Genomic DNA, 72089 nt, shown 5'->3' on the forward strand with positions numbered 1-72089 from the left:
CAAGGTCCTCGGGTTTGCACTGCCAATGGCCCGAGCCTGCTCACTAGTCACCATCTTCCGTCTCCACAACAGCATCATTTGCACTGATTAAGTCTAGTGAGTCGAATGACTCAGCGTGTATAAACAGTTATTAGCAAGTAATATGTAATAAAATCCATGCAATTTTAACATAACTTGTACATAGCATAATATAAGCATAAATATGTATTACGCGACTTTCCTGCATAAACATTTTCAGAAAAATCATATTTTCGTTGAAACATCTACTACAAAAATGCAACAAGAATTTTTTTAATTTTTTTAAGCTATATTTCGAAAATTAATAACTTATGTATGTATGCAATACTGCTGAAGATTTCCCATTTAAAAATATCCAATGACAGATAAAAATATTGCAGTTTAAAATATTCACTGAGTCGACAAAACTAGTCTTACGTTAAAAATAAAATGACGGGAAGCAAGTAAAAATCCTTACATTCATCAACATGTCAAAACAAAAACGTATAAAATAATCATGTCCACTCCTATAACAAATCATGATGTGCGGAAAATATATGGTCCTCGGGTTCACGTGCATACATCCACAATCTCCTACTCAAACTTCGGCACCTCCAACTTCCTCATCAACATGCTCACATGCATCATTCACGTCTAGTGAGTCTAAAGGCTCAACACACCTGTAATGTTATAACGAATACATATACATAGCAAGCAATGATGAAAAGTTCTGTAATAAAAAATACGTTTCATTATCTTAAAAGCGTAAACATGAACATATCGTAAAAGCATAACGTGTCAAAACGTCTCATCATATCATCATATACTTGTTCATTTTCTTAGTCGAATTCAGTTCGTTAGTTGTGACATTTGTATCAGCTCTAATCATATCAGCTCTATTTCAGCTTTATTCGATGGATCCATCTACATTCAACCATGGTATCCGACGGCGGGGACATCAGCGACAGTATTACCCATCCAATGAGCCTTGGCCTTACAACTCATCGAATACATATATCGTCAGTTACAACCAACTCTCATCCTTCAAAACATTTCATCATTTTCATCTCTTATCAAAATCATGCACATACGAAATTTTTCCTTCAAACCAAACATACAACATATCTTTCATAATTTCAAAAAAAAGTCATATACATGATAACATAAACATTTAAAAACATGACAATTCGTCCTCAGGGCGCTGCTAGGACTTCTAACTCAACCCGGGTGCAAAATGACCATTTTATCACTAGACCTCAAATTTCAACCCGAAGCCTACCAAACTACTCAAAACACCTCAAAACATAACAATAATCATTTCATAGACATAAAATCGAGCTCGTTTCAAAACTTATACGATTTGTTTTAAAACTTGAACCCGGGTCACGGTTTTAACCCGAATCGACCCGAAACTTAGCCAAATTTTTCCCAACTCAAACAGTGACTTAACCCTACATGATCAGCCTTGAAACCACTTGTTCCAAACCACTTATGACCCACGAAACATGCCCAAAGGTTGCTGGAAATTTCCAGAATCTCACGAACTTCAACCCTACTCCACCAAATGTGCAACCCTTCGACCCTAGGCCCTACCAACTTGTTCCAGCCTTGCACCAACCCTTCCTAGCCAACCTTAGGACCCTCTTGGACCGACCTAACCGGAGCTCACAGACCCATGCAAGCCGCATGACACAAACGCTTGCTAGTCACCAAAGAAGACTCCCCACCGAGCCAACCTCTACACCCCGTGCAAGATTGGTCTCTACGCTAATTTCAGCTATGTTCAGGCCATCCTATGCCATGGCTCAGACCCACCAGGGTCTGATCCAAGGCAGGGGACGGTCCTTGCACAGCCAACGTACCACCAACCCAAGAACCAGACATACCGAACCCAAACAACCATTAGCACCAATCAGTCCTCATACATTATCACCTAAACCGTCCAAGCTTCGACTCCAGCCCTAAACCCTCTTCCTTCTCGACATTAACAGCTTCTTAGCTACCCAAGACGGCAGCCCCCTTGCACGTAAATCACAAAAACGTGAGTAAGAAACAATAAAGTGCATGATACGTGTCAAACCTTTGCAAAAATGGCACCACATGATAAATCAAAGGAGTTCTCATGCATATAAATATATATCAGCATACATAGCATGAATGATGAGAAAAAGAGTGATACAAGACGTGCCTTAACGTTTATGTCATCAAAACCCGAAGGTATGCGCGTAGGACTTACACCGGACAAGCGGGGAAGGAACTTTCTTGAAAACCTTTGAAGAGTTCGAAGTGGCTACTTAAGAACAATTGAAAACCTGTTGTTTTACGTGAGAATGGCTTCTGGAAAAATGAATGGGTTGCCACCAAGCGGGAGTTAGGGTTAGGTTTTACTAATGATGTATTAATGTCAAAATAAAACACACTAATGGGTCCTTAATTAAAATTTAAGGGTTAACATTTTTTTGGGCCCATTAAGCACTAAAATAAATTTATCAAGCCCAAAAACACTCCCGAAAAGCATTTCGTTTAGGTACATTTAAGAAAATATTGCCCGAGCCCTCAAAAAGTCCCCCGACACGCTAAAATTCGCGTACCGATTTAAAATATGACCTGACGAGTAAAACTACTCCACCAAAGCCAATTCTCGAAAATCATACTTAAATACAACATATATTAAATAATTAAACATAATTATTCAATAAAAGTATTTTTCCTAATTGTCCCTGGTCTCTGTTACTCGTTCGAGCCTGAAATACAACATAAAATTCTAATACATGAAAATTTAATAACTAGTGAATTAAAATACATATTTATGCAATAAACATGTATTTAATGCATTAAAACAATTTAATAAAATACATAAAGAATTTGGTAATTTGCATGTATGTGGTTCACGTGGACCTTCAAATTTTCGGGACGTTACAATCTAACCCCCTTAAATTGAATTTCGTCTCAGAAATTCACTTATCCTCGATAATCAAAAATTTAGACTCTTAATTCTAGTATCCCAATAATACACGCTTTCGCTGCGCTACTTTGATAAAATAAGTGTTAAGCTGTCTTTATGTCTCCTCAATCCTAATTAAATTTCCTAACAAAATTCTCATTGGCGAAATCCCAACTTAAAACGACCTATGACGACTTAGTTCTATTCTACTATGACCTCAAATTTGACCTTTCTCGCGATTCCTCATACTAGAAATGGACGTCCAAACGTATCGTACTTTACTTTGCTTATACAATACCCATAATGTTCATCAACCTATTACATTATCATTTATGCATTTCGACTTAAGAAACCTTAGCACAAAAATTTACTAATCGACTTCTATCCCCGGTAATACAGTTAAAAGTTAATCATTATCTCAATCCCATAATAATATATGCTTAAGATCCTTAAATTGAATCTTTATCTTACGGCACCAAATTTACGTAACTTAAATATTTACAAGTACATCCCAAATATTAAATTGTTGCAAATCTTAAAACTAGAGTAATGTTAATCCATAAAACTCAAATATACAATATCGATATTCTACTTGTATAATAAAGCCCTTCTAGCCTCAATTGCATGCTTAAACTATTTCATTCCCAATTACAATATAGATAAGGCCCAAGACCTTTGGACCTTCCTCATTGCAACAAATGTCGCATTCTTACATATCCTTAATGCTTAATTTATACTAGCGTATAAAAATTAATAAGTTTTCCTCTGATAATGATGGACTGACTCTAATAAATCAAGTTCACTTATAACCCATAGAGTTCTAGAATCCCCATATCAAGGTTTTAGATTTTTTTACTCGATAAAAATCTTAATATTCATTCATTGATAACCTATGGAAAACAACTAACACCCTTTTGTTTTTATTTCACCCAAAATTTCCGTGTGAACACCTATTTCATAAATTTGAAATTCAAGCTTACACAATCTAAGTAGTCTTAGATAACTTAATTCCAACACTCATATCCACTTAATCCTAAGTTTCTTAATGACCTTCAAAAATTCCTCAAGACAAGGTGTCTAACTCACTTCTTTCTTGCTTCTATCAAATAACCTAACTCTCAGTCATGCCCAACTTTCTAGAAAAATTTAACCCTAGAAAAATAATCTCAACTCTTAAGATCATGATTAAAACTTATGCTACAACAAACCTTAAGTTCCCAAAAATAAGTTAACTTAATGTCAAATCTTATAAGTTAGCTAATTGCTCCTCTTTACCTCAAATTGTTATCACTCAAAATTCTTAATTTGCCACAGCATTATTTCACGAACACTTTAAATTTTTCAAGCCCAATATTGATTCATTCTACAGTACCATTGATTACCAATCCTTACCACATTATAACCCAGATATCTCAATGTTCTAAATATCCCTTCAAGCCTAAATAATAGAAAATTCCTATCACTTAAACTATTCAATTCTCACTTATTGCTAAACTAGTTCCCAAATTTCTTAATCATTGCAAAATAAATTCCTAATTTCCTCGAAAGTTATCTAATTGGCCCTAATTTTGAAAATTCCACAATTAATCTTAAGTTCTTGGCGTTCCCAATTCCATTTTATAGGTTTTCCGTAGCATAAAGTTCAGTCATCTTAAGCTCATTTATCCACGATCAATTCTCATAGTCAATCTTACATTTCCATCAATATCTAAAATTTCAAATTATACATTTTCATACATCTAAAGATCGTCGTAGTCTTCGAATCATTATTCCTTATATGAAATCCTCAAAATTTATCTCAACTAGTAACCACGAACCATCAATCTTTTTTAAGAAAATCTAAAGGCCCCAAAGGCATTACTAATCTTCGATATTAACTTATGACTCATAAGTAGAACATCAGTACTACTAAAATAAATATAGTCATATCATTTTCAACCTCTTCTAATGCCCAATATTCGAATTCTTAAATATGTCCAATTCCAAACATAACCACAACATGCAATTCAATCTAGATTTCAAAACATATACTCTTCAAATCGTAAAAACAGCTACACATGTTAATGATAACATTAAATCATTTAAAACATTTAAAATCATACAAACTTATAGACTTGAATCTTGAAAACTGAGCTGCAGAAGCTGACAGTGGCAAAACCTTACACAAGACCCTTGCTCTCATACCAACTGAAACATCTACTACTAAAAATGCCACGAGAAAATTTTTTTTAAAGCTAAATTTTGAAAATTCATAAATTATGCATTTATGCAATACTGCTGAAGATTTCTCATTTAAAAATAGATGTAATCCAATGATAGATAAAGATAGTGCAGTTTAAAAATATTCACCGAGTCGACAACACAAGCCTTACGTTATAAATAAAAACAGAAAGCAAGTAAAAATCCTCATGATCATCAACATGTCAAAACAAAAACGTATAAAATAATCATTTCCACTCCTATAACAAATCATGGCGTACGGAAAATATATGGTCCTCGAATTCACATGCGCACATTCAACCTCGCCTACTCAGATTTCGACACCTCCAGCCTCCTCATCAACATGCTCACCTGTATCATTCACGCCTAGTGAGTCTAAAGACTCAACACACATTTAATATTATAACGAATACAATACATAGCAAGACACAATGAAAATTACCATAATAAAAATATGTTTCATGATCATAAAAGCGAAAACGTAAACATATCGTAAAAGCATAACTTGTCAAAACATCACATCATATCGTCATATACTTGTTCTTTTTCTTAATCGAATTCAGTTCATTAGTTGTGACTTTCGTATCAGCTCTAATCGTATCAGCTTTATCGTATCAGCTATATTCGATGGATCCATCTACATAGAACCGTGGTACCCGGCGACGGGGACATCAGCGACAGTATTACCCATCCACTGAGCCTTGTCTTTACAGCTCATCGTATACATATAGTGTCAGTCACAATCAACTCTCATCTTTCAAAACATGTCATCATTTTCATCTCTTATCAAAATCATGCACATAAGAAATTTTTCCTTCAAACAAAGCATGCAACATATCTTTCATAATTTCATAAAAAATCATATACGTGATAACATAAACATTTAAAAACATGACAACTCATGCTAAGGGCGCTGCCAGGACTTCTAACTGGACCAGAGTGCAAAATGACCATTTTGCCCCTAGAAATCCTAATTGACAGTTTTACCCTTGGACCTGAAATTTCGACCAAAAGCTTACCAAACTCCTCAAAACACCTCAAAACACCTCAAAACATAATAATAATCATTTCTTAGACATAATAATTATAATTTCTTAGACGTAATAATATGAATTTCTTAGACGTGAACTCGAGCTCGTTCAAAACTTATACAATTCGTTTTAAAACATGGACCGGGGTCTCGGTTTTAACCCGAATCGACCCGAAACTTAACCAATTTTTTCCCAACTCGGACAGTGACTTAACCCTGCATGACCATCCTTAAAACCACTCGTTCCAGACAACTTATGACCCACAATTGCTGGAAATTTCCAACGTCTCATGAACTTCAAGCCTAGTCCACCAAACGTGCAACCCTTCGACCCTAGGCCCTACCAGCTCGTTCCAGCCTTGCACCAACCCTTCCTAGCCCAACTTAGGATCCTCTTGGACCAACCTAACCTGAGCCACAACCCCATGCAAGCCGCATGAAACAAACGCTCGCTAGTCACCAAAGAAGACTCCCCACCGAGACAACCTCTACACCCCATGCAAGATCGGTCTCGACGCTAATTTCAGCCATGTTCATGCCATCCTATGCCATGGCTCAGACCCACCAGGTTCTGGTCCAAGGCAGGGGACGGTCCTTGCACAGCCGACGCACTACCAACCCAAGAACTAGACATGCCGAACCCAAACAACAACTAGCACTGATCGACCCTCATACATTATCACCTAAACCGCTCAACCTTCGACTCCAGCTCTTAACCCTATTCCTTCTCGACATTATCAACTTCCTAGCTACTCAAGACGGCTGCCCCCTTGCACGTAAATAGCAAAAACGTGAGTAAGAAACCATAAAGTGCATGATTCGTGTCAAACCTTTGTAAAAATGGCACCACATGATAAATCAAAGGGGTTCTCATGCATATACATATATATCAGCATATATAGTAGGAATGATGAGAAAAAGAGTGATACAAGGTGTGCATTAATGTTATGTGATAAAAATCGAAGGTATGCACGTAGGACTTGCACCGGAGAAGTGGGGAAGGAACTTTCTTGAAAACCTTTGAAGAATTTGAAGTGGCTACTGAAGAACAATTTAAAATCTGCTGTTTTACGTGAGAATGGTTGTTGGAAAAATGAATGGGCGGCCACCAAGTGGTAGTTAGGGTTAGGGTTTACTAATGATGTATTTAAGTCAAAATATAACACAATAATGGGCCCTTAATTAAAATTTAAAGGGTTAAAATGGTTTTGGACCCATTAAGTACTAAATAAATCCATCAAGCCCAAAAACACTTCTGAAAAATATTTTGTTTAGGTACGTTTTAGAAAATATTGCCCGAGACCTCAAAAAGTCCTTCGACTCACTAAAATTTGCGTACCTGTTTAAAATATGACCCTGCGAGTAAAACTAGTTCCCCAAAGTCCATTTTCGAAAATCATACTTAAATACACCATATATTAAATAATTAAACATAATTATTCAACAAAAATATATTTCCTGATTATCTCCGGTCTCCGTTACTTGTTCGAGCACGAAATGCAACTTAAAACCCTAATGCATGAAACTTTAATAACACATGAATTAAAAAAAATATTTATGCAATAAACATGCATTTAATGCATTAAAACAATTTAATAAAATACATAAGGAATTTGGTAATTTGCATGCATGTGGTTCACGTGGACCTTCAAATTTTCGGGATGTTACATTCGTGCTCGTCATAGTAATCATAATCATAAATCATTTTGCGTAGAGTTATGTTCAATGCAGGTGGCCCCTAACATAAATCGTTTGATCAACTAACCACAGTACTGGGCTGGAAGGGATCAACACAGCCCTTGGACTGGATGTCCAGTCCCTAACGTAACATAATTCCTCCGAAGAGTTTGGAGAGATCCCCAGCCACGTTCTCCAGCTTCCAAACCCGTAACATTATTTGGCCACAAGACAAATCGCAAACCTCAAAAATAATTATTTTGCACGTCACACATACTTATTAACATGATGAATTTTGTGGGATTGTCCTTGGACATGCTGCCCTGACATACTAAAATCTATACCAAAAATAGCCTCTAAAGTGAATTCGGACACGTATGACTCTCGAATTAGATAGAACACTTAGGACGTACCAATTGACTCGGGACTCAACCCATTCATAAAACACATCCTAACCTACCGCCCAAGGCTATAAATCAGCACCTAACTATGTCCGAACCCCATACCATGAACAACGAACAATAATAACACAAGCTGGCCAAAGAGTGACACTATGGCACTTGTGCGTTTCCAACTCGAACCAAACCCTAGGCTCAACCATTAGACATAACTTAAGACTTTGATCCAGCCTGTTCCAGCCCATACACAAGCACAACCCCTTAAACCACCAAAAGTCGTGCCCCTAACACGCGAACACCCTCATGCGCGTAAACGTGTAACTCACGGCTCCAATAAATCTTCCTTCCAACCAGACCCTAACTGACCCATACCAGGCTTACCCTGGGATACTAAGACCCCGCCTAGACCCTAGCCATGAGCCCTGGTCCAACCTACCCTGAACCCGACCCCTCCAAAGCCACGATCGTCCCTATGCACGGCCATGTGCTTGTTTCGCTTCCTGCTGCACCAGCAGCTTCTCGACCCATATCAGAACACTTATAAAGATCTAAACACACCCTATAACATAATCATATGTAGCAGCATGACATAGGATCCTTACAATGAAGATGACGATAAAAAACTCAAGAAAACGAAGGAGTTCATGCATATTATATATCAAAAAGAATTTTAATTACATTCTAGCATACATATAATCACACCACTTTGTTTTCATGCATTATTTTTGTTACAATATAAAATACGATCGATGAGTAAATGAAAGGTTTAGATATGTAGAACCCGTAAATCAGTAGACGTATAAGCCATGCATAATTCTAGATTTTTTTTAAATTTAATTGACTTCATTGCATGATTATTTTAAATGCATTTATTTGAAGTTAATTATTTATTATTTCAGTTCAGTAGTATGATTTTTAGCATTTCACTATTTTCAGTGAGGCCGGACCGGAGTTGGAGTTTTGAGATAGAATTTAAGATTCGAGAAATATTTCCAGAAGTTAATTTAGCTAGTAACTAAGTTCATTTAAGTTAGAAAGGGAGGTTTGAAGATTTAATTTAATTATTTGAGGTGATTAAGAAATGAATTCATTTAAATTATTAAATTAAGGGGTTAGCTCACTAAATTATTTAAAGGATTAGTAAGGCTTTCAAGGATTATTAGTCGACTAGATAATCAACATTTCCCTTTATTTTATCATGCATTTTTCGGCCACCCTTAGTGCTAGAAGATTCATTTTCCAACTCATCAACTTTGACCAATTATTTGCATGTAATTAGTAGGATAATTCTAGGATTTTTGGGAGCACAATTTAATTAAATAAATGGACATATCCTAGTCTAGAATCAAGATAAATTTCGGCCACCACCTCCTAGAAGCATCCACCAACTCATTTGATATCAAACCATAATTCAAAATTCAAATTCAAAGGGAGTGGACTTGGTCTTGATCCTTCCTTATATCTTGCACCCACTTCCCTCACCCTCCTAACCATTTTTCCCCCATCTCCTTTCTTTCGAAATCTGAGTGAAAATAAGACCCTTTTCAGAGGTAAAAATCGTGAGCCATAGCTAGGGAGAAAGGCAAGAAAATCGAGTTCAAGGAAGGTAGACAAGAAGCGCTCCACCTCCTCCGTGCCGCGTCGTCGTTGTTTCGTTCGTTTTCTTTCGAAACGAAACCAGGCATGTCTAGATTTCTTTCAAACCTCAATCAAGTCATATTATCATTTATTTTTCAGTACATGATCATGTTGTAGCAAGCAAAAATCGAGATCCATGTCAAAATATTTTGGAACACACATGCAGAATTTTCGACTTCCCTTGTCAAGCTTCACGTTTTTCTGAGTTTTGATGGTTTCAGGTATTGGATCGACTCCAGGCTCCCAAGGCGGCTTGTATACATGTAGTAGGATGCATTAGGACCATGTTGGTCCATTCAAACCAGCCCCATACTTGCTGGAAAACCGAAATGACAGCAAGTTCCCCATAAGTGCAGTAATGTGATTCGAAAATTCAGTTTGGATGTCATGGAGGAAGGATCTGATCTTGGCTGCCCCAAGGGCCTATAGCCATGGTTGGATCACTTCCCTAGCATGTCTAAGACGTGACTAAGTTGCTCTTTTGGTTGCTTGGTCCATGGCCCCTCGGTTTTTAATCAAAACGTGAAAACAGCCCCTTTCCCCATTCGGCTTCTTCATTTGTTCAGCTTTTGATTTCGTTCTTTTGTTGCTTGGTATGGATCTTGGTTGGCCTATGGCCCTTAGCCACGGTTCATATCATGCTCCTAGATGTCTAGATCGTGCCATGGTCAATCAAATGGCCACTGGAACGACGCAAGACATCGATCATAGCATAAACACTACACACGCATGCACGTTGCTCTCGGTTGGACCCTTCGGTTAAGATTTGGTGTGATGCGGATTGTGGCTGGCCTAGGGCCCTTAGCCATGGTTCAAATCATTCCTTGGGATGTTGGTAAGAGTCCCTGGTCGGTGGTTCACGCCCCTAATGGCCGATAGTCTCGAAACCAATGCAAGTCTTGTAGTGCGCAGCTGCTGTATTTTTTTTGACAGAAAGTATGCTGCTGTTCAGAAGCGTCGTTGAGTTCTTGGTTGGCTTTTAGCCCATGGCCTTGGACTGGACAGTGCCTCATTGAGTTAGGAAGGTCATGTTTTTGACCGTTTGTCATTTGGATCATTTTTGAGGTCGTACGAGAATTTACGGTGCAATGTGCCAAATTGACTCTCGAAAGAGCGTTTCGTGTTTTGGCCTCCATTCCACCTAGATTTCGACCCTATCATTTTAGGAACATTATTTTATGATTTTTCAGCGTATTTTAATCATGACTATACGTCAGTTCAGTGTCGGTTCAGGTTGGCTCGGAGTCATGATTAAATGCGAAGTCATTAGGCGTCATAGTCGCATCTTTTGAACATAAATTGCATAGTTGGTCATGTTTAAACTATTGCATATTTTTCATGGCACAGTTAGGTTGCAGCGAGCCTGGGAACGAACCAATCCAATCCAGTTGGTAAAATTACAGGAATTTTCATTATGCCAGTTAATTATTTTACGTGCATTAAACAGAAAAGGATTATTTTTGAGATTTATGCGATATGGCTTGTGGTTCATTCACTATGTGGGAGTGTTATTTTTATACGGTCGCCAGTGACCGATCAGTTCAGTATGGTACCACCCGGTCGCCAGTGACCGGCCAGCTCAGTTCAGTTTCAGCCTCCCCGGTAGCCAGTTACCGATCAGTTCAGCTTAGTGCAGTGGCCACAGGCGTAAAACATAATCTCAACAGAAAATTTTACCAGATATTTCAGTACAGGCTCCAAGGAGCAAATATTTTTACAGTGATTTCCAGTTCAGTTATGCACGTATTATAATTGCTCAGTACAGATTATTTTCAGTATGCCTCAGGACAGGATATTTTATCCCATGCATATTTTAAATTCAGATTTTTACTCGTTACCTGCGATTTATGCATGCTGAGTCTTTAGCCTCACTAGACTTGATTGTTGTAGGTACTGATGAGGCCAGGGCCGAGGGCGGGGACCAGTGAGCCAGCTTGGGTCGGCAGTAATGGCACCCGAGGACCTCAGTGCAGCAGTTGTTATGTTTTTCCGCAAACAATTTTTATCAGTTGATGGATATTTTTAAATTGTGATTTTTGGAAAACTTTATTTTCTTCCGCTGCAATTATTTTGAAATATTGAACTTGTTTCACCAGTGATTTTATGAGCGAGGCCATTAATTTCTTTAAAAAAAAAAAAATTTAATTTTCCGCAAATTTTCAAGCAAGTAGTTCGAGGGCCTTTGCAGTTGGTATCAGAGCGGTGGTTCTGTATAGGGTTTCACTACTACTGACCGCGAGAAGCTCACGAAGCCACGCCTTTGGTCTGTAAGTTTTTCAGTTCAGCATTTTGTTCAGCATTTCAGTTAAAGCATGAATTAGTTTGTCAGCATGCTTCCAGATTTTCAGTATTTCAGAGTTCATTTAAAATAAATTATGGAATTATGCATGTTAGTTACGTATGGGTTATGTTGGAACAGTATGCCCCCTAGACGCATTTTAGAGCGCAACAGAGAGGAGGAGCCTCGCCGAGAAGACAGGGAGGAGCGTAGACAGGAGGGAGACCTACCACCTCCTCCACCGCCCCCACCGGACATGAGTGCCCAGATGTTAGCTGGGATGGCACAGTTCTTCGCACAGTTTGCGGGGGGCAATGCCGCAGCCGTAGCCGCAGCCGCAGCCAGGCCGACAGGGCCCGAGGCTGTGTATGAGCGATTCATGAAGATGCGCCCGAAGGAATTCTCTGGGACATCTGACCCCATGGTTGCCGAGGGATGGATCAAATCCCTCGAGGTTATCTTCGATTTTATGGAGCTGGGGGACGCAGACCGAGTCCGATGTGCCACCTACCTGTTCACTGGAGACGCCCGCTTATGGTGGGAAGGAGCTTCGGTAGCCCTGACATTGGCTACACTTTCTTGGACCCGCTTTACGGAGGTTTTCTACTCCAAGTATTTTGCTGAGGAGGTTCGCACCAGGCTGACCACCGAGTTCATGAGTTTGAGACAGGGGGATATGTCGGTTACGGAGTTTATCCGTAAGTTCAAGAGGGGCTGTCACTTTGTGCCCCTGATAGCGAATGATGCCAGAGCCAAGCTGATGCACTTCCTGGTGGGTTTACGGCCGATCTTGCGCTGGGATGTTAGGGTATCTGACCCTGCTACTTATGAGGTTGCCGTCTCCAAGGCCTTAGCCGCAGAGCAGGATCTGCGGGATATCGAGAGGGATCGCCAGGGCAAGCGCCCAGTCCAGGCACCGCACCGCCCTCCTCCTCATCAGCATCAGCAGCAGAATAAGAGGCCTTTTCATGGACCGCCCAGGAACCGAGGCCAGCAGCAGCAGCAGCAGCAGCGGGGACGCCCAGCCCCGAGGACTCAGGAGCACCCAGTTTGTCCCAGGTGCTCACGTCGCCATCCTGGAGCATGTATGGCTGGCTCAGGAAAGTGTTTTAAGTGTGGCAGTCAAGACCACATGTTGCTGCAGTGTCCTCAGAGGAATCTGCCTACCCAAGGCAGAGTTTTTGCTCTCCATGCCGCGGAAACCAACCCGGAGACTATGTTGTTGACAGGTACCTTTAAACTTTAAGTTATTATTTGAATTTCCGTGTTTTGGGAATCGGGATTTAGATTTTGAACCTAGAACTGTTATAGGATTGCATGCTCTACTCAGATTTATTTCAGAGGAAATTAAGCTAGAGGAACCTTGACCTTTGCATGTCTATAAGTTTAGACCTTGTAGTGGGATTCAACTTAGAGCTCCGCTCTTTCAGGAAGAATTTTTATATCTGGTTCCGCTACCAAGGCCTTGATAGATTCAGGGGCCACTCACTCGTTTATTTCGGAGGTCTTTGTAAACTTTCTCAAGATCCAGACCATTGGGCTAGATACAGCCTTTTCAGTAGTGTTGCCGTCAGGAGAGGAGATGGCAGCTACCAATGTTATCCGAGATATAGACCTTGAGCTGCACGGTAATCTTGTTTATGCGGATCGGATTGTGCTACCGATGCCGGAATTTGACATCATCCTAGGGATGGACTGGCTATTGAGGAACAGAGTGTTGATAGACTTCCAGCGGAGATCCGTTCTTGTCCGACCGCCTGGAATGGAGCAGTTCTTATTTGAGCCGGACAGGTACTTTTCTTTACCGCGCATTATTCCTTATGTTCAGGCTATGAAGCTCATGCATAGAGGGTGTCGGGCATTTCTAGCAACCTTTTTATCTGTCCCCGAGGAACCCAGCCAGTCAGCCTCAGATGTTCCGATTGTCAGAGATTTCTTAGACGTTTTTCCCGAAGACGTCTCTGGTATGCCACCCGAGAGAGAGGTGGAGTTTTCCATTGAGCTTATGCCAGGTACGGCTCCGATATCCAAAGCGCCATACCGTCTAGCACCGACAGAGATGGCAGAGCTTAAGAAGCAGATCCAGGAACTTCTCGACAAGGAGTTCATTCGCCCGAGCTTTTCTCCATGGGGCGCGCCGGTCTTATTCGTGAAAAAGAAGGATGGCTCGATGAGGCTTTGCATTGACTACCGGGAGTTGAACAGGGTTACAGTGAAGAATAAATACCCACTGCCGAGGATTGAGGATCTGTTTGACCAGTTGCAGGGAGCTTCGATTTTCTCCAAGATAGATCTGCGTTCTGGTTATCACCAATTGAGGGTGAGAGGTGCTGATGTTTCGAAGACAGCTTTCAGGACTCGTTATGGTCACTACGAGTTCCTTGTGATGCCGTTCGGTCTGACGAATGCGCCAGCGATCTTCATGGATCTCATGAATCGCGTATTTCAGCCGTACCTCGACCAGTTTGTGATAGTGTTCATAGATGACATTCTCGTCTACTCCAAGAATCGGGAGGAGCACAGCAGGCATCTGACCACAGTGTTGCAGACATTGCAGAAGCACAAATTATTCGCAAAGTTCAGTAAGTGCGAATTCTGGTTAGAGAAGGTGGCGTTCTTGGGCCACATTGTTTCTAACAGTGGTATTGAGGTAGACCCCGCAAAAGTTGCAGCAGTAAGAGATTGGGTTGTGCCTCAGAATGCATTCGAGATCCGCAGTTTCCTTGGGCTAGCAGGATATTACAGAAAATTCATTCAGGGATTCTCATCCATTGCCGTTCCACTCACAGCACTGACCAAGAAAAATGTGAAGTTTGTGTGGAGCGAGGAGTGTCAGAAGAGCTTTGATACTTTGAAGCAAGCTCTTATTTCAGCACCAGTTTTGGCCATGCCATCAGGGCCCGGTGAGTTTGTCCTTTATACTGATGCTTCGAAGTTTGGTTTAGGTGCAGTTTTGATGCAGCATGGGAGAGTGATAGCGTATGCTTCTCGACAGCTGAAAATCCACGAGAAGAACTACCCCACCCATGATCTGGAGTTAGCGGCCGTAGTTTTTGCTTTGAAGATTTGGAGGCACTATCTGTATGGAGAGAAATGCCAAATCTTTACCGACCACAAGAGCCTCAAGTATTTCTTTACGCAGAAGGAGCTGAACATGCGTCAGAGGCGTTGGTTGGAGCTTGTGAAAGACTACGATTGTGACATTAGCTACCACCCGGGTAAAGCTAATGTAGTTGCGGATGCTTTGAGCAGGAAAGTCGCAGTGATGGCTCATTTGACGATGCAGAAACCTCTTCAGATCGAGATGCAGAGGTTTGATCTTGAGACTTACCCTCAAGGTAGAGTTCCTCGTTTATCTACCTTGACTATCCAGTCCTCTCTTATTGACCGTATTCGCAGCGGTCAGGCAGCAGATGAGCAGTTGGCACAGTGGAAGAAGAGAGATGAAGCTAAGGGCAGTGTTTTGTATACAGTCAGCGACGGTATTGTGAGATACCGAGATAGGATATGGGTTCCCAGCAGTGATTCTATCCGAGCAGACATCTTATCAGAGGCCCATACGTCCCCGTACTCCATTCACCCTGGGAGTACGAAGATGTACAAAGATCTGCAGCTATTGTATTGGTGGCCAGGGATGAAGAAGGACATCAGGCGTTTTGTATCCGAGTGCCTGACTTGCCAGTTAGTGAAGGCCGAGCATCAGAGACCAGTAGGTTTGCTCAAGCCTCTTCCTATTCCCGAGTGGAAGTGGGAGAACATTACCATGGACTTTGTGACCGGATTGCCGAGGTCAGCCAGAGGATCGAATGCTATCTGGGTGATTGTAGATCGTCTTACCAAATCAGCGCACTTCTTGCCTATTAAGACGACTTTCACCATGGTTCAGTATGCAGAGCTGTATATCCGAGAGATAGTCCGACTCCATGGTATTCCAGTTTCTATCGTATCCGACAGAGATCCCAGATTCACTTCCTCGTTTTGGAAGAGTTTGCATTCGACTATGGGTACGAAGTTGCTGCTTAGCACAGCTTTCCATCCGCAGACAGATGGACAGTCGGAGCGAGTTATTCAGATCTTAGAGGATCTTCTCCGTGCTTGCGTCATTGATTTCTCTGGGAGTTGGGAGTCGAACTTACCATTGGTAGAGTTCACCTATAACAACAGTTTCCAGTCGTCTATAGGTATGGCTCCGTATGAAGCGCTGTATGGCCGCAAGTGTAGATCTCCTGTTCATTGGGATGAAGTAGGAGAGAGAGCAGAGTTGGGTCCAGAGATTGTTCAGCAGGCAGCAGAGGTAGTAGTCAAGATTCGTGATAGAATGAGGACTGCTCAGAGCCGACAGAAGAGTTATGCCGATCAGCGGAGGAGAGAGTTAGAGTTTGCAGTGGGCGATCATGTCTTCGTGAAAGTGGCACCTATGAAGGGTGTCATGAGATTTGGCAAGAAAGGGAAGCTCAGTCCGAGATTCATTGGACCGTTTGAGATCCTCGACAGAGTTGGGACGCTAGCGTATCGTGTGGCTCTTCCGCCGAATCTGGCCGGAGTACACAATGTCTTTCACGTCTCCATGCTGAGGAAGTATATGGCAAATCCTTCGCATGTGCTGAATTTCGAGCCGTTGCAGCTTACTCCGAACTTATCTTATGAGGAGAGACCCGTGCAGATCCTAGACAGACAGGAGAAGAAACTTCGGAACAAGCTCGTTAAGCGAGTCAAAGTCAAATGGCTCAACCATTCAGAGGAGGAGGCTACGTGGGAGTCTGAGCCGGAGATGAGAAGTCGATACCCTGAGTTATTCGGTGAGTTCTAATTTCGAGGACGAAATTTATTTAAGGGGGGAAGGATTGTAGAACCCGTAAATCAGTAGACGTATAAGCCATGCATAATTCTAGATTTTTTTTAAATTTAATTGACTTCATTGCATGATTATTTTAAATGCATTTATTTGAAGTTAATTATTTATTATTTCAGTTCAGTAGTATGATTTTTAGCATTTCAGTATTTTCAGTGAGGCCGGACCGGAGTTGGAGTTTTGAGATAGAATTTAAGATTCGAGAAATATTTCCAGAAGTTAATTTAGCTAGTAACTAAGTTCATTTAAGTTAGAAAGGGAGGTTTGAAGATTTAATTTAATTATTTGAGGTGATTAAGAAATGAATTCATTTAAGTTATTAAATTAAGGGGTTAGCTCACTAAATTATTTAAAGGATTAGTAAGGCTTTCAAGGATTATTAGTCGACTAGATAATCAACATTTCCCTTTATTTTATCATGCATTTTTCGGCCACCCTTAGTGCTAGAAGATTCATTTTCCAACTCATCAACTTTGACCAATTATTTGCATGTAATTAGTAGGATAATTCTAGGATTTTTGGGAGCACAATTTAATTAAATAAATGGACATATCCTAGTCTAGAATCAAGATAAATTTCGGCCACCACCTCCTAGAAGCATCCACCAACTCATTTGATATCAAACCATAATTCAAAATTCAAATTCAAAGGGAGTGGACTTGGTCTTGATCCTTCCTTATATCTTGCACCCACTTCCCTCACCCTCCTAACCATTTTTCCCCCCTCTCCTTTCTTTCGAAATCTGAGTGAAAATAAGACCCTTTTCAGAGGTAAAAATCGTGAGCCATAGCTAGGGAGAAAGGCAAGAAAATCGAGTTCAAGGAAGGTAGACAAGAAGCGCTCCACCTCCTCCGTGCCGCATCGTCGTTGTTTCGTTCGTTTTCTTTCGAAACGAAACCAGGCATGTCTAGATTTCTTTCAAACCTCAATCAAGTCATATTATCATTTATTTTTCAGTACATGATCATGTTGTAGCAAGCAAAAATCGAGATCCATGTCAAAATATTTTGGAACACACATGCAGAATTTTCGACTTCCCTTGTCAAGCTTCACGTTTTTCTGAGTTTTGATGGTTTCAGGTATTGGATCGACTCCAGGCTCCCAAGGCGGCTTGTATACATGTAGTAGGATGCATTAGGACCATGTTGGTCCATTCAAACCAGCCCCATACTTGCTGGAAAACCGAAATGACAGCAAGTTCCCCATAAGTGCAGTAATGTGATTCGAAAATTCAGTTTGGATGTCAAGGAGGAAGGATCTGATCTTGGCTGCCCCAAGGGCCTATAGCCATGGTTGGATCACTTCCCTAGCATGTCTAAGACGTGACTAAGTTGCCCTTTTGGTGGCTTGGTCCATGGCCCCTCGGTTATTAATCAAAACGTGAAAACAGCCCCTTTCCCCATTCGGCTTCTTCATTTGTTCAGCTTTTGATTTCGTTCTTTTGTTGCTTGGTATGGATCTTGGTTGGCCTATGGCCCTTAGCCACGGTTCATATCATGCTCCTAGATGTCTAGATCGTGCCATGGTCAATCAAATGGCCACTGGAACGACGCAAGACATCGATCATAGCATAAACACTACACACGCATGCACGTTGCTCTCGGTTGGACCCTTCGGTTAAGATTTGGTGTGATGCGGATTGTGGCTGGCCTAGGGCCCTTAGCCATGGTTCAAATCATTCCTTGGGATGTTGGTAAGAGTCCCTGGTCGGTGGTTCACGCCCCTAATGGCCGATAGTCTCGAAACCAATGCAAGTCTTGTAGTGCGCAGCTGCTGTATTTTTTTTGACAGCAAGTATGCTGCTGTTCAGAAGCGTCGTTGAGTTCTTGGTTGGCTTTTAGCCCATGGCCTTGGACTGGACAGTGCCTCATTGAGTTAGGAAGGTCATGTTTTCGACCGTTCGTCATTTGGATCATTTTTGAGGTCGTACGAGAATTTACGGTGCAATGTGCCAAATTGACTCTCGAAAGAGCGTTTCGTGTTTTGGCCTCCATTCCACCTAGATTTCGACCCTATCATTTTAGGAACATTATTTTATGATTTTTCAGCGTATTTTAATCATGACTATACGTCAGTCAGTGTCGGTTCAGGTTGGCTCGGAGTCATGATTAAATGTGAAGTCATTAGGCGTCATAGTCGCATCTTTTGAACGTAAATTGCATAGTTGGTCATGTTTAAACTATTGCATATTTTTCATGGCATAGTTAGGTTGCAGCGAGCCTGGGAACGAACCAATCCAATCCAGTTGGTAAAATTACAGGAATTTTCATTATGCCAGTTAATTATTTTACGTGCATTAAACAGAAAATGATTATTTTTTAGATTTATGCGATATGGCTTGTGGTTCATTCACTATGTGGGAGTGTTATTTTTATACGGTCGCCAGTGACCGATCAGTTCAGTATGGTACCACCCGGTCGCCAGTGACCGGCCAGCTCAGTTCAGTTTCAGCCTCCCCGGTAGCCAGTTACCGATCAGTTCAGCTTAGTGCAGTGGCCACAGGCGTAAAACATAATCTCAACAGAAAATTTTACCAGATATTTCAGTACAGGCTCCAAGGAGCAAATATTTTTACAGTGATTTCCAGTTCAGTTATGCACGTATTATAATTGCTCAGTACAGATTATTTTCAGTATGCCTCAGGACAGGATATTTTATCCCATGCATATTTTAAATTCAGATTTTTACTCGTTACCTGCGATTTATGCATGCTGAGTCTTTAGGCTCACTAGACTTGATTGTTGTAGGTACTGATGAGGCCAGGGCCGAGGGCGGGGACCAGTGAGCCAGCTTGGGTCAGCAGTAGTGGCACCCGAGGACCTCAGTGCAGCAGTTGTTATGTTTTTCCGCAAACAATTTTTATCAGTTGATGGATATTTTTAAATTGTGATTTTTGGAAAACTTTATTTTCTTCCGCTGCAATTATTTTGAAATATTGAACTTGTTTCACCAGTGATTTTATGAGCGAGGCCATTAAGTTCTTTAAAAAAAAAAAAAATTAATTTTCCGCAAATTTTCAAGCAAGTAGTTCGAGGGCCTTTGCAAGATATGTCTTTGCGTTAAAAATCCACGAATTATCGAAAATGAACGCGAGGCCGAACGGAGACGGTTTGCTGTGTTTTATGGCTTGAAAAGAGACTAAATTTATCAAGTAATGTTGTGTGATAATCGCCCTATGTTGTTGCTAGGAGAAAAACCTAACACAAACCAAGCCCTAGGTGAAAGATTTTTGGCTGAGATTGTGTGTGAGTTTAGTTTGTGTTCATGGTGTGATGTGTGTGTCAAAAATTATTCCAATAATTACATATCCGATTTGACCTATGGATGAATATGCAAGCATACGTTTCATGCTTGTTTGAGTAATAGCAATGATATTTCCCAATATCATGCTAAGAATAGCTAGGATTTCCAGAAGAAGATGCCATTCGTTTGATAAGAAATAAAAAAGAATATCGAAAATTCGAGTGGCTGAAGTTGAAGCAGCTACTTTCGAAGTAATAGAAATAAAAACAACGACGGCGGGAGTTGTGATGCCTTTAGGGTTGGACTATTCTTTATAAATAAAATTACTATTTCCCAGGTATTTAGGTTAATTAATCAAACATTTTATTTACTAATCAAACCCTCAAACTTTTTACAATTTGTTAAATTAAGAGTTCTTTAAATTTTAAATTCTAATCATAACTAAATATTACCTAATTAAATTAATTATGACATAAAATAATTATTAAAATATTTTATTTCGAATGGAAGTATTTAAATCTCTTATTTTCGAATTTTGCTAATTAAAATGTTTAACTTCTCTATTTCACTCGATAAATTACCTTAAATGCTAAAATTCGTAAATCCTTTAAAATACCTAATTTCTCGACTAAAATAAAAATATAACTTTAAATTTTTAACACCTTAATCGTCTCCGATCTCCATTTCCGGTTCGGCATCGAATATTGGTCTGAAAGATAAAACTCGAGAAAACATTGTAAATTGTATAAAAAAATAAATATAAATACCTTTAAAATAATGTAACACATAACATTCATTTCCTAGATTATTAATTAAATAAATATATTAACAATTATGCATGAGGTTTACGTCTACTAGTTTTTGGGCACTACATTCTTTGTGCCGATGGAGTGGTCATTGTTGTTGATGATGAGGAAGCCATCTTCAAATTTTCAAAAAATCTTCTTAAGCTTGTTAATAAATTTTTTTATGAATATTGAAGAAGACAATGAGCATTAATGAAAAAGTCCAGGTTACTGTTGAATATTATTTTCTTAAAAAGATTTTGCCCCACTCTTGATGGTTTCGGAATTTGAAAATATTCTTTCAAATGCAACTTCAACTTATGATAATAACATAATAAATCATAAGTTCCACGACTAGAAATAATATAAACTCTCTTTGTTTGAAGGAAGAAGAAATTCAATAACAATATTAGTTTGAGTTTTTGGAAATCTGAAAATATGTTTCAAAATGATGTTGGATCAGCACTGGGGCGCCCAACGGTGGTACAGTGCAGCGGATCCAAAGACCTTTTATTTTGCAGAAACACTTGAGTGTTAATTTCAAATGAATTCAACCAAATAATTTTTCTTACTGCATTTTATCAATAATGAAATTATGGGATTATTCAGAAACAAATAATATTTATTCGGATACGAAAAGAAATATTTATGTACCAAAGGTTTGAGACAGCAGGGAGTTAGCAAATAATATGATCTAGCTTGTATTATACATAATTTATTTGGAAATCCAATAAGGAAAAAAAAGAAGAAGAGAGAGGGTGGGATCACATGACATGTTATGCATCTAATACTAAATTACATGTGGGTTGTTTCGTTTGACGAGCAAGTGCCTTCTTGGGGTGGGTCCTGTATATATTATGTATATATTGTGTGTAGAAATTAATTCTTTAACGTATAATGATTTTGGTAAATTTATGCCATTGTATTGAATGGGGAATTATGTGGATTAAATTAATTTTCGGAAATTTGTTAAGAGACTAACATTTCTTTTTCTCTTTTGAACAACAAAAGAAAATACAACACAACATTTAAAAAAAAACAATAATCATCGTATCCAAAAAACAAATTGGCTTATGATAAAATTTCATGCTTGCAAATGTAAAAACAATAAGTTAGCATAGATCTCTCATAACCATAAGAGCAACTAAAGAACCTTTGTGGGTTTCAGGATAAGAAATCAGCAATCAAGTCATCAACCAAAGAACTCAATATTCTTTCCTCCATTTCTTTACCTTCTTCACACGCTTCGATTCCGAAATCGACCCATTTCCCATTTTTTGAACTCATGTCCTTGTCTACCAGCTCATCCACCATCACTTCATCTGCCAATTGCCACCTTGATATTTCCCTGTACAATTCTTCAGCAAACCATTGCTTCCTATAGGAAAGTGCTGTTTGTTTAGCCCAGGTTTTGCAACTTCCAGCAATAACTATCTTGATATCGGTTTCCAGATATTCGTTCACACGGTCAAACAGTAGCTTACGTTCAAGAACAAAATGATCTTCCGTAAGTTTGTTTGAGTCAGTGAGTTGATCCTCTAACTGGCTAAAGATGTTGGGAGGTATGATCGTGTGAGCTGCTTGTCCCAATGCAAAATCTTCTAGCATCGATTCTGCGCTTTCAAATATAGCTTTAATATAATGCAACTCCCAGAATCGCGTATCCTTCAAATCTGTTGCATATAAGCTTGAAGTAACAGTTTCACATAGAGTCCCCACAGAGACTGATGAGGCGGTATCTGATATTTCCACATCACATTCAGATAGGTGGGATTTCCCTGTCAAGCTCCAATTCGTCCCCTCATAAGATTCAGGGGATAAACATTGCATTCTACCTGAAACTTTTGTGTACAAATCAGAATGCTAATACAGAGTATAAATGTAGAAAATATTCATCTTTTGATATGGTAAGACTTACGAGTTCGCAACAGAGAAAATAATACTAAAGGGAAAAGAGGATAGATGGATTTACCTTCCATTATTACATTTCTGCCAAAATCAAACGGGTAGCAGCTAGATCCTGAGAAAGAAGGCAGACTGGCAAATGAACCGGACATTTGCAAACTGACATGTCTCTGACTTTCAATTTTGCCGTCGCTACCTTCCTTGTCCATGTCTACTAGTCCCTGAAAATAAAGATAAATGGCTGAACTACCCTTATTGCGATCTGTACAAAACCTAAACATATACTGGTTGAAATTCCCTATGAGTGGGAGTGAGACAAAAACGAGACCCAGCACATCCAATAGATGATTTACGCACTCAGAGTGATTCAGTGAATGCTTTGCTGTGAATTTCCCTATGGATAGCAAAATCAAGGTCCTGTTGCTTCAAGTAAGAAATATGAAAGGTTAAATATATTGTCCTCCAATTGGGCCTTTCCAAAATGTTCAGAGAATCCTTCTCAATCATTTGCAGGATTAGTTTCTACACTAGCTCAGACCATTAAGATTAATCCACTACTAACACATCATCAAGAAAGGTTTTGAGAAGACTCTTGCGGCTTGCCTATAATATTTGTGTCACTACCAGGATTTTTCTTATTGGAAGAACAAATCAACAAGTTCCATCTCTTCACTGGGTATTCTAGTCTTAATAAAAACTACCAGAAGGTATCTAATCAGTAACATTTCCCATAAAAAAATTATTTCATCCAAATATTCTATGTTCACAGTTTACACCATATCCGACAATTATATATTAAGGTTTCATACCTTGTTTTCTTTCTCCCCTCTGAGGAAAGGTTTGTTGACAGAAGAGCAACCATTGAGGTTCTTGGTTTCCTGTTGGCCTTGGCATACATCTTCATCAACTGGCAATGAATTCAACAAATTGACAGAGGTACTAATGTTTACAGAACTAGAAAACTCAGACGAGTCTTGCTGCGACAACTCAACCCTAGATGTTAATTCTTTGAGCTTTTGTTCCAAAAGCACACTTAAAGCATCTCCACTAATGCCATTAAACCCTGAATTGGATGCATCAGAATTTCTCAAGTCAGATTTGCATGACAATAAACCAGGAGACACAGAGCAAGTAACTTCTGAGGTCGGATCACATAAATTGGAACCAGCACCTGACTTTTTGATTGGAGATGTAAATGTGAATGACACAACATCCAAACTTTTCTTGTCCATTGCATCCCATTTAGAATTACTTTCAGATGCTCTATTACACTTTCCAGACTTTTCATCTTTTAAAGACGATGATTTCAGAGGAACACTACCACCAAATTGAGTATTCCGCTGGATTAATCTTCTTGTCTTTGAAGATTTTGTTTTTGAAGATGAAATTGGTTTTACGGGATCAGCAGCCACTGAATTTGCTGTCCTCGATGTTACAACGCCATTAACAACAATTTTATTTACAGTCTTAATGACCTTCCTCCCATCTACATAATCAACTGACAAATTAGACTCTTTTCTGTTTTTAAAGTCTGGAAATGAAGGTTCAAATTTTTCTGTGTCTTTGAGAAATACAAAATTCTGCTTCTGATGGTTAGGTTTGAGCACCTCAGAAGGCCTTCTGGATGAACTTTTCTTCTCCACTTTCTGTTGCCTACTTGGCATATTCCCACTGAGAAGTCCAGGTTTGGCATCACGAATTTCTTTCTGCTTCTCAGGACTTATGTTACTAACTGGAGTTAACTTATCCTTTATCTGAATGTTGGCCTTTGCCTGGACTGCAAGCAAGACCGATTTTTCCTTGCTCCTTACTCTTCGGGAGTTAACTCTTTTAGATTCTTCAGAACCTTCGTGCAGGAAGCTGTCCTTTGATTGGCCCAGATCTTCAACACTAAGTTGTTTCTTCTTATTCTTAACAAAATTTTGCTCTTTGTTTTTCTGCGATGAATCAGATGATATATATGATCGCTGGGCAGCCTCCATCTTTTCCTTCAAGTCCCGAATTCTAATTGGAGGAGATGAAGACACAAGTGATGGCGGCTTTTCTTTAATGCCAGGCCGTGGACTTCGTTCGATGATTTTGGTAGCTGCCTCAATTATATAAACTGCATTTTTACGTGGGATGAATCCAGGGCTTTTAATGGGAGATAAGAGTCTGTGATGAGTAATGGATATAGGTTTAGCAGATTTGGGTGGCATAACTTCACTTTGAAACCTTTCGACTGGTCGGCTGTGAACCTTCTGCATCCGCAGGTCTAAAGGATTCTGAGTTAGTCCATCCAATTTGTTTCGCACATTCTCAAATACTACAATATCATGCTCGCTTTGAGATGTAGGAACAGCCCTCAAGTAACTCGAAACTCTGACAGTGCGAGACTCCATAAAAGGAGTACAACAAGGATCATTAAAATTTGTAGAGGGCAATGAATCCAGTCCCATCAGACGTGCCACTACCCCAGGTGCTTTTGTTCCAGCTTCTAAATCACCAGTCACTGACGAAGCATTATGATCATCAATGTGAACTCTAGTATTTGGAGCAAATCCATGTTTTGGTCCCTTCATTCAATAATAAAGCAAAGAGCAAAAAGTGTAATGAATCAGCTCACCCGTTAAAATATAAATTGGTGTATAAACACAAAAGTATGTATATTCAGGTAAACTACCGGCTGAGGTCGTGCAATCACGGACTCACAAAAATTTTCCTTAACTGGATTCGAACTCTTGGCATCTAAAGAGCAATTCAACACAAAGAAAGTACGAGATATACATTATTATAACATCATATGAGGAGGGCGACATAAGAGACGTTTTTACGATAAGGACACAATAAAAATACCAGGTACTTCAGGTTTGCTAGAGAATAGTTTCTTTCGAGATTTACTGTTCCAGTCGAGCAACTGAGAAAATCCACCTTTTATTCCTCGCTTTTCAACCTCCATTTTCATTCCTTGCAATCAAAACTCTTCACATGGAACACTAAATAAAATCAAATGATATCCATCTGCAGTAACATGAAAGACATTTCCAGGTTTTACTCTCAAGCAGCTGGACAAACAAAGTAAAAGGAAAACCTTAATGTAGTCCCCATGTAACTAGACTGAAAGTGAAGAGTAATCGAGCCCTAACACAATATTCCATATCACATAAAGACAAATCTCAACATTGCTCGAATTGAAATCCCATACCCCATGAATCCCTAAACTCAAGAACAAAAACACGCGAATATTGAAGAAAAAATCAGAAAACCAAATTTTTACACAACCCCAACAAAGCAAAAACACCGAATGGTCAAAGCATTTGGTAAAAATCATCCAAAGTTCAGAACCCACCATTACAGGTAACTGTGCGCGTCAGCATTCAAAGAAATGTGCGTAATACAGCTACATTTCAAAAGGAAGAACTGAAAATACAATAAATGATTTAAAAAATTGAACTCAGAAAGGGGCTCACATGAAATTGCTCGCAGTCAAACCTTGTGAGTGCATTAACACAAAAAAAACAAAAACAAAAAAACCTCCGTTCAAAAACGTATTATTACAGGAGAGCAACAACAGAAATGTAAACAAAATTAAATGTTAAAGATCTGCTGAGCTAAGAAAGAAACTGGTACTAATTTTTTAAATTCGATCGGTTTTGAAGTTGAATGTGAGAGAGACTGAGGACAAAAATAAAGAAGGAACTCGCCCACTTTTTGTTTGGGGGAGAGAGATTTGAAAAACAGGAAGAGGACCAATTTAATTTTTAATAGTATAGTTATTTATGTTCGGTTCTTGTCATATCAACATAAACTTCAAGTAAAAAAATATTTTTGTCCTCCTTGATTCAAGACTTCTAATTATTTTTTCGGATAAAATTTGACAAAAGACATTGAAAATTTGATGTTAATATATGATATTTTAGTACAAAATATTTCAGATTTGATAATAATATATGATTTTAAAGTATTCGAATATGTATAACAAGTACTGAAATTAATGACATGTCATTTCTCATATGAAAATCGATACTTAACTTAACGTTGAAAATATGGTACTAATATGTTATATTCGAATACAAAATATTCTATGTATGATACTAATATATGTTTTTTGAGTAACAAAATATGTATAACAAAAATCGATATTAATTATATGTCTTTTTCCGGATGAAAATCGTTACAAAACATTAAAAACGTGGTACTGATATATGATATTTCTGCATCAAATTTTCAGATCCGATACTAATTTATGATATTTGAGTACACAAACAAGTGTAACAAATGTTGATATAATATAAGTATTTCAATTTTATACTCAAAATTGTACATGTTATATTATATATAAAACAATTAATATTCAAATATCATATATTAACTTCATATTTTTAATATTTTTTACGGAATTCCATCCGAAAAAACACAATTGGACCTTAGGAGTACATAAACATTTTTTGTGTGAATCAGGAACTGCAGAAAAATTTTCGATATGGCAAAGACCGGAAACAAATACAATTATTTTATTGGAAATTTAAAAACAAATATCTCTTATTTCAACCAGATATTTATTTTTTGTTGAAATTGAAACTAGCCGATGATTAATATCTTCTATTGTTTTTGTGATGCTCAAGGTATATTATAAAACGACTCGTTGTGATTAAATATCCATTTGGAGATGTACTTTGAAGTAGTACAAAATGATCATTGAAAACTCGGGTTTTTTTCCGAAACTCTTAATTTTCATTGCTATGTACATTTGAGCAGAAACTGAAATAGGGAAACATAATAAAATAAATGTTGGAAATTTGGATTAAATTTAAATTTTGAATGAAAAATATGACTGATGAATGTGAGAGTTTCTTTTGATTCTCTTCATTCTTGAGTTAGTTGTAGACTTGTGGTTCATGATTGTGAATGTGTCTTTTGACTTTACATACTCTTGAATTAATTGAAGATTTTTTGCTCTTCATATTCTTGAGTTAATTGTACGATTAATTGAGTTAATTAATCTTACATGACTTTTGATTTGTATTTTGGAGCTTATAAATATTGTGTGCATTTCCTCAATCCGTATATATATATAATATATTTTTTACAAACACACTCAAGATCTCACTCATTATTCTGTTGCATTTCATATTGTTAGCTTTTCATTTAACATCTGTTCATTTTTCGTGATTAAATGAAGGTATGTTTTTAGTTCTTTGGTGTACTTACTTTTTGCTAAGTTTTGCATGATTTTGTCGTTATATTCTGGGAAATAACTGTCCGTCTGGATCCTCGAAGAACTTTCGGAGGAAATATTTTTTTAAAAGGAAAATGTACTTCATATAGGCATTAATTTGATTTACTGGTTTCCTATTGTTTCACGTACTCGATATTTATACTTCCAGTTGCACATTGTTTTTGTTTGATATTTTGTCTGTTTATATATTATTCAAATTTCATTTATTGTTTTATTATTGTTTTTTCATACTTGAGATTTTAGCATTTTGGCTAACAATCTTAAAACATATTTTGTCATACTCGTTAGGTGATTTGTTTAAGATGTAGCTTTCTGAAACGAATGTGTAAAGGGAAACTGGTCCTTTTGTCTCTCATGTCACTGTCCCGTTACTCCTCAAGTCATTCTTCATGTTGCCCCACGTGCTACTGCAATTGTTGTGCCAGTCAGTCACGGAGAAAAACCGAAGTAGTTCTCTGGTGTAGACTTCAAAATGTGTCAGCAGATAATGTTATTTTACTTGACGACGCTGAACCTTGCCAGATTCCTATCTGAGGATGCTCCTAAACTCAAAAAAGGTGAGGGAAATTTTGAATCCATCAGTGCTCTGGAGGCATGAAATCATTCCGATTTCGTATGTAGAAATTATGTACAGAATGTATTGGACGATTCGATCTATAATGTCTTTTGCTAAAAGAAAACGGCTAAAGAGCTAAGGGAATCCTTTGACAGAAAATATGAAACCAAGATGTTGGGGTCAAGAACTTTCTTATAGGCCATTTTCTGAATTTTAAAATGGTGGATTCTAAATTTTAAAATGGTGGATTCTAAGACGGTTATTAACCAATTTCAAAAAATCCATGTGATTTTACACGAGATTCATGCTGAGGAGATGACTTTGAGCGAATCTTTCTAAGTGACTGGTATTGTTGAGAAGTTACCACCAGCTTAGAAAGATTTCAAAAAATATTTGAAACACAAGCGTAAGGAGATGAATGTTGAAGAGCTCATTGTTTGACTTCGCATTGAGGAAGACAAAAGAGTTCTCAAAGACGATTAATTTTCTCCTGTTGCTGCCAAAGAAAATGTTGTCGTGCATGATCAAAGCTCGATAAAGAGAAACTTTTCTCCTTTCTACAAAATGATGAACATGGGTCCAAAGGAGGCATTTCAAAGAAGAAATTCTCTGGAAAATGCTATAATTTTCATGGAACGAGTCACAAGGCCTCTAAGTGTAATAAATCAGAGAAAAACCGAGAGGTGAATTCGGTAGAGAACATATCTCAAGAGGTTTCAAACATGAATCTTTGAGTTATAATCTCTGAAGTTAATCTGGTGGATTCAAACACAAGGGAGTGGTGGATCTACACTGGTGTCACTCGCCATGTTTTCTCTGATAAGGAGATGTTTGCAAATCTTGAAGAATCTGATAATGGAGAAAAACTATTCATGGGAAATTCTGCTACTTCAGAAATCAAAGGTCTAGGAAATTTTTTTCTAAATATAACATTTGGAAAAGAGCTGACTCTGAACAATGTGATATATGTGCCAAACATCCGTAAGAACTTTGTGTCCATTTCGCTTCTTAACGAAATGACCCTACTTCTTAATTCAATTAATTTGCACTAGTTTTTTTTTCTAAACCATGCATAATTAATTCATCAATAATAACTAGCCTAAATAGTCAAATAAATAGAACTCTATATCATCCATAATCATTCATGCGGAATAAGTAAAATAAGCCATAAAAGTCTAAAATTTAACTCAATAAATTCTAGCATCCTAACAGTCCATAAATAAAAACGATAATCCATAAAATCATCAAACGTCTTTAACATATGCGAAATTTCTAGGTCCTCGGGTATGCACTGCGTCCCCCGGATGACTTGATAGTCCGAACCTCCTGACTCAACATCGTAATCACCTGCAACCATTCAAACCTAGTGAGTCTAATGACTCGGCATGCTCAAACCTAATATAGCAAATACGTAGATACACACTCACATTAATAAAAATTATTTTTACTAAAACTAGATTTTTCCATGTAATCATGAAAGCTTCAAAATATGCAAATTTTTAAACCATGCATAGATATGAACATTTTCCATTTAAAATTATCATGTTTAGGTGAAGTCAAACCCTCAAAAGTGACAATATTCATTTTATTGATCAATCTATAAATCATAGTACTAAGTCGTCCAGTTCAACGTCTACTTCTTCGACGATCCCACCGAAAATTCTAAAAATAACTTCACCGTTCACTTTTTCAATGGATCTATTATCATTGAGATTCCCGCCCCCGTTTTCGACGGTTCACTCCCTTTTCATTGCAAGTTCACCGTTCCCGTTTCCAACGGATCCCTTACTACTTTTTCGTCACAAACAATTCACATTCCTCAAAAATATTTTGTTTTACTTTATCATTTCATAAAACATTCATAACTTTCCATAATCTTTCAAAATTCCCAAAAATGGCTCATGTCGTTCGTATACGTCGAGATTGCTAAAAATATCAAATACATGCAAATAAGTTATAACTTCTAAAACTAGCATATATCATGCGTATACTTTAAAACTTCTAAAAATAGCATTTAGCATGATTTGGAATTGTTGTAGGAAGTTGCAAACCTTCCTCGATTTTCCTCGAACCGACTGCTCACGATTCAACTTTATATGTACCCAAACGACATTAAACTTTGACTCAAGGAGACGACTCGATTTCAAAACTTTAAAAACACCCATCCAGTAACTTGCTGGAAATTCAATCTTAGGAACTACGTTTCAAAAATAACTCAATTCGCTTACCGGATGGCTTGGTTACCACTGTTTTCGCGTTGTTGGTTAAACAAATGACCGAACTACCCTCCCGACTCGAACCAACCCGAGACCATTCCTTTATTAACATCCTAAGACACAATTTAAGATGCTGGAAGTCCCCAAGCCCAAGCCAAAACCTGAAGCATGTATTAACTTTTAAATCTAGGCTCAATTCACTCTTTTTTTTGACACGTTCGGACAATTTATGACCCTAAAAAAGACCATGATCAGACCAGACGCTCAAGGCTCCGAACCCCTTACATCAGCAGCCCACCAAATGGTTCTTTGCCTGCAGCCAAGGAACCAACACTCTAGCAGCTGTGGCTGCTCTTGACTCAACTTATGGCTCACACTAAACTCTAATCAAGATCCTAAGGCACTCCCCTAGCCCCTGGACCAGAACTTAAACCAACTCCTTAGCCCTAGGACCCCTACGCTCCAAACAAGCCATCATGCACGCCTTAAGGAGTCACGGCCGCTGTGCTTCACCAGCACGTCCAGGCCCTATCATATCCCAACCAAGACCTTCCCAGGACCCTAAACCAACCCTCCAGACCATGGCTTGGGGCCCATGCAGCCCCCATGGCCCAAGGAACCCAAGCTCGAACCTTTCCCCGTCTCTGCCTTCCTTAGATTTACGTGTGCAGGTGTGCTGCCCTTGTGGCATTCCCTATGGTTTATCCCCTTCAAAATTTAATCTTAGACGTTTAGTTTGACTCTTAAATTCCTTGGTTTGTATCCGCCCCTCAACAATTCATAAAAATTTAAGGATCTTTTATGAAAATATGAGATACACAACTATGGAATTTGAAAACCATCATCCTTACAATTTTTCACACAACATCAGCATGCATACAATATTATTATGGATTGAATGGTGCATGAAAGAGGGTTTGAAAACATGCCATGTTCCTTTATTTTTAGATATACGAGCGACGTCGCGACGAGAGACGAATAGGACGCGAATTTTTCTTCCTTCCCTTGCTTCCTCTATGTCTCAGCCCTTCCTAGGACTCTGGTGTGTGTGAGTGTACGATGCCAAGTGAAATGGCATCTGGTTATGGGGAGGTGTAGGGTAGGATTTTATTTAATTAGTTATTAGTGGGCTTAAGTTTACATAATGAGCCATAATTATTTAATTAAATCTTTTCTAATCTAGGCCCAATTAAAGAATTAATTAAATAATTAATTAATCTTACTAAAAAGTCCCATTAATATCTAAAAATATTTGGTGCTACTCGTTTCTAGTATCGTACTTCTGATACTACTAATTTTCTTAGCAAAATTTCACTACCAATTAAGTTCGTCCCTTACTATAAATAGAATTGTCGTTTTCCTAATTTGGACTTACTAAATCTAGAGTTTCTATTTATAACTTTTTAAAAATAGAAACCTTATCAAAATCGTCCCTGGTTCTCTCGCCTTTGCCGTACATCGCGTATTCGATTACAGAAAGTTCACATTTATAACATTCAATTAAATAACATTAAACCATGCAAATACTTAAACATGCTTCTAGACCACTCATTTAAATAAATTTCAAATAATTTTCATGTATGCATGTGGTTAGTGTGTTCGGGTTTTCGGGCGTTATAACTCATCCCTCCTGAAATAGAAGTTCATCCTCGTAATTTGTCTTGTCTTGATTATTGAAAAGCTTAGAGTCCCTCATTCGCCTCATACTTAATCTGTTTGGCTTAAGTTTTGCATTCTATCACTCTTTAGCTGCATACTCATGCTCTGCCTTACTTGCTGGCATGTCAAACATTCGGACACAAAACGCAAGATGTCTCGCTTCATGTCCGACCACCAATACAATTGCTGCAGATCCTTGTACATATTTGTACTTCCAGGATGAATGGAGTACGGAGTGTTATGCGCTTCCTTCATAACAACCTTTTTCAGTGAATCGCCACTAGGAACACAAAGTCGTTCTCAAAAATTATCACACTTAGCTAATAATTCTCGAAAAAGGGCACAATTTGACCCCAAATAAATTTTTTTGAAGATAGCATTTCAACCATTTAATGTTTCTAATTTCCTTCATTTTGGTCCTTAAAATCTCGAAAATTTCATTTCTATCCCAATAAATTTTCAATATCATCTCTTAAATCCAGCTCAGATAGAGCATGCAACATATTATCCTCTAGGTTCTTCATTATCCCAATCAATTCCAATAACCAATTTGACATTTCATGTAATAATAGCAATGTAAAAACATTAAACAACTAGGTTACCAGTAATCAGAGTCTAGCTATGCTTCAGTCTCCTCAGCATGCATGACATACGCCCTACAAGTTGCAGGTGCCTGTAGCTTAGGGCAATTGAGGACGAGATGTCTTTGCTCTCCACATTGGAAGCACTTTCCAGAGAACCATAGACACTTGCCATAATGGTGGCGGTTTCATTCCTTGCACAAAGGCTTCACATCATTCTTTGGCGCTCCCGATTTCTGCTGATCATGTCCCTTGCTAGGCCCCGTGAAATGCTTTTTATTCTGCTGACTCGATTGCTGGGCATAGTTTCTCTTGCGCTGCATCTCCCAATCAATGTCTCTCAATGGCTGCTCAGCTCGAAAGGCTTAAGCAATAGCGGCAGTATAATAAATCGGGTCAGACAGCATCACATCCTAACGGATCGTCGGCCTCAACCCATCCAAGAAATGACGTAACTTCTCTGCAGCATCATTTGCAATCTAGAGCACAAAGTAATAACCCCGATCAAACTTTTGGACAAATTCAGCAACAGATGCATCCCCCTGGTGGAGAATAATAAATTCTCTCTTCAACCTCGAACGGACATCGGGAGTGAAATACTTATCATAGAATACCCTCTTGAAGCCCTCCCAAGTCAATGTCGCAAGGTCCACTCCTCGCTCCGCTCCCTCCCACCATAAGGAAGCATTGCCCTTCAGCAAATAAATAGTACAACAAACCCGATCAGCGTCCACCATATCCATATATCTACAAATCAGCTCTAAAGACCTAATCCATCTCTCAGCAACAAATGGATCAGTTGTGCCAGAAAAGTCCTCGGGATCCATCCTCATAAACCTCTCATAAACTGCCTCTGGTCGAACACTCGCAGTATTACCAACATGCTGCTCCAGTAATCGAGCCATACTAGCTAGCACACGGGCACTAGCATCCTGATTAGGAGGAGGCTGTGGAATCTCCTACTCCCGCCTATCCTCAGTATCTCTGCGAAGAACTCGTCTAGGAGGCATGTCTTTACAAGTCGTCCAACCCAACACATAACCAACATGTAGTTTAAAAATAAAAGACATCTAACATTTATCTTTGACATTCATATAAGCAAGTATATCTAAACAATTAAATCAATAATAAGATAAAAAATTATTTAAAGCAATAAACTCGCAAACATTGAGGCATGACTTCTCGAGCTCCTCAGAAACAGCAGCAGGCATAACTCATTTCAAGAACCACCGCTCTAATACCAACTGAAACGACCCTACTTCTAAATTTATTTAATTTGCACTAGTTTTTTTCCCTAAACCATGCATAATTAATTCATCAATAATAACTAGCATAAATAGTCAAATAAATAGAATTCCATATCATCCATAATCATTCATGCAGAATAAGTAAATTAGGCCATAAAGTCTAAAATTTAACTCAATAAATTCTAGCATCCTAACATTCCATAAATAAAAGTGATAATCTATAAAATCATCAAACGTCTTTAACATATGCAGAATTTCTAGGTCCTCGGGTATGAACTGCACCTCCCGGATGACTCGATAGTCCGCACCTCACGACTCAACATCGTCATTACCTGCAACCATTCAAACCTAGTGAGTCTAATGACTCAGCATGCTCAAACCTAATATAGAAAATACGTAGATATACATTCACATGCATAAAAATTACTTTTACTAAAAATAGATTTTTCCATGCAATCATGAAACCTTCAAAATATGCAACTTTTTTGATGGATCGGTTCTGAAACTTGCAAATGTGCTTCAAACACAATATTCTCAATGAGCTGCAATAGCTCGTGTTCTAAGAATTTAAACACCAATGAATTAAATTGAGTTTTGTTTTAAACCAAGCGGAAAATACTCGAAGTAATCCTTCGTTAAGAAAGCTGATCAATTTAAAGCTTTTAGCTTGTGTCAACTGATTAACTGAAGTAAGGGGGATCAGTTCGAGCTTGTATCAGTTCAGTTCTTCCATAACTGAACTGATATCAGCTGAACTACTCAAATCAGTTTTAAAACGAAAGTTAACCAGTTAAATACACAAGATATGCTTATGGATGTTCAGAGACTTCAAATGCTTCTACGTCACCCCTTCTACCACTTTGGGTAGGATCTACTAGAAAATTTTTATTTATACAACACCTTGTACAAACCCAATCAGCTTAGGACTTACACCACTGCCTAACTGAACTCCTAGCCTAGACTGAAGGCAGTACCTTCCAGCAAAAACTTGTTTAACGTCTATGTGTTAAAGACATCATACACAAGTTTAACGTCTTTGTAAGACTCGCTCAACTTATCAATAAGCTCTACTCTCTGTATATGTGAGTGATTGTGTGTGAGTGTGTGAAAACTGATCTATGAATATAACACAAAAATTTTCACATACTGAGGGAATTGTGCTTCTAATCTAAGCTGATAACACGTTAAAGTGTTCCCTCAAATCTGGGCTGATTGCTTCTTTGTAAGCTGATATACGTTGAGCGTGCACTTCTCTCTTGATTTTCACACTTCTATATATCTATTTGTTAATGGTCTTTATCTTGTATATATAGAGGCAATGTGACCATACACCAAGACTCATCAAATATGTTCGTTGCAATTTGAATCCGTTCCTCGAAATTTTTGTTTGTACTTTTCGATAGCTATTCTGGAACATTTTGTCTTTAAACTCAGCTGCAACGTTCATTATTGTCATTTGATCGGAATTGCTTTCCTTAGTGCGCACAACTGGATAAGCTTGTCTTGCTTTGCAAACTGATCGGCTCCTAACTGATGCTCTAAACTGTTAGTGTAACGCCGGAAAACCAGAACACACTAACCACATGCATGCATGAAAATTTATTTGAATTTATTTAAATGAGTGAGCTAGGAGCATGTTTAAATATTGGCATGATTTAATGATTAGTTAATCGCATGTTATAAATGTAAACTGTATGCGGTCGAATACGCGATGCACGACTTAGAATCGGGACGATTTTGAAAAAGTTTCTATTTTTAGAAAGTTATAAATAGAAACTCTCGATTTAATAAGTCCAAATTAGGAAAGAGACAATCTATTTATAGTAAGGGGCGAACTTAATCGGTAGCGAACTTTTGTTAGAAAATGAGTAGTTTCGGGCGTGCGATATTAGAAACGAGTAGAACCAAATATTTTAAATATTGATGGGACTTTTTAGTAGAATAAAATATGTATTTAATTAATTCTTTAATTGGGCCTAGATGAGCAAATATTTAATTAAATAATTAGGGCCCATTAAGTAAACTAAAGCCCAATTAGCAATCTAATAATTTATTTAAATAGAATCCTACCCCAACACACCTAGACCTTCACGCCTTCCTCACCATCAGCACACACTAAAACACACACTAGGAGTCTTGAAGTGGCCGAAACCTAGAGGAAGCAAGGAAGGAAGGAAAAAAATTTGCACCCCGTTCGTCTTTCGTCGCGCCTTCTCTCGTATCTAGTAAGAAATAAGGATCAAGGCATGTTTTCAAACCCTTTTTCAAGCACCATTCAATCCATAATATTGCATGATTCTGATTTTTGTGTGAAAAACTTGTAAGGATTATGGTTTTAAGTTTTCTACATGTGTGCCTCATGTTTTCATAAAAGATTTTTGATGTTTATTGAATTGTTGAAGGAGGGATCCAAACTAAGGTATTCAAGGGTTGGTATAGATGTTTAAGAGGAGGTTTGAAGGGATAAAAGTCACAACGGAAAGCCGCAAGGGGGCTGTCCAGCCCTGCACGCGAAACGCGTGCAGGCCGTGAAGGGGAAGGGTGAGGCTTTGGTGTTCCTACGGCCATGGGGGCTGCATGGGACCCTAGCCACGGTCTGGTGGTGTGGGTTAGAGTCCTAGGAAGGTCTAGGATAGGTCTGGTTAAGGCTTGGATGTGCTGGTTTAGTGCTGAACCGAAATTTCAAAATTTGCACTCGTTGGGGCTGTTTTGGTGTATCACGGTTCTATGGGCTAAAGGGATGTGTAAAGGTCTGGTTCAGGGGCTAGGGACGTGCATTAGGGTCCTGGTGAGGGGCTGGTGAGAGCCAAGAGTCGAAAAATGGGGCTATGACAGCTGCTGGACGTGAGAGAACAGCTGCTGCACAAGAGATGCGCGCGGAGGGCTGCTGTTGCGAGGGGTCTAGGGCGTGAGGCGTCGGGTCTGTGTTGTAAAGGGCCTGATCATGGTCTTATTTAGTGTCTAAGGAAGGGTTCTAGGTCCTGGTTCGAGGTCGTTTCATGCCGTGGTCCGTTCGGGTTCGTAAATTGCCCGAACGTGTCAAAATAGGAGCGAAGTGGGCCTAGGTTAAATTCTAAATCCTTGTTTCGGTTTTTTCTTGGGTTTGGGGACTTCCAGCAACTTATATTGAGTCTTAGGATGTTAATAAAGGTCTGATCTCGGGTTGGTTCGAATCGGGAGGGTAGTTTGGTCATTTGTTTTACCGAAACCGCGAAAACGGTGGTAAACGACCCATTCGGTAAGCGAATTGAGTCTTTTTTGAAACGTAGTTCCTGAGAATGAATTTCCAGCAAGTTACTGTATATTTTTGGGTGTTTTTAAAGTTTTAAAATTGAGTCGTCTCCTTGAGTCAATGTCTAGGGTCGTCCGGTTCGTATAGCGTTGAAACATGTGCGGTCGATTCGAGGAAAACGAGAGCGGTTTGCAACTTCCTAAAACAATTCCAAATCATGTTAAATGTTATTTTTAGAAGTTTTAAAGTATATGCATGATATATGCTATTTTTAGCAGTTTTAACGTAATTGTATGTATTTGCTATTGTTAGCAATTTCGATATATACGAATGATATGAGCCATTTTTGGGAACATTAAAGAATATGGAAAGTCAAGAATGTTTTATGAAATTAAAAGGTGAAGAAAAATATTTTTGAGAAATGCGAATTGATCGTGACAAAAAGGTAGTAAGGGATCCGTTGAAAACGTGAACGGTGAACTTGCAATGAGGAAAGAGAGTGAACTGTCGAAAACGTGGACGAGAATCTCAATGATAATGGATCCGTTGAAAACGTGAACGGTGAAGTTATGTTTATGTTAGTCGGTGGGATCGTCGAAAACGTAGACGTTGAACCCGGCGGCCTAGTACTATGGTTTATAGATTGATCAATCGAATAAAGGCTGTCACTTTCGAGGATCAGACTTCACATAAAAAGGATAATTTTAAAAGGAAAAGGTTCATATTTAAGCATGGTTTCAAAAGTTGCATATTTTGAAGGTTTAATGATTGCATGGAAAAATCTATTTTTAGTAAAAGTAATTTTTATGCATGTGGTTTTATAGTTATGTACTTGCTATATGAGGTTTGACCATGCTGAGTCATTAGACTCACTAGGTTTGAATGGTTGCAAGAAATGATGATGTTGAGTCTTGAGGTGCGGACTTTCGAGTTATCCGGAGGGCGTAGTGCATATCCGAGAACCTAGAAATTCCGCATATGTTAAAGGCTTTTGATTAATTTATGGATTATCGCTTTGATTTATAGACTGTTAGGGTGCTAGAATTATTGAGCTAAATTTTATACTTTTAATGCTTATTTTACTTATTCCGCATGAATGATTATGGATGACGTGAAGTTTTGTTTATTGGATTATTTATGCTAGTTTATTTATGAGGAGATAATTAAGCATGACTTTATATAAAAAAAAACTAGTGTAAATTAAAATTAATTAGAAGTTAAGGTTGTTTCAGTTAGAGTAGGTGCCCGTCGAGCCAAGTGTTGGCCGATCAGTTTGCAAAGCAAGACAGGCTCGGGCCAAGTGTTGCTCTGTTCTGTAATTTTTCTTCTTGGACAGTAAGTGTGGCGCTCAGGCGGTAAGCTTAGGTCGTTTGAGCACCGGTGCTTCTATACTCCTCTTCATTTATCACTTGAATAATGTTCTTTTGGCCCCCAAACTTATTCCCATGCATCACGTGTTAGAGTAGATGCCCGTCGAGCCAAGTGTTGGCCGAGGGTTTACATAGAAACTCTATGTATAAAAAATCTTTATTTTAATAATATTTGAAATTATTATTTTGGCACATCTTTATCTGTATACCCATGCTTGTTGCATAGATAAAGTCCTTGAATATACAAATAGTAGAAAGAATATGAGATGCTCATATGATGAGTATCGTGAAACTCATATTTGGATACTGTATATTTTAAACAGTTCCTAATCGATTCAGCCGCCGCTAAGAAAGATAAAAGCCGCTCGAGTTAGAGACTAGTATCTGCGATGTGAGTACCATGTTTCATTGGTAGGGGACATTGTGATGTTTGAGCAAGCAGATAGGTGCTCCTTGTAGAGTGAACTGAACAACCCTCCCTAAAGGACTTTCCAAGTAGTTCTCACTTATCGAGTAGAAACGTCATAGTTTATGATTGTACACCATTAGTCCTTATGACCCGGGACAACATTGTGACTCTATATGCTAGCATTGCACTTTGACTTGTTTACCGACTCATATGGGATCATCAGGTGGCAAGGTTGGGTGTTTGTCGAAACATATTGGAGTCTATGCATTGTAATCGGGGATTCACCGCTTACCTTCGTGTATAGATATCCTATGTGATCTCATATGTATGTAGTTTGAAATCTCTGATTAGAGTGTTGGCGGTAATTAAGAAAGGGGTTTCTTAGATTACACCATCGATGCAACTACGACATTACACATAGTGTCAATTCTTTGGCAGCTCTCGATATACCAATAGTTGTCGAATCGATCGCGATATATGAGATGAAAGGACCGTACTGTACGCTAACCATAATATAATTGTTCTTGCAGGCACTATGATTTGATACTTAGGGAATCATGAAAGCGATGTTGTTAGGCATTTAACGTGATTGGTTGGTACTATTAGACTTGAGTTCTGACGTTCTTATTATCAAGGAGTTGATAATTAAGAATGGAGCAATTGGGGTATGCTCATATAAGGACAAGTTTAGTCCCGAATCACATAGAGATGTGAAACCACTACTAGTTGTATCAATGAACCATTGAAGGTCGCACAAGTGCTAACTTTCTAGATCCCGTTGAGAAGTAAAAATAGTTCAATGTGTTGAACATCTTATAAAGAAGTTTATAAGAACAAAGAAAAATAGATGTATGATTTCTATAAGAGGATTATGGGGAATGTAACTTTTAATTTGTGGAAGTGTTCTGAAATTAAAAGTTGGCTCAAATAAATAATGTATTTGAAAATTGTGATTTTCATAAACATAGTTATGGACTAAATTAGATTTATTCAAGTGTTGAATTAATTAAACACTAGTGGACCTAGTCGAGTCCAAATAATTAAATATATTCAAGTGTTGAATTCATTAAATAATATTGGGTCTTGAAGAGCCCAATTGGAAATAATTATTCAACTAGTGGGCTTGAGTAAATTCAAGTAAAGATTATGATCTCAAATGTGTTTGATATATTTAAATAAAAGTCAATGGGCTTTGTAAATGTTACAAGCTCAAATAATATGCACGGAGAGGTGAAAAGTTGGGAGACAAATTTTTCATAAACAAGACATGTGTCTCACACGCGCTTTAACTTTTTCAAGCACCAAGAAAGTTTCCTTCTCTCTTCCTTGCAACCTCCTGGCTGAAATTTCTCCATCATTTTCCCTTCAATTTTTGCTTCTTCAGTTGTTGAGGATTGCATGATCTTCTCAAAGAAAAATTCTCTAATTTTTCTAGTACAAAATTAGAGTGGATCTACCTTGTTAGTGGTGGACCTAATTTTGAAGGAATGAGTCCATTTGAGCAAGGAGTAGTGTTGGAAGCTTGTAGATTATCTACCTTCAAGAGCTATGTTGTTTACAACTTAGTTGGAGCAAAAAAGTCAATCCTTGTGATGGATAGGTATATTTCTAAAACACTATATGTATAACATTTTTGTGTTTTATGGTATTTGCTACACACAATAAGTTGGGGCGCTCGGTTTTCTTGTAAAATATTTTGTTATTAAACTTTCATTGTGCTTCCGAGCACCGTAACCGATCCCCTTTCAAGTAGTATCGGAGCTATGATTAATATTTTGTGTAGCAAATACTTGATATTATATTGAGGACAACTTCTAACCGCATGAGATCATCGATACAACAAATTGTTGGCTGGTTTGGGGGGGGGGTATCTTTGGCCCTATGTTGCTGCCATTTCAGGCATCTTGGGCTGCCCGAGGGGCTGCCCGTTTCGGGCAGCAAGGGCAGCCCCAATGGCAGCCCCATGAGCTGCCCGAAACCCCCATCATTTTTTTTAAAAAAATAAAAATTTTGTGAGTTGGCCGGAATCAGGCAACTGATCTCCGGCAATGATGACGACGACTAGGGTTTTCAAAAGTGTTTTGGAATATCAAAATGTCATGGACCTTGAGTTGTTGGGTCATTAGATGGTCAACATAATTTGTGAAATTTAAATGGGCCAAAATATTTTTGGTGAAAATGTCATATTGGCCCCTTAAGTTTAAATCCATAAAATTTGTATATATTTTCTAATAAAATAAATAATTGAAGTTGGACTTTAATTATTTACAGTAAATGGTGATTTTTACAAGAAATTCGGTTATAAATAAATTAAATAGAAAATAAACAAAGAAGTTTGTTTACTTTGTTGATTTAATTTATAATCGTGGCGGTTAGTGATTGGATCAAGATATATAATATTGGATCAATTGATTATTGTGATAATTAATTGATGGTGTATGATATGTGATATTATGCATGAAGGATGGTCAAAAGCCCAAGCCCAATATGCTAGGTGAATACTAGGATATTTTGTGATGAATGATTGTAATAATTATCAATTTATAAGTGTGCTTGGTTTATGTCCCGTTCCCACTCCATGAGATGTATCCCTATTTGCCATGGATATTTATTTGTAAATATTAATATAGTGGAAGATCAAGATTGGAAGATGGTGGGCCATGATGATTATGAAGATCGAAGACATGTAAATATTGGAGACTTATGTAATTATGCATTTGCATCCCATGCATTCCCTAGGATTGGATCAAGACCCGTGTTTACCTCACACGGGCCATTAGTTTTTGGGGCGAATGATCATCCTTGTTTAGTTTACTGTTTATAATATATGCATGATATATTATAAATAATGAGTATGTGCATTATTATTATGATAATAACAAAGTTGCATGAATCCGACAAACATACGATCATACGTGGCGAGCTTTTAAACAAATTAATGATGAGATCTTTCAAAATAGAATAAAACCCTCATTTTGAATAAGATTCAAAATAATATCAAGCCCGAAAAAGAGAATTATAGGTGTTTATAATTTTCGTGTCTTCCATCGATAATGGGTGCATGATGAACACTACCCGTGCTCTGGGCTCGGCTCATATTATTGGTGGTTCCCGGGACACCAGAAAGCTGTGACGTTCATTGAAATGGCGATGTGAACTACATGGAACTCCCATGATTTCGGCTCATATTATTGAGGGAACTCATGGTGACCGTCCATTAAGGTTCAACATCGATGGGTAAGGCTTGACACGTAAAGATGAACGACGTCATATTATTGAGTCCTAATCAAACGTGAGACAAAGGTTTACGTAGAGGGTTGCATGGGGATGCAATCGGAAACTACCTTTTTGAAATTATGATTAGCTGATATTATTCGGGATCATAATTTGCTAATTGGACCTTACGTACCTACTGAGAATAGAAGTTTCTCGTTTTCACTAGAGACTACTGAAAGATGTCAAAACAGTGGGAGTGAAAAATTTATGAAGTAAAAGTCCATACTTTATATCTTACTAAATATTTTAAAATAGTCATTAACATTTATTTGTTCTTACTTTTTAGTACAAATTTGACTATCTCTTCGATACGCAACCCGTTATCTGCTATAATCGACAAACATATTTTAAACTGACCTAATTACCTCAATTGGCTAAGAGACCTAAAAATCGTCTTGAATTCGGAAAGAATAGCATATACACTGACTGAGTCTCCCAGGGTTGAGGCTGCGACTAGCTGCACTACAGAGAAATTGCAGACTTACAAGAATTGGTGTGACCATGACTTGCGAGCCAAGTATTTTATGAAGGCTTCTATGAATGATGAGCTGTAGAGGCGTTTTGAGGATGCAAAGAATGCTGCTGACATTCATATGCATCTCAAAGAGCTCTTTGGTGAGCAACACGGCCTCTTAGGCATGCTACCATCAAGAAGCTAATCATTTTACACATGCGAGATGGGGCTTCGGTCCATGAGCATGGCCTAAAGATGATTTGGCTTGTGGACAAGCTCATTGGCATGGATCTTGTGTTGTCATCGGAGTTGACCACTGACATGTTACTCTTGTCACTGCCTAGCTCATTTGATCCTTTTGTGGTGAATTTAAACATGAACAAGCTAGAACCTACTCTTGAGGAGTTGGTGAATATTCTTGTTACGTTTGAGTCCACTATCAAGAAAGAGAAGTTGGTTCTTTATATGGGTTCTTCATCTGGTATGAAGATTAGTCCACATGGGAAGGGAAAGAAGCGTTCCTTCCAACGTCCCAAGAAGAACGTGCCCTTGAAGTGGAAATCTCCGAGTCCCACTATGGCAGCCATAGCAGTTAAGGCTGACAAGACTGTTGATGTATATCATCACTCCAGGAAGCCTGGACATTGGAGGTGTAACTGCAGAGAATATCTTCCCCAGAAAGGTTCTGGAAATGGTATGTTCTACATTGAAGTAAAAATTTCAATTAACTCTACTTCTTGGCTATTAGATACCGGCTGTGGCTCACATCTCTGTAATGATTTACTGGTGATGGGAAGAAGTAGGAGAATTAGGGAAGGTGAGACCTTTTTGAGGATGGGCAATGGAGCAAGAGTTGCTGCCAAGGCCGTATGAGATGTTTACTTATTGTTGAACAATGATTTTAAGTTAATTTTGAGAGATGTTTTATTTGTACCTGAGTTGGTGAAAAACATTGTTTCCATTTCTATGCTTGATAAAGATGGATATTCTTGTTTATTTAGCAAATGTGTTTGCAATATTTACAAGAATGAATGATTAGTAGGTATGGGAGAACTTGAAAATGATCTCTACAACTTAAAATTGAAAGATATTCCACTAAACAATGTCCTAACAATAACAACAACAAACAAGCAAAAACAAGATACTCTAAATTCGACACAATTATGGCATGCTCGATTAGGACATATTTCCTTAAGAAGGATGAACAAGCTAGTGGGAGTAGGCATGTTTGATATATCTGATATTAATTCTCTCACGACTTGTGAATCCAGTCTAAAATAAAGATGACCAAAATTCCCTTTTAGGGCCACGTGGAGCGAGCCAAAGGATTATTGGATTTGATCCATACCGATGTGTGCGGTCGACTTAGCATCACCACTAAGCATGAACATGCCTACTTCATTATCTTTACCGATGACTTTTCGAGGTATGGGTATGTGTATTTGATGAAATACAAATATGAAGCCTTTGAAAGGTTCAAAGAATTCAGAAGTGAAGTAGAGAAACAGTTGGGACGAAGCATCAAGTCACTTCGATCAGATCGAGGTGGTGAGTACTTGAGTGCCGAGTTCCAAGAGTATCTTAGGGAAAATGAGATTCTCTCGCAGTGGACTACGCCTGCTACACCGCAGTTGAATGTTGTTTTGTAGCATCATAACCAGACTTTGATGGACATGGTTCGGTTTATAATTGAGTTCACAGAGTTGCCGCCAACCTTTTGGGAATATGCGCTTGAGACAATGGCACTGTTGTTGAACAATGTCCATTCAAAAGCAGTTGATAAGACACCATATGAGATATGGATGGGTAAGCCTCCCAAATATTCTTATCTTAGAATATGGGGATGCCCTGCTTATGTGAAGCAGGTGGCGAGAGATAAATTGGATAGTCGATCCATTTTATGTTACTTTGTGGGATATCAAAGGAATTCAGTTGGATATTATTTCTATCATCCCCAAGAAACAAAGGTGTTTGTTTGTAGGAATGCAACCTTTTGGAAAAGGAATTTCTATTAGATAGGAAAGGGGAGATGATAGAACTCGAAGAGGTTCGAGAGACACCCACAATTGAAGAACCCAGACCCGAAGAGCCAAGAGAGGAGGTACAAGCTCCTAGAAGATCCGAGAGAGTCTCGAGACCACCTATGAGGTATGGTCTGCTTCTTGAAGAGGGCCATGATGTGGCTAACCATGGATGTGATCCATTAACCTTCAAGGAAGCGTTATATGATGCCGATTCATCCAAGTGGCTTGAACCAATAAAATCTGAGATGAATTTCATGCATTCAAACCAAGTGTGAAATCTTGTGGATCCACCTGAGAGAACTTTTCCCATAGGGTGTAAATGGATTTACAATAGGAAACTTGGGGTGGATGGGAAGGTATTGACCTTCAAGGCGCGATTGGTAGCAAAAGGATATACTCAAAGACAAGGAGTTGACTTTGAGGAAACTTTTTCTCCAGTTGAAATGTTTAAGTCTATAAGGATATTACTAGCCATAGCTACATGGTATGACTATGAGATATGTCATATGAATGTAAAGATAGCCTTTCTTAATGGGGATATTAAGGAAGAGATTTACATGTCTCAACCTGAAGGGTTTACATCTATCGGAAGTGAGCATATGGTATGCAAACTTCAGAGATTTATTTATGGTCTAAAGCAGGCATCTAGGAGTTGGAACCTCAGATTCGATAGTACAATCAAAGAGTTTGGTTTTATTAAGAATCCTGAGGAACCCTGTGTGTATAAGAAGGTCAGTGGGAGGGCTGTGACATTCCTGGTGCTTTATGTTATTGACATTCTACTCATTGGGAATGATATAGGGATGTTGCAATCAAATAAAATATGGTTAAAGAGTAAGTTCTCGATGCAGGACTTGTGTGAAGCATCTTTTGTATTGATAATTAAGATCTATAGAGATAGATCAAGAAGATTGCTTGGTCTCACCCAGTCCACATACATTGATATCATCGTTAAGCGGTTCTCGATGGATGAGTCCAAGAGAGGACATCTACCAATGTGTCATGGTGTGTTTCTATCCAAGTCTATGTCTCCCAAGACTGATGCAGAGATAGCGGCGATGACACGCATTCCGTATGCATCCGCAATTGGTAGTATCATGTATGGGATGATATCTACATCTTGACGTGGCTTTTGCACTAAGTGTATTGAGTAGATATCAATCGAACCCTGGTCTTCCACACTGGAAAGCTGTGAAAGACATCCTCAAGTATTTGAGAAGGACCAATAAGTTGTTCTTGGTCTATGGGGGTGGAGAACTGAAATTGGAAGGCTATACCGATTCTAGCTTCCAAAGCGATATCGATGACTCAAAGTCAACCTCTGGGTTCGTATTCATGCTCAATGGTGCTGCTGTCTGTTGGAAGAGTTCCAAACAAGACAGTACTTCAGATTCCACCACTGATGCCGAATACATTGCTGCATTAGCTGCAGCAAAGGAGGCTGTTTGGTTAAGGAATTTCGTCCAAGAGTTGGTCGTCATTCCTAATGGAGTTGCTCCAGTCCCGGTGTTTTGTGACAACACCGGAGCCATTGCTCAGGCGAATGAGCCAAGGTCTCATCAGAAATCTAAACATGTATTGAAAAAGTACCACATCCTCTATGAGATTGTGGAAAGAGGAGAAGTGTCGATTAACAAAGTCGGCTCTGCAGATAATGTTGCTGATCCACTAACTAAGCCTTTACCCGGACAATATTCGAGAAGCATCGCGAATCAATGGGTTTGAAGCATATAAGTACTTGGCTCTAGTGCAAGTGAAAAACTGTTAGAGTAGGTGTCCGTCGAGACAAGTGTTGGCCAAGGGTTCACATTGAAACTCTATGTATAAACAATATTTATTTCAATAATATTTGAAATTATTGTTTTGGCACATTTTTATCTGTATACCCATGCTTGTTGCATAGATAAAGTCCTTGAATATACAAATAGTAGAAAGAATATGAGATGCTCATATGATGAGTATTGTGAAACTCATATTTGGATACTGTATATTTTAAACAGTTTCTAATCGATTCAGCCGCCGCTAAGAAAGATAAAAGCCGCTTGAGTTTAAGACTAGTATCTGCGATGTGAGTAACATGTTTCATTGGTAAGGGACATTGTGATGTCCGAGCATGCAGATAGGTGCTCCCTGTAGAGTGCACTGAAAAACCCTCCATAAAGGACTTTCCAAGTGATTATCACTTATCGAGTGGAGAAGTCCTAGTTTATGGTTGTACACCATTAGTCCTTATGACCCGGGACAATATTGTGACTCTATATTCTAGCATTGCACTTTGACTTGTTTACTGACTCATATGGGGTCATCAGGTGGCAAGGTTGGGTGTTTCTTCAAAACATATAGGAGTCTATGCATTTTAGTCGAGGATTCACCACTTACCTTTGGGTATGGATATCCTATGTGATCTCATGTGTATGTAGTTTGAAATATCTGAACAGAATGTTGGTGGTAATTAAGAAAGAGGTTTCTTAGATTACACCATCGATGCAACTACGACATGACACATAGCATTGATTCTTTGACAGCTCTCAATATACCAATAGTTGTCGAATCGGTCGGGATATATGAGATGAAGGGATCGTATTGTACGCTAACCATAATAGATTGGTTCTTGCAGGCACTATCATTTGATACCTAGGAAATCATGTAAGAGATGCTGCTAGGCATTTAACATGATTGGTTGGGTACTATCAGACTTGAGTTCTGACGTTCTTATTAATAAGGAGTTGATAATTAAGAATGGAGCAATTGGGGTATGCTCATATAAGAACATGTTTAGTTCCGAATCACATAGAGATGTGAACCCACTGCTAGTTGTATCAATGAACCTTTGAGGGTCACACAAGTGCTAACTTTCTAGATCTCGTTGAGAAGTAAAAATAGTTCAATGTGTTGAATGGCTTATAAAGAAATTTATAAGCACAAATAAAAATAGAAATATGACTTCTATAAGAGGATTATGAGGAATGTAACTTTTAAATTGTGGAAGTGTTCCGAAATTAAAAGTTGGCTCAAATAAATAATGTATTTGAAAATTGTGATTTTCATAAACATTGTTATGGACTAAATTAAATTAATTCAAGTGTTGAATTAATTAAATACTAGTGGACCTAGTAGAGTCCAAATAATTAAATTAATTCAAGTGTTGAATTCATTAAATAATATTGGGTCTTGAAGAGCCCAATTGGAAATAATTATTCAACTAGTAGGTTTGAGTAAATTCAAATTACCATTTAATTGATCTTAAATATGTTTGAGATATTTAAATAAAAGTCCATGAGCTTTGTAAATGTTACAAGCCTGAATAATATGCATGGAGAGGTGAAGAGATGGGAGACAACTTTTTCAATTAACAAGGCATGTGTCTTATATGCACTTTAACTTTTCAACCACCAAGAAAGTTTCATTTTCTCTTCCTTGCAACCTCTTGGCCGAAATTACTCCATTATTTTCTCTTCAATTTTTTCTTCTTCAATTGTTGAGGATTGCATATTCTTCTCAAAGAAAAATTCTCTAATTTTTCTAGTGCAAAATTAGAGTGGATCTACCTTGTTAGTGGTGGACCTAATTTGAAGGAAGGAGTCCATTTGAGCAAGGAGTGGTGTTGGAAGCTTGTAGATTGTCTACCTTCAAGAGCTATGTTGTTTACAACTTAGTTGGAGCCAAAACATCAATCCTTGTGATTGATATGTATATTTTTAAAACACTCAATGTATGACATTTTTGTGTTTTATGGTATTTGCTACACACAATAAGTTGGGGTGCTCTTTTTATTGTAAAATATTTTGCTTTGAAACTTTCGTTGCGCTTTCGGGCACCATAATTGATCCCCTTTCATGAACTGATCAGTTGAACTGTTCTTGAAATGATGTGGTGAAATCAGTTGGCTCGTCAGCTGAACTGATTTCACTGCTTCAGTTGAATTGGTCAGCTGGGCTCTTCATCAGCTGGCTTTTGGAGGTCTTCTGCTGAACTACCTATCAGCTAGACAATCAGTTGAACTGGTCTTTGATATATTAGTTGAACTGGTTCAGTTTGGACAATCAGTTGTTATTTTCAGTTTGCGTCTCGATGGCTTTAGTTTTGGCTCGGTAGCTTTCTGCGCACTTAGGTAAATTCATTAGAAACAAAATTGACAGGATCGATTAAGGGGTAAATCGTTGAGCTACAATAGCTCGGTTCTCAAAATATTGAACACCGATGAATTAAATCGAGTTTGGTTTTCAAACCAAGCGAAAGACACTTGAAATAATCTTTCGTAGAAACCGATTAAACATTTTGTAAAGCATTTAAAAAATGATAAGTAATGCAATAAAAAATATTCAAGATTTGTTTATGGATGTTCGGAGACTTCAAATGCTCCTATGTCACCCCTTCTTCCCATTGGGAAAGATTCACTAGAAGACATTGATTTATACAACTCTTTGTGCAAACCCACTCCGGAATGGCAGCACCCAACTAGAACTCCTAGCACTCAAGATTACAGGTAGCACCTCACAATCAGCATATTGTTTATTGTCTCATATGCAAAGGCTATATACAAAAGTTTAGTCTTTGTACAAGACTCACTCAACTAATATTTGAAGTTCAACTCTCTTTTATATGTGAGAGTGATTGTGTGTGAGAAATTTATACTTTACAGTGTACATCTCAAATGTATTCTCACACAAGGGCTTGTGCTCTCAACTAGCTGATTTCTTCATGCTAACTGCCCATGCTTTGAATCCCCTTCAAAAGCTCTTGTTTGATCTTCAAGATGTTTTATTTATAAGTTCCAACAATGATATAGACGTTAGAAACAAGAATATGGCCGTTTGAAAAGTTTATGTACTGTTTCTGAGATTGCAATATTCAAATTCGCCTTGCTGGAATTTTTCTCGACTGGTCAACTCTGGTCAACTCAACTGGTCAGCAGCTGGTTCAGTTCAGTTCAGTTCAGTTGGTCAGCTGCTGGTTCAGTTCAGTTGGTGTGCTGAAATCAACTAGGCAGATTTCAGTTTGTGCAGAACTAGTAGTTTCATCGTCATTTATCGGTATCTTAAGCTTCGATTCAGACTTTGACTTCTCAAAATTATTTCTAGATTATCGTCTTATCTTTCTAACACATACTAAATCGCTTCTTCCTAATAACCGAGCTGAGAGATATGACCAAAATACCGCAACTGCTCATACCCAACTGATTGCTGTTTTCGTGCAATCAGTTTGGTAATTCAGCGATCAGTTAGACCTTGATAACATCCGATGTTGCCCAACTAACGTGAAATACGACTTTTTTGAAATTGAGTTTTATGATCAATATAGTTGGCGGATTGTCATTTGAATGATCCTGTTGAGAGAAATCATCAAAATACCAAAGCTTGACAGAAATTCAGTTTGTGCAGAATTCAGTTTCAGCTTGCTTCTTATTTTAATAACTTCACACTTGAGTAAACATATTAGAAACACAATAACAATTTTGTTAACATCAAAATCAAGATAGTAAATATATTAGAAACACAATAACAATTTTGTTAACATCAAAATCAAGATTGCGAAAATAAAATGTTCTAACAAGAATAGCAAATTTTGTTAACATCAAAACCAAGATTGCGAACATGAATTGTTCCAACATTTCTAAATCATGCATATATATGAACATTTTATATTTAAAATTATCATTTTTAGATGAAGTCTGATCCTCGAAAATGACAACATTCCTTCGATTTATCAATCTATAAACCATAGTACTAGGCCGCCGGGTTCAACGTCCACTTTTTCGACGATCCCACAAACTATCATAAAAATAACTTCACCGTTCACTTTTTCAATGGATCCATTATCGTTGAGATTCCCGCCCCCGTTTTCGACGGTTTACTCCCTTTTCATTGCAAGTTCATCGTTCTCGTTTTCAACGTATCCCTTACTACTTTTTCGTCACAATCAATTCACATTACTCAAAAATATTTTATTTTATTTTATCATTTCATAAAACATTCATAACTTTCCATATTATTTCAAAATTCACAAAAATGGCTCATGTCGTTCGTATACGTCGAGATTGCTAAAAATAACAAATACATGCAAATATGTTAAAACTTCTAAAAATAGCATATATCATGCATATACTTTAAAACTTCTAAAAATAGGATTTAGCATGATTTGAAATTGTTTTAGAAAGTTGCAAACCGTCCTCGTTTTCCTCGAACGGACGGCTCATGATTCAACGTTATACGTACCCGGACGACCTTAAACTTTGATTCAATGAGACGACTAGATTTCAAAACTTTAAAAACACCCAAAAATATCCAGTAAATTGCTGGAAATTTAATCTTAGGACCTACGTTTCAAAAACGACTCAATTCGCTTACCGGATGGCTCGGTTACCACTGATTTCGCGTTTTTGGTTAAACAAATGACTAAACTACCCTCCAGACTCGAACCAACCGAGACAAGTCCTTTATTAACATCATAAGACACAATGTAAGCTGCTGGAAGTCCCCAGGCCCATGCCAAAACCGAAAACAGGGATTAACTTTTTAACCTAGGCTCAATTGGCCCCTTTTTTGACACGTTCGGACAATTTACGACCCCGAGCGGACCACGGCTCAAAACGACCTCGAACCAGGCCCTAGAATCCTTCCTTAGACCCTAAAAAAGACCATGATCAGGTCCTTTTGGACACAGACAAAACACGCAAGGCTCGAAACCCTTCACAACAGCAGCCCGCCGAATGGCTCTTCACGTGCAGCCGAGGAGCCCACACTCCAGCGGCTGTGGCTACTCTCGAATCAACTTATGGCTCACACTAGACTCTCACGAGGACACTAAGGCATGTCCCTAGCTCCTGTACCAGCCCTTAAACCAACCCCTTAGCCCTAGGACCCCTACGCTCCAAACAAGCCATCATGCACGCCCTAAGGAATCACGGACGCTGTGCTTCACCAGCACGTCCAGTCCCTATCCTATCCCAACCAAGACCATACTAGAACCCTAAACCAACCATCCAAACCGTGTATAGGGTCCCATGCAGCCCCCATGGACCCAAGGAACCAAAGGTCGAACCCTTCCCCCTCTCGGCCTTCCTTAGATTTACGTGTGCAGGTGTGCTACCCTTGAGGCGTTCCCTATGGTTATATCCCCTTCAAAATTTACTATTATACATTTAGTTCGACTCTTAAATTCCTTGGTTGCAACCTTCCCTCAACAATTCACACAACGTTAAGGATCTTTTTATGAAAATATGAGATACACAACTATGGAATTTGAAAATCATCATCCTTACAATTTTTCACACAACATCAGCATATTTAAATTATGATTATGGATTGAATGGTGAATGAAAAGGGTTTGAAAATATGCCTTGTTCCTTTATTCTTACGATATACGAGTGACGACGCGATGAGAGACGATTGGGAAGTGAATTTTTCTTCCTTCCCTTGCTTCCTCTACATCTCGGCCCTTCCTAGGACTCTATTGTGTGTGAGTGTGTGCTGCCAAGTGAAGTGGCGTGTGGTTATGGGGATGTGGAGGATAGGATTCTATTTAATTAGTTATTAGTGGGCTTAAATTTACTTAATGGGCCATAATTATTTAATTAAATATTTTCTAATCTAGGCCCAATTAAAGATTTAATTAAATACTTAATTAATCTTACAAAAAAGTCTCATCATTATTTAAAAATATTTGGTGCTACTCGTTTCTAGTATCGTACATCCGAGACTACTAATTTTCTTAGCAAAAGTTCGCTACCGATTAATTTCGTCCCTTGTTATAAATAGATTTATCGTTTTTCTAATTTGGACTTACTAAATCTAGAGTTTCTATTTATAACTTTCTAAAAATAGAAACCTTATCAAAATCGTCCCCGGTTCTCTCGCCTTTGTCGTACATCGCGTATTCGACAACAGAAAGTTCACATTCATAACATTCGATTAAATAATCATTAAACTATGCAAATACTGAAACATGCTTCTAGACTACTAATTTAAATAAATTTCAAATAATTTTCATGCATGCATGTGGTCAGTGTGTTCGGGTTTTCGGGCTTTACATAACAAGCATTGTTTCTATATTGTCTTTGAGTCAGATAAAATTGTTTTGTCTAAAAGTAGAATGTTCATTGGCAATTACTATGTATGTAATGATATGTTCAAACTCAGTGTAATGGCTCTCAATCTTGTGATTAATGAAGTTGAAACTTTTTGTTACTTGCTTGAGTTTTATTGTTAGTGTCATGATAGAGTTGAAAATGTTAATTGTGATATAATTCATAGATTAATTAACATGAAAAACATTCTTGTATTCCAAATTGATAAACAAAACATATGCGAAACTTGTGTTGATGAAAAACTAACAAGATCATACTTTCAAACAACTGAAAAAAATAGTGAACAACTTGATATAGTTTCAAAGTGATTTATGTGATTTAAAAAACTCAAACTCGTGGTAGAAATAAATACTTCATTAATTTTGTTGACGATATAACAAAATTTTGTTATGTGTGTATCTTCTTAAAAGTAAAGATTAAACAATTAGAAAATTTTTCCAGTACAACATTGAAGTTGAAGACCAACTCGGCAAGAAAATTAAGGTGCTAAGAAATGATCATAGGGGTGAATATGAATCACCATTTTCTGAGTTTTGTGCTTAACATGGTATCCAAAATGAAAGAAACACATATTATTCTCCTCAGCTGTTATGGAAGAGATAAATAATCGCATCTTGAAAGAAATGATGAATGTATTGTAATTAAGTTCTGATTTACCACAAAACATGTGGGGGGAAGCTGTTCTAACAAAAAATTATCTTTTAAATAAGATGCCCGAAAGAAGCAAGATAAAGTACATACGAGTTATGGAAAGAAAGAACTCCTTCCTACAAATATTTTCGAGTATGAGGGTGTCTTTCAAAGATAGCAGTACCCATTCCGGAAAAAGTAAAGACATAACAAAAAATTATTGATTGTATTTTCATTGAATATGCTCAAAACAGTAGCACTTATAGTTTCTTGCACATGAATCTCAAATATCTAATATTCAAAAGAATTCGATAATTGAATCAAGAAATATTTCGTTCTTTGAACACGTGTTTCCATGCAAATCTAAGGAAGAATCAAGTTCATCCAAAAGATTACATGAGACAATTGAAAAAGAGAAAGAGGTTAACCAAGATATTGAACCTAGAAGTAGTGAGAGGGTTAGGACAGAAAAATTATTTGGTCCGGATCTCTTCACTTTCATGATGGAAAGTGAACCTCAAAGTTTCAAAAAAACAACGAATTCATCTGAGGTACCTCTATGGAAAGAGGCTATCAATTTCAAAATAGAATCTATTTTATAAAACTATAAATGAGAATTAGTGGATCTTCCTCCGAGAAGCAAACCACTAGGCTGTAAATGGATTTTCAAATGAAAAACGAAATCAGATGGAATCATAGATAAGTACAAGCCATATTGATGATCAAATGTTACCATCTACATCAACGTGAAAGGCTTGATTATTTTGACACTTATTCTTCTTTAACGAAAATAACATGTATTCATGTGATACTTGTGATTGTCTCCTTTGGATTCTTGAACTACACCAAATGGATGTAAAGTTAACTTTTCTAAATAGAGATTTAGAAGAGGAAATTTACGTGGAATAACCTGAGGGATATTCTACGACTGAGCTAGAAAATAAAGTTTGTAAACTAGTGAAGTCTCTATATGACTTAAAACAAGCACCAAAACAATGACAGGAAAAATTTGATAAAGTCATGATAGAAAGAGAATTTAAATTTAGTGAATGTCACAAATGTGTATACATAAAGAACACTGAAAATGCTTGTCATTTTGTGTCTTTATGTAGATGACATGATTATTATTGGTAGCAATAATAAGATGATTAAATCTATCAAAAATTTGTTGAACTCAAGGTTCTACATGAAAGGGTTGAGCTTAGCCGACGTAATACTTGGAATTAAAATTCATAGAACATCAAAAGGGCTAGTTTTAAGTCAGTCACATTATGTAGACAAAATCTTTGAGAAATTCAATAAGGATGAATCTGTATTGGCTAGAACCTCGATAGATACAAGTCAATATCTATCAAAGAATATAGGTGAAAGTTTATATCAATTAGAGTTATCTAGAGTTATTGGAAGTCTGATGTACTTAATAATTTTTACAAGACCAGACATAGATTATGCAGTAAGGAAATTGAGTAGATTCATGAGTACCCCAGGAGTTGAACACTGGAAAGCCATTATCATATTGCTAAGGTATTTAAGGTACACTCGTGACCTTGGACTGCACTATACCAGATATCCCGCTGTTAATGAAGGATACAGTGATGCAAACGGGATATATGATATGAAAGAATCAAAATCTACAATTGGATTTTTTTTATTCACTTCAGGAGTTGCAACAATGGAGTGGAAATATTCTAACAGACTGTAACAGCCAAATCCATGATGGAATCTGAGTTTATAGCTTTTACAAGTGTGCTGAAGAGGCTGAATGGATGTGTCAATTCTTAAAAGATGTTCCAAGATCGGAAAAAAACTGTGCCGACCAAAAGTATACAATGTGATAGCCAACCTGCGATTGGAAGAGCACAAAAAATATGCATAATGGTAAGTCTAGAGTCGTAGACACAATACCATTAGAAAACTACTCTCAACTAGAGTTATCTTTGTTGACTATGTAAAACTAAATGATTAAATATAGAGTTAGTTGCGAAATCGTCAAGGAGAATGAGGTTAAGCCTATAAAATAAATTGGTGCGAAATAAACAAACCTACACTGATTAGAGATACCAAGAACTAGGTTCAATTGGAAAACCTAATCGCACTGATTTGGTGGATCACTGTGGGAGTTATCCCTTGTCCATTTCTATTATGAAATATTGAATGTTGAGGATAAGCATATGGCTTTTAATGATTCTAATGAGAAGCAATGAAGAATCACATATGTGAGAGAGAAAAGAGATCTCTTTGAATGAATTGTTAGGCTCAATTCTAGACCCTCTCACAGAACCAGGCCTGTGTTCATTGAAAAATACGAACACAATAATGTGAACAAAATTTTATTAGAGAGATTCCTATGTTAAGTATATCTTAATTTACATAAACTACAGAACAATTCAAGGGCATCATGTCTATTGGTCAGCTAGTAAAGCAAATATATGTCATAAGGGAAGGTTCAAAGGTAACATCTGTCAATCATATGAAGGAATAAACTTTAGAAACTTTATCACCAAGATTTATATCAATTTTCAATCATGTGGTGATTTTTGGAAAATTTGAATTAAATTTAAAGTTTGAATGAAAATTATGACTCATGAATGTGTGAGTTTCTTTTGGCTCTTCACATTCTTGAGTTAGTTATGACTCATAATTGTGGAAGTGTCTTTTTACTTCCCATATTCATTGGAGACTTTTTTGACTCTTCATATTCTTGAGTTAATTGCAAGATTAGTTTAGTTATTTAATCTTCCATGAATTATTTTGTTTGCATTCTGGGCTTATAAATAGTGTGTCAATTTCTTCAATCCATATATATAATATATGTTTTACAAACAGACTCAAGATTTCACTCAAGCATTATCTTGCATTTCATATTGTTAGTTTTTCATTTGACCTCCGTTAAGTTTTCGTGATAAAGTGAAAGTATGGTTTTAGTTACCGATATAGTTACTTTGTGCTAAGTTGCTGAATGGTTTTGTCGTATTATCCTAGGAAACAGTTGTCTGTCCTCATCCTCAAAGCACCTTTGGAGGAAACAAATCTGTTTAAGGAAACTGTATTTCGTAAAGGACTCGGTGTGATTTACTGGTTTTCTATTAATTTACATACTCAATATTTATACTTCCAATTGCACACTACTTCTGTTTACTGTTTTGTTGTAATTATATGATTCTGCTTTCTTTTACTACTCTATAATTGTTGTTTTCATTCTATAGATTTAGTATTATAGCTAACAATAAATATACGAAACAAAATTATAATTTTGCTAGAGCATGAAATTGGCCTAGTAAAAAACTCAGTAGAGATGGAATAAACCATATAATTACAAATATGAGCCTCAGCTCATGTACCACTACTGATCATGACCCACAAGTTGGTCCAAAATGAGCCGTAGTCCATGCCCATACACCGTCACTCATATAATATCTCACCCCAAGAAAATGATTTTTTTCTCTTCCTCTAACATTTGAACCCAACACATTAATTTATGTTAACTTTTCTGTATAATATCAAAAACAAAGAATTTGTCTATTGTTCAAATTATATGAATTTTTTGTACGTTTTTGGATTTAATTACTATTCAATTTATACTAATTAGCCAAAAAATAATATGTGATTGTAACGTTCAAAAGTCAAGACACGTAAATCGCATGCATGGAAATGATTTAAATTGCTTAGTTATTTTATTTAATTGCTTTTAAATGCTTAAATGATACATATTATATGATTGAAGGTCTAATTGCATGATTTCATGAAAATTTAAGCTTTACCCGAACATTCCATAATAGGATGGGGAAAAGAGACCGGGGACGACCAAGATAAAAATATTTTTGATAAACAATTTTTAGGATTCTTAATATAATTAAATATTATAAAATATTTCTAAAAATGCTGGAGCCCAAATTATTTTACGGGACGAGTTTCATTTTATCCAAGAAATCGGTTTTGGACAAAGAAGGACTTTTGAAGGCCCAAAAATTATTATTTTTGAATACAAATTTTGTATACTTTTATTTTACAATTTAATAGATATTATTGGACCTAATTTATCTAGGATTATAAGGATTGATTAATCCTAAATTAAAAGTCCAAAACCCGAACTCATTAACACCAAAATTTCGAAAATATTAAATAAAAAACCTAAGGCTCTTGAACTCCTAAGCAGCCAAAAATTCACACCACTCACACTCAAAATTTTAAAATATTGGAGAGAAAAATTCAAGGTCGTCCATCGCCGTTCGTCTCCTTTCGCAACCCATGCCAACGATCGTATATTCGAGATTTTTAAACGCAAAGGCACACTTTTAAACTCTTTTGATGCACCATTCAAATAATATTATGCATGTTCTTATGTATTTTAGCATGAAAAATATTTGAGTACAAATCGCTTAACGTTTTGACGATTATTTCCAAAGTTATGATGATTTTATGCGTATATGAATGCGTTATGATTTGATACAGGTACGAGACCAACATAGGATGTTTAAGGGATGGAAAATGTTTCATTTAGGCATCAAAAAATAGCTGGACAAGAGCTAGAGGGGTGGTGCATGGCTAGGGCTTGGGGCTAGGGTTTCATGGGTTTCCTTGGGACATAAGGACTCGGCCACAAGGGTGGCTGCACCAGGGCTCGACCAGGCTTGGTCACGGTCCTGTGCTAGCTACGTGTGAGGGATAGAAGGAGTTCTAGCATGGCTGGAATCTTGGATCGCAAGGGAGGAGGCGCGATCAAGGGATTATTCTCGCTTGGGGTGCGCAGCTTGGGCAGGATAGATGCAGGGGTCTAGGCACGGCAGGAAGGGTCCAAGAGTGTGGTTTAAGGATGGTTAGGCATGTGGAGACTGTGTCTAGAGGCTAGGTTGAGTCCTAGCATGGCTGGACTCCTAATCGCGCAAGGAAAGGCCGCAGCTTAGGAGTTTCATGCGCAAGGGTGTTTCATGTGGGCTGGGGCTAGTGCGCTGGTCCAGGAAGGTTCAGGTAGGGTCTAGTACGGTCCTAAGAATATTATGGCTTGATTTTTTGTTAGAAAAGGATAAGGACCCGAGCCGGGGTCCACAGGGTGTGGTTCATGGCTTATGGGGTATATCAGGTGTGAAAAGTTTAAGTTTAAAGTTTGGGAAAAAATATTAAGTTTTGAATTTATTCGGGATTAAAACGATTAACAGTTTAGTAATTAAGTCAATAAATCGAAAAGCTCAGTTTTACGTTTAAGAAAAATATTAGAAATCAATTTTAAGCTTATATGATGGTTTGGGATAGACTCGAGTTGATAAAAGTAAGAAAACGTAAAAATATGGAATTTTAGAGTCCAAGGATAAAATGATCATTTTGCGTCCCGGATAGTACGAAAGGTCTGGAAGTGTCCCGAATGATCATAATATATGCTAAATATTATTTTATATTTTTGTGATGAAAATATGAAATTTTATGATTTATGCTAAAGATGCACCATTTTTCCTGTTAAAATGCTATTTTACGAATTTGGAAAAGACACGATATTTTAAAAAGGAAAGGAAAATATTTTGAAGGATGTGAATTGACTATGACAAATATGATATGATATGATATAATTGTGAATATCACGAGGGAGAAGGCCCAGAGGGAGCCCGAAGATCATATTTATATTTACGGCGGTGCCTAGTGCTCGTCTCCATGCGCAATGGTGAGCTAAGATTGATCAGTCGACCACATGATACGATTATAGCTAGTCACTTTCAAGGACAAAAATTCAACTAAAAGTGATATATGATGATGGAAAGCTTTACGGTTAAATGATTTATGATTACAAGCCTTTTTTTAATAAAAATATGATTTTCGTGCATATGCCTTTATATGTATTATTTTTATTCATGGTTAGAACGTTATGAGTCATTAAACTCACTAGGTTTGGATGGTTGCAGGTGAGGATCATATTGAGGGAGACGATGACGCTTGAGTGGATCGAGTCCAGCAGTACACTTCCGAGTGAGTCTTATTTCCACATTAGCTTGATAATTAAAGTTTTGAAATAAAGATTTTGAGAATGAATTATTTATAGATATTTATGATTTATTTTGAAGTTTATTTTTGATTATGTTAAAGGTTAACGTGAGATTTTTGTTAATTGACGATTTAGGGATTTTTATGCAGTTAATTAATATTTTTTTAAATGTTATATTAATTTTTATGGATGTTTGAATTGGTGAGTTATAAAAAAATATTAGTAGCATTTTAAAGTAAATAATTAGTGGACGTTTCAGTGATTATATGTAGTGGTATTTAAATAATCAATTTATATTAATAAGGAAAAAATTAATATGTGATTATATGTAGTCAGGTTAGAACAATTAATATATTTTAATTTTTATTTATCAAAAAATAAATATATTTGATTTATATTTATTTCGTACCTACCAAACAATGCAAGAAGTTATCTCATTTAATTTTTTCATGAATTAATTGATGTAGACAAAATATTGAAGCCACGAGGAAAAAGCAACCAAATAAATAAATAAAAACATATTGTGACATATGTATAACCAAACTTTTATTGTTTTACCATAAGTTATAGTTGGTGATAAGAGTTCAAATCTTTTAAATTGTAAAAAAACTCAAGCAACGTTTCAATTTCTCTAACCAGCAGAGACAATTATTGAATCCAACAATCTTCCTCCCAATGATTATATTTCTTTCCATCAATGGGTATCGTATCCGTGATCTTCGCTCTGATTCCAATTGTAGGATCGACCGCTTACTGTTTTACAAAAAGTTATAGTTGGTCATTATAGTGCAACTTAAATCTTTTAAATCGTACAATAGCTCAAACATCATGTTTTGATTACTCTAACAGGTAGGGACAATTATTGCACAACAATACATACACATGAGATGTTGGGAAATTATAAGTTTCGGAGTTTGACAAACTAACCAGTTACCGAACCGAAGAATAAAACTGAACATTGACCAAACTGAAAGCACAAAACTAATAATAGAACTGAAAAATATTTATCGAATTGAAACAGCTTAAGTAGAACTAAAATTAATAAACTAAAGTTCTTAAAACCATAAATAAATCTCAAAACTGATGAACATGAAAGATTCAGAGATTGACAAATTGATCGATACCAGAACTAAAGATCAGAACTGAACGTCATATTCGTAGAACTGGTATAGAGATATTCACAGACTTGGTATATCAAAACTCAAACTGAAGCTAACAGAGCTTTCAAAGTAAAAGAACATCAGTTAGAACTTATTATCAAATATAGATCAACTTAACTGATCAGTCGACTAATTTGACTCTTGATTAGTTTGTCACGCCATCAGTTGCAGTTTGAATTCCAGAAGACAAACCGACATTCCGTACCTGAGCAAATCAGTTGGCGCACAACATTCTGATACCTTATACTATTGTCAAAAGAATGTCTACGTGGACAAAAGGACGATTAAACATATTCTATTCTTAAATGCATTCAATGTTACTATTGAAATCGAAGCCTATAAATAACTAACGAGTTCAGTTGTGACGAATGACATATTTTATGAGAATATCAGTTACACAACTACTCAAGAACACTCATTTATCAAGTCAGTTGCGATACATTTTAAAGCTTACATCCAATTTCCAAATCGTAAATTCAAGCTCATACTTCATTGATTTATTTGTAGCAATCATACTATTATTTGAGCAATTAAGTTAGCACATTACACTATTATATTTGATCTTTTGAGATCAGTTGTGCTAGTGTATTTAAAATACTTAGTCAGTTATTTACTGATAAGTTTAAGAAAAGCTAAGAGTTTCAATTTGGAAGTGTTTAAGTCCAAATTGAAGTGAGTCATTACATCTTGTTGAATTAATCAAAGTCTTTTAGTAAAAACCTATCCTTGAGATAAAAGGGGTGACATTTGAGTATTTGAAGTATCTGAACATCCATAAAAATCCTTGTGTTCATTTTTCTTATTTACTATTTCGTAAATTTCTTTCAAACCTTCAGTTTTTACAGTATCCAAGCCAAAATATTCAAATCTATCTCAGTTTATTCCCGCACTATTTTTAGTTAACTGATTAATATTGACAAACAAAATTTCTAGATCAGTTCTTCAAATAACTGACTAACATTCGAAAAAGAACTTAAAAAGTCCAAGTATTTATTGAACCACCCCTTCTAAACACTTTACCTGAGTTAACCGATCCTAACAAATGGTATTCGAGAGGTTAAATCTTGCTTTTGAATACTTCCAAATACATATATTTGATAACATGACTTTCTTCAACAAAATTCCTATGTTCTCTAGAGAAGAATTCAATGATTGGAAAATTAGAATGCAGGCTCACTTAGCTGCACATGAAGATTACATGTGGTACGTCATAACCGATGGACCAATGAAAATCATGAAAGAAAATACTATTGTTGCTCTAACTAATGGAGCACCTCATCGCATAGGGAAACCACGCGATGAATGGACAAGTGAAGAAAATATAAATGCAACTTGGAAAATGTTGCCAAAGAAATACTATACAAGACGCTGGATAAGAATACATTCATTAAAATAAAGATGTGTAAATTATCCAAAGAAATTTGGGAGAAACTGATTCAGTTATGTGAAGGCAGTGAGCAGACTAAGGAAAATAAACTTTTAGTTGGTGTACATAAATTCGACTACATAAAAATGAAATCTAGTGAATCAATGAATGAATTCGATGAACGAGTCATTAGCATTGCCAACGAACTGAAATGCACTAGGAAAAGTGTATTCAAATAAAGAAATTGCGTTGAAAATGATGTGTGGTCTTCTCAAGGAGTGGGATGTCAAGACAATGGTCATGCGAGAATCGAAATATCTTAAAAAAGTGGAACGTCGCGACTTGTTTGCTGATTTAAAAGTATATGAATTCGATGTACAAACAAGAGGGGGTGAATAACCCATTCCACCAGTCACAAATGCTCTAAGTTCTTTGACACTGGAGCCAACTATTTCAGCAGAAGACCATTGAACAACTAATAAATGACAAGATGTCATTTTATGACCGAAAATTTTAAACGTTGATGAGGAGGAACCAAGGATCATTCGAGAAGCACTATCACAAGAATGAATCCAAGGATGAACCGAATGCTTGCTACAACTCTGGCAAAACTGATCACTTTATAGCCGATTGTCCCAAGCCAAAAAAAACAACAAAAGATCAGTTGGAAAAGGAAAGAAGCCTTTTGAGCATAAAAATAAATCTAAGGATGAAAAAAAATCATACAGAAAGAATCATGAAGCCTTAGTAGATGAAGAAAATAAATCCAAATGGGCAGAAATTGACAGTGACACATCATAATTTGAAAGCTCAAGCAGCTCCAGTGATGAAGAAGAGGTGAAATGCCTCGTGGCTAATGATGCCGAACTTGAATTCAACAGTGAACATGAATTTTTTTTCAGTTCAACTGACTTTGTACGAGAAGAACTTATTTCAACATTGCATGATATTGTAAACGAGTACCAGAAGCTTTCTCTCTCCTTTCAGGAAGATAAAGCAAAGCAAACTGATCATAAAGATGGCAAAACTGAAACTGGTTGCTCACAATCAGTTGATCATTTTGAATCTCAAAAAGGAAATTGTTGAGCTGACTACTGAAAATTATGAGTACCATGTCTGTGATTCAGTAGTTAAAGTCTGATAATTTGAGACTAATTGATCTGATTCGGGTCTGAAACAAATCATCAGTTACATCGACTGAGATGAAAGGATTGCAAAAATCAGCTGGAGATGAAACTGGTTTAGGCTTTAACAGTCAGAGAGAACCTTTATCAAGTGATACAAAGCCAGAACTGAACATGTGCAACATATGAAAACAAAGATGAACCACCCATATTGGAGTTAGAGCCTCTGCCAAAAGAATTGGATTATGCATTTCTAGAAGATGAAACATATCCGATGGTAATTATTTCTAAACTTGTAAGTGATCATGAAATGAACGTTACTTTTTACTTTACAATTCTACTAATTTTTTTCCATAAATTCGAAAATCACCATTTATAAATAACTTAATATTTACATAAATCAAAATAATTGAATAATTTAAATCTTAAGTGCATAAAATCGTCAATTACCAAAATTCGACTTCTACCTTTAACATGATCAAAATTAACTTCAAAATAAAGCATAAAATCTCTAATAAAATCCTTAACAAAATCTTTTAAACTTTGCCTATCAATCTAGTGTGGAAATAAATGTCCCTTGGGAATGTACTGCCGTATTCGATCCACTCAAACATCAGCACCTCTCTCAATATCATCACCTGCAGCATTTAAACCTAGTGAGTCTAATGACTCAGCACGTTCTAAACATGAGTAGCAAATAATACATGTAAGGTCCAGGAAATTTAAAGTACGTAACCAGAATGCATGCAATCTAGGGTTTTTATTTAAATTATATGTTTAATGATTTTATGCATCTAATGCATACATAATTATTGCATGGTTAGGATTTATTTCATAATTATTTTAAAGTTTCATGCATTAGGGTTTAAGTTGTATTCCGCCCTCGAACGAAGAACGGAGACCGGGGATATTCAGGAAAAAATATTTTTATTGAATAATTATTTTTAATTATTTTACAAGAGGTGTTTTAAGCATGATTTTTGAAAATGGGCCTTGGCTGGGTATTTTTTCCCGCTGGACTATATTTCTAACCGATACGCAAATTTTAACGATTCATGGGACTTTTTGAGGGCTCGGAAAATATTTTAAAAAATGTGCCTAAACGAAATATTTTTCCGGAGCATTTGTGGGCTTCTTGGGTTTTCTTTAAAGCTTAATGGGCTCAAAATCTTTTTTAATCATTTTAAAAATTTAATTAAGCCCATTGGTGCATGTATTATCTATTTAAAACCTACCCTAGCAAACCCTAACCCTATTCGCTCATTGTGGCCGCTCCTCCCTCCCCATCAGCAGTATTTCCCTCTCGGTTTTGTAGGAGCAACCAGCCACCATCAAAATTCATCTTTATTTTCTCAATTAAGTTCCCTCCTTGCTCCTCCGGTGCTTCCCCGACGCGCGTTTCTTCGAGTATGTGAGCTTATAATCATCAAGGAATGCTTGTATTTTCGTTTTCTCCTCATACACGTCATAAATATGCTGAATTTTATGTATTTGTATGAAAATTTTATGATCTACCTTGTGTTTGCATTATTATATAAGTTTGACATGAAAAAACTGTCTTTTACTTGACTCATGCTCACGTTTTATGATTCTTGTGCAAGGGGACTGCTGAGTTTTGTTACTAAGGGATTGACTGTTCACGTGTAATATATGGTGTCAAAGTGCTGGAGCATGTAGAGGGTCGAGTTTGTGGATAGGTCGAAGGTTACATCATGTTTGCTTGAGGCGGGGGTGGCTTGATCGGAAGTTTTGGGTGCGCCGGCTATGCAAGGATCATCCCTAGCCCTGTACCAGACCATGGTGGGTTTGATCCGTGGCCTAGGGTGGCTTGAACATGGCTGGAGTTGGTGGAGAAACCGGTCGAGTGCGTTTGAGTCGAAGTGTGTCGCGAGTGAATGTTTTGGGATGTTTCTCGGTTGTTCGCGTGTTGCTTCATATTTGGGGATTTGAGCTTAGGCAGGTCGGTCCAATAGGGTCCTAAGGTGGGCTAGGAAGGGTTGGTTCCAGGCTGGTCTGAGCCGGTAGAGCCTAGGGCCGAATATTTTCAAGTTTGGAGAATTAGGGTTTTCAAAAATGTAAGGTGCAAAAATTTCAGAAACATGTGGCCTTGTGTTTGAAATTTTTAGTGGGCTGGTGTAGATGATTTAAGTGCTATTAATACTTGTATTAGGTTATGTTTTAAGTTGGAAAAAAATTTCGTAATGTTTCGGGTTGATTCGGGTTAAAACCAGGACCCTAATCCAAGTTTAAAACGAATCGTTTAAGTTTTGAAACGGGCTCAAGCTTATGTCTAAGAAATACTTTTAAATATGTTTTGGGATGTTTTAAAGAGTTTGGTAAGCTTCAGGTCGAATTGTAGAGGTCCAGGGGTAAAATGATCATTTGGGGTTTCCAGGGGCAAAATGGTGATTTTGCACCTGAGTCAAGATTTTTGTCCCAGCATCGTCCCGAGAACAAATTTATCATTATTTTTAATGTTATGTAACACTTATATGATTTTTAGAAAATTATGAACAAAATACGTTGCATGCTAGGTTTTAAGGAAAATTACATATGTGCTTGATTTTTGTTAAGCGATAAAAATGATGATGTTTTGGAAGGATGAGATTTGGTTGTGACTGACGATATATGTATACGATGATGATGAGGCCTAGGCCTAGTGGATGGATAATACTATCGCTGAGGTCCGACAGCCGTCGGGTACTACGGTTATACGTAGATGGATCCATCAAATAGAGTCGATAGAGCTGATACGAAAGTTACAATTAATGAACTGAATTCAATCAAAGTAAATGTATAAGTACATGATGATATGATGAGTTGTTTTTAGCACGATATGATTTCCATGACATGTTTACGTTTATGCTTTTAAGTTCATGAAACGTATTTTATTACAGTACTTTTCACTGTTGCATGTTATGTATATGTATTCGCTATTATCCGTACAGGTGTATTGAGTCTTTAGACTCACTAGGAGTGTGTGATGCAGGTGAGTATTTTGAGGAGGAGATTGGAGGTACCGAACTCTGAGTAGGCAGGGCTAGATGTGCGCACACGACTCGAGGACCACACTATTCCGCACACCACGTTTTCATGAGCTTTGAGTAGACATGATCATTTTTATATGTTATTACGATATGATGTTGATTTTCAGGACTTTACTTGTTTTATTTTGTTCATGCATGGTTGAGGGCCGAGTTGACAAATTTTAAACTGCAGTTATTTATCTGTTCATTGACCCTGATTATTTTATTAAAGGTGTATTTTTCAGCAGTAGTGCTTGCAAGAAAGATTTTAAATTTCGAAATTTTGTTTTTTTTAAAATATTCTTTAGTAGTATTTTTAATTAGGAGATGTTTCAGTTGGTATCAGAGCAAGGGTCCTGTATAGGGTTGTGCCACCGCCAGCTTCTGCAGCTCAGTCTTCAAGCATCAAGTCTGTAAGCTTTTATGTTTTAAATGTTTTAAATGATTTTATTGCTATCACCTGCGTTATTACATGATTTACGATTTTCAGTACATGTTTAGATGCTTTCACGATTTAAGGATTTACTATTTTAAAAATTAGATTAAATTGCATGATGGGTTACGTTTAGAATTTGGACTGTATTCAGATATCATGCCTCCTAGACGCGACCCCAACGCAGAGAGACATGACGATATTCATGGAGGTGGTAGAGGACCACCACAACCACCGCCGGGAGATGCAACTACCCGTGTATTGGAGGGTATGGCTAGGCTTTTGCAGCAGGCTCCCCGACCTCAGACTGATATATATGAGCAGTTTAGGCGGCTCAACCCAAAGGAGTACGGGGAAACACTCATCTATTCCTGGCAGAGGGTTGGATTCGATCCTTGGAGCTACACTTTCAATACCTGGATATGAGGGATGGCAAACGGGTCAGGTGCGCCGCATATATGTTGAGAGATGATACATCCCTTTGGTGGGAGGGAGCAGCGCACGGGCTGGACCTGGCTAGCCTCACATGGGATCAGTTGAAGGAGGCGTTCTATGTTAAGTATTTTCCAGCTTATATCAGGAGTGGCCTGACAAGGGAGTTCATGAGTCTCAGATAGGGGAACTCTTCTGTGGCGGAGTTCATCCGGAAGTTCGATAGGGGCTGCGATTTTGTGCCCATGATTGCTAGAGATTCCGCCCAAAAGTTGAGGCATTTTATGGATGGACTGAGTTCCACCTTGCGCCGGTACATGATGTTGATGAGACTAGCGAGCTATGATGAGGCCACCGCATGCGCTTTTCAGGAGGAGCAGGCTTTGAGGGAAATTGATTTTGAGATGCAGCGGCATCAGGCCCAGTCCAACTCCCAGCAGCAAAAAAATCAATTTACAGAGTTGCCGAGGTAGCAAGGGCAGCAGAAGTCCCAGGGACAGGTTAGGAGGCCCCAACAGCAATGACCACCGTAGACGCCACCGGCGCCTAAGCTAGAGGACCGTCAGCCATGCAAGCAGTGCAACCGGTTCCACCTTTGTAAGTGTTTATGGGGGACCTGCAAATGCTACATTTGCGGGCATGAGGATACAAGGCGGCAGACTGCCATAGGAACCAGGGTTATACTACCGGCAGGGCATACGTGATGCATGCCGAGGAGGTTGAGGCAGAGTCAGATTCGACGTTGATCAATAGTAACCCATATGTTTAAGATTTTAATTTATCGTTTGATTGCATTAATTATGTGTTTGTTATGAGAATTGAATTATGGGTTGTTAATGTAGAATTTATTTAGGATGCATGCTCTACCTAGATGAAATTAAGGATTGAATTGTATGAATCAAAAATTTTAAGGAGCTAAGTGTATTAACCGACATTATGAGAACCTATTGGCAAAAATTGAATTTTTAAGGGGCTACTTTCGAATTTTCTGAATTTTGGGAATAAATTCTTAGTTTTTGAGAATTTTACGGTTATAAGGGTGCTAAAATTGAAAATTTTGAGGGGTCAAAGATGCAATTTTTGAGAATTTGTGCAAGGCAAAATTTGTAATTTTCGAAACTTTAAGGGTTAAACTGTAAATTTTTAAATTTTTGGAGGAATACTTGGGCTAAACCCGTAATTTTTCGAGGATTTTGGGATAATTGCAGGTAGAAATTTCTTAAGTTTTAATGCAAACAGATTTGATGGTATGTTTTGTCACAGGAAGGATATATGTTTCAAATGTAGCCACGCATGCATTGCTTGATTCCGGAGCTACACTTTTTTTTTATATTCGAGACGTTCATCCAGTGACTAGGAATCATACTGGTGGCAATGGATTTAGGATTCAGGTTATCGATTCCATCCGGGGATCAAATGTTCACTTCTCAGATATTGAGGGGATTGGAGCTTCGGTTACAGAAATATGCGGTGCAGGCAGAATTGATTGTGCTACCGTTGCCGGAATTTGATATCATTCCTGGGACGGACTGGCTTTATTTGAATGGAGCTGTCATAAACTTCCGACAGAGATCAGTGTCTGTTCGACCACCTAGTGGTAAGCCGTTTATTTTTTAGGCATCCAGACACCAGCAGATGCCGCACATAATTTCCTGCATGTGTGCGAGGAAGCTCATGAAGAGAGGCTGCGAGGCGTTTTTGGCCAGTATTGTATCAATGTCCGAGCCAACCAGTCAGAGGCTAGAGGACGTTGATGTGGTCAGAGATTTCTCCAGTGTTTTTCTTGACGATGTTGCAGGCATTCCACCAGACAGAGAGGTGGATTTCTCTATCGAGCTTATGCCAGGTAACATGCCTATTTCTAAGGTGCCCTATTGACTAGCACCTGCAGAGATGAAGGAGTTGAAAGATCAGATAGATGATTTGCTAGATAAGGGTCTCATTTGCACTAGCTTTTCTCCATGGGGCGCACCGGTAATATTTGTGAAGAAGAAAATGGCAGTATGCAGCTCTGCATAGATTACCGAGAGCTGAATAGAGTCACAATAAAGAACTAATATCCACTGCCAAGGATTGAGGATTTTTTTGATCAGCTACAGGGAGCATCGGTATTTTCGAAGATAGGCCTCCGGTCCGGATAGCATCAGCTGAAGGTTAGAGAGTCTGACGTGCATAAGATGACATTCAGGACGCGTTATGGGCACTATAAGTTTTTGGTGATACCCTTCGGTTTGACGAATGCGTTTGTGTTCTTCATGGATCTCATGAATCGCGTGTTTCAGCCATATCTGGATCTGTTTGTCATAGTTTTTATAGATGACATATTGATTTATTCGAGGAGCCGAGAGGAGCACAGTTAGCATCTGAGGACCATACTGCAGACTCTACGGGATAGACGGCTCTACGTCGAGTTCAGTAATTGTGAGTTCTGGCTTGATAGAGTGGCATTCTTGGGCCACATTGTATCTCGGAATGGTATAGAGGTCGACCCCAGCAAAATGGAGGCAGTCAGAGATTGGACAGTGCCTAAGAGCATCACATAGATCCGTAGCTTCTTGGGATTTGCTGGTTATTACAGGAAGTTTATTCAGGACTTCTCTTCTATTGCAGTGCCTATGACCGCCTTGACAAAGAAGAATGCCAAGTTTATCTAGGGAGTAGAGTGTCAGGAGAGCTTTGACAGACTGAAGCAAGCATTGACCACAACACCGGTTCTAGCTATGCCATCGGGGCAGGGTGAGTTTGTGGTATATGCAGATGCTTCGAGGCTAGGTTTGGGTACAACATTGATGCAGTATGACAAAGTTATAGTTTATATGTCCAGACAGCTAAAGGTCCATGAGAAAAATTATCTGACTCATGAGCTCAAGCTAAAAGCAGTGGTTTTTGCCTTGAAGATTTGGAGACATTATCTGTATGGGGAGAAGTGTAGGATTTTCATTGACCACAAAAGCCTGAAGTACTTCTTCACACAGAAAGAGCTGAACATGAGGCAGAGACGATGGTTAAAGCTTGTGAAGGTTTACGATTGTGACAATAGCTACCATCCGGGTAAGGCTAATGTGGTTGCAGATGACCTGAGCAGGAAGCACGCAGTGATTGCTCATTTGTCGGTACATAGACCGCTGCAGGCAGAGATTTATAGGTTTGAGCTTGCAGTCTACGCCAGGGGCAATTCCCCAAATCTTGCTACTCTGACAGTACAGCCGACTTTGAGAGACAGAATTCGGGCAGGGCAGACTTCTGATGAGCAGTTGCAGAAGTGGAGATAGAGGGATGAGGCTAATGGACAGAGACTGTATACAGTGTGGATGGAATAGCCAGATATAGAGACCGACTGTGGGTTCCTGACAGTGATTCCTGAGAGCAGATATCTTGAGAAAGGCCCACAGAACCCTTATTCTATCCATCCAAGGAGTACGAAGATGTATAAAGATCTTTAGTCTCTTTATTGGTGGCCAGACATGAAGAGAAATATTCTACGATTTGTCTCCGAGTGTTTGACATGTCAACAGGTCAAGGCAGAGTATCAGAGACCTACAGGGAAGCTTAGACCACTCCCTATTCCCGAGTGGAAATGGGAGAACATCACCACAGATTTCGTGACAGGACTTCCAAGGACGACTGGTGGATATAATGTCTTATGGGTTATCGTTGATCGGCTCACTAAAACAGCTCATTTCCTACCGATCAAGAAGAATTTCACCATGAGTTAGTACGCATACTTTTACATCAGAGAGATAGTCAGATTGCATGGGATTCCAGTGTCCATCGTGTCAGACAGGGATATGAGGTTTACGTCTACATTCTGGAAGAGTATACACCAAGCCTTGGGTACTAAGCTGCAATTCAGTACTGCCTTCCATCCTCAGACAGACGGACAGTCAGAGAGGGTGATTCAGATCCTGGAGGACCTACTTAGAGCTTGCATGATCGACTTCCAGGGCAGCTGGGAGCCTCTTGTGGAGTTCACGTAAAAAAACAGTTATCAGGCATCTATCGGTATGGCTCCTTATGAGGTATTGTATGAGAGGAAGTGTAGGTCTCCAGTGTATTGGATGAGGTAGGAGAGAGTGCAGAGTTGGGACCGGATATTGTCAGGCAGACCGCAGAGTTAGTGGTCAGGATTCGGGACAGGATGAGGACCTTGAGTTAGCGGCACCGAGATCTTGATTTTGCCATAGGAGATCATTTATTTGTAAAGGTCGCATCGATGAAGGGTGTGATGAGATTTGGGAAGAATGGCAAGCTTAGTCCAAGCTACATAGGGCTGTTTGAGATTCTGGAGAGAGTGGAGACACTTGCAAACATAGTTGCATTACCGCCGAATCTGGCGGGAGTTCGTAATGTATTCCATGTCTCCATGCTACGGAAGTACATGTCGAATCCTTCACATGTATTAAACTATGAGCCGTTACAGCTGACACTAAACCTGTCATTCGAGGAGAGGCCCACTCAGATACTGGACAGACAGGAGAGGAGGCTCCGGAACAAGGTGATCCATATGGTCAAATTCAAGTGGCTGAATCATTCCGAGGAGGACACTACTTGGGAGACTGAGGCCGAGATGAGGAGTTGCTGCCCGGAGTTATTCGGTATGTCTTAAATTTCGAGGGCGAAATTTTATTTTAAGGTGGCAGAGTTGTAAGGTC

The 72089-nt window shown here is 37.8% G+C and overlaps 1 protein-coding gene across 9 annotated transcripts; it reads right to left on the reverse strand.

Moving 5' to 3' along the window:
* Nucleotides 1–22115: 22115 nt before the first annotated feature.
* On the reverse strand, nt 22116–26699 carry LOC142543307 (uncharacterized). 9 transcript variants are annotated; one of them, XM_075650560.1, is made up of 6 exons: nt 25803–26699; nt 25630–25694; nt 24139–25522; nt 23777–24030; nt 23035–23188; nt 22116–22897 (listed from the first exon to the last, which is right to left on the reverse strand). In XM_075650560.1, exons 1-6 carry the CDS (start codon nt 25909–25911, stop codon nt 22227–22229), a joined length of 2637 nt encoding a protein of 878 aa, XP_075506675.1. In that variant the 5' UTR covers nt 25912–26699; the 3' UTR covers nt 22116–22226. The 9 variants fall into 9 exon arrangements, with proteins under 9 accessions (XP_075506675.1, XP_075506665.1, XP_075506657.1 ...); XM_075650550.1 differs by having other exon boundaries at nt 23777–25522; nt 25803–25928; nt 26417–26698; XM_075650542.1 differs by having other exon boundaries at nt 23777–25522; nt 25803–25942; nt 26417–26698.
* Nucleotides 26700–72089: the final 45390 nt, after the last annotated feature.

This window comes from Primulina tabacum, chromosome 1 (genome assembly GCF_025594145.1).
Source record: "Primulina tabacum isolate GXHZ01 chromosome 1, ASM2559414v2, whole genome shotgun sequence".
Lineage (NCBI taxonomy): Eukaryota > Viridiplantae > Streptophyta > Magnoliopsida > Lamiales > Gesneriaceae > Primulina > Primulina tabacum.

Excerpts from the sequence above, each read along its gene's own strand:
- LOC142543307 (XM_075650550.1), bottom strand. The coding sequence starts at position 25,911 with ATGAAAATGGAGGTTGAAAAGCGAGGAATAAAAGGTGGATTTTCTCAG. Across the intron at positions 23,189-23,776 it reads GAGGGGAGAAAGAAAACAAG|GGACTAGTAGACATGGACAA; the intron begins GTATGAAACCTT and ends CTTTATTTTCAG. Across the intron at positions 22,898-23,034 it reads CAGAAATGTAATAATGGAAG|GTAGAATGCAATGTTTATCC; the intron begins GTAAATCCATCT and ends CAAAAGTTTCAG.